The sequence below is a fragment of the Bos mutus genome, chromosome 15 (genome assembly GCF_027580195.1).
Source record: "Bos mutus isolate GX-2022 chromosome 15, NWIPB_WYAK_1.1, whole genome shotgun sequence".
Lineage (NCBI taxonomy): Eukaryota > Metazoa > Chordata > Mammalia > Artiodactyla > Bovidae > Bos > Bos mutus.
In genome coordinates, this window is record NC_091631.1 from 33,338,002 (window position 1) to 33,408,183 (window position 70,182).

General features: G+C 49.0%; 3 protein-coding genes and 1 long non-coding RNA gene across 5 annotated transcripts; 2 read left to right on the forward strand and 2 right to left on the reverse strand.

The window, feature by feature from the left end:
- The first annotated feature begins 22,983 nt into the window (after window positions 1–22,983).
- Window positions 22,984–27,304, forward strand: SMPD1 (sphingomyelin phosphodiesterase 1). The gene is given in 7 exon segments (XM_005907123.3): window positions 22,984–23,465; window positions 24,390–25,060; window positions 25,062–25,160; window positions 25,694–25,865; window positions 26,169–26,245; window positions 26,455–26,600; window positions 26,754–27,304. Coding segments are annotated over 7 exon segments (1,875 nt in total). The 5' UTR covers window positions 22,984–23,165; the 3' UTR covers window positions 27,164–27,304.
- A 347-nt stretch (window positions 27,305–27,651) lies between these two features.
- APBB1 (amyloid beta precursor protein binding family B member 1) lies at window positions 27,652–50,500 on the reverse strand. Of its 2 annotated transcripts, none has more exons than XM_070383840.1 (14): window positions 50,370–50,500; window positions 42,547–43,278; window positions 36,373–36,548; window positions 36,218–36,274; window positions 36,049–36,134; window positions 35,890–35,953; window positions 35,319–35,468; window positions 34,832–34,959; window positions 34,330–34,444; window positions 34,103–34,187; window positions 33,613–33,696; window positions 28,615–28,730; window positions 28,314–28,490; window positions 27,652–28,232 (listed from the first exon to the last, which is right to left on the reverse strand). In XM_070383840.1, exons 2-14 carry the CDS (start codon window positions 43,262–43,264, stop codon window positions 28,065–28,067), a joined length of 2,124 nt encoding a protein of 707 aa, XP_070239941.1. In that variant the 5' UTR covers window positions 43,265–43,278; window positions 50,370–50,500; the 3' UTR covers window positions 27,652–28,064. The 2 variants fall into 2 exon arrangements, with proteins under 2 accessions (XP_070239941.1, XP_070239940.1); XM_070383839.1 differs by lacking the exon at window positions 50,370–50,500 and adding an exon at window positions 50,003–50,327.
- Window positions 50,400–53,752, forward strand: LOC138990997 (uncharacterized). The gene is made up of 3 exons (XR_011467029.1): window positions 50,400–50,534; window positions 51,185–51,360; window positions 52,202–53,752. It is a non-coding gene; the product is annotated as an uncharacterized lncRNA (long non-coding RNA).
- A 5,232-nt stretch (window positions 53,753–58,984) lies between these two features.
- On the reverse strand, window positions 58,985–70,014 carry HPX (hemopexin). The gene is made up of 11 exons (XM_070383100.1): window positions 69,938–70,014; window positions 69,486–69,556; window positions 69,322–69,393; window positions 69,029–69,150; window positions 68,679–68,767; window positions 68,068–68,143; window positions 67,262–67,412; window positions 66,356–66,568; window positions 65,986–66,093; window positions 61,173–61,303; window positions 58,985–61,092 (listed from the first exon to the last, which is right to left on the reverse strand). The coding sequence occupies exons 1-11, from the start codon at window positions 70,012–70,014 to the stop codon at window positions 60,538–60,540; spliced, it is 1,665 nt and encodes a 554-aa protein (XP_070239201.1). The 3' UTR covers window positions 58,985–60,537.
- Window positions 70,015–70,182: the final 168 nt, after the last annotated feature.

Genomic DNA, 70,182 nt, shown 5'->3' on the forward strand with positions numbered 1-70,182 from the left:
GCCCCATAGTTACTAGAGCCTCCCTCTCAGTCCACTTAATGACCAGGACCTACAGCTTATGACTCCCAGAGACCAGGGACCCTCAATCAAGCCCCAGTGACCAGGGCATCTCAGTGACCTTGAGTCCACTCATTCAGGGCTCTCTGCCCCTCAGTAACTAGAGACCCTTACTCAGAGCCCAGTGGGCATATACTACTATTACTACGCTTCAGTCAAGTCTGACTCTGAGTGACCCTATGGACTGTAGCCCACCAGGCTCCTCTGTCCATGGGATTCTCCAGACAAGAATACTGGAGTGGGTTGCCATGCCCTCCTCCAGGGGAATCTTCCGGTGGCGATATAGAGTGGTACTGGGGGGCTCTTGGCCCCCCAAGTGGCGAGCCTGTCCCATCCAGTTCCCTCATCTACCTTCCCCCTCCCACTAGTCTCCAGAGAGGCTGAGACAGAGGCCTCTGGTCACCAGGGCTTTCCATCTTGTTCTGCCTGCGCTCCTGGTCCCTGCTTCAGACATGGCCACGGCCGTGTCCGGGTCTCACGAAGACAGTAAGCTTTGCTGAGGCATTTGATCTCATGCCAGAAACCCTGACCTGAGAAGACCTGATTCTGTCTACAGCAGGGCAGCCCACTTTCCCCCACCAGGGGCTCAGAGCTGCTCGCCCTCCAACACTAGGTCACTCTCTGTGTTCGCTCACCCCATCTCTCTCACAAACAGGGCCTCTGTCCCACCACAGTCCTGTCACACAGGGCTGAACACTCCTCAGACCCAGCCTCCCACCAGGCCTGACACCCACCCCAGGCCCTGGTGTCGCTGGGCCCTCCCAGACTCCTGGACAGAAATACCGTAGAAATGAGTAGTGCTTCCACAAGATTCTTAGCAAGCAAAGTTTTTTTACTAAACTAGATCACTGTGCACCAGAAAAACATGGTGGGGGAAAAAATATGCCAGCTCCCCAAGTTGAAGGGGCAAGTTGCCTTTACAATGAAAGAGAAGGTTTGGGGACTTCTCTGGTGGTACAATGGTTAAGATATTACCTTTCAGTGCAGGGAATGTGGGTTCAATCCCTGGTCAGGGAGCTAAGATTCCACATGTCTCAAGGCCAAAAACTCAAAACATAAAACAGAAGCAATATTGTAACAAATTCAATAAAGACTTAAAAAAAGGTCCACATTAAAAAAAACTTAAAAAAATTTTTTTAATTTTTTTCCAAAAAAGGGAAGATTTGTCTTGTGATCACCGATAATTCCAGAAATTGTCAATTTTTTAAAATCAGCAGCAGGGGACTCAATGGTGGCTTTGGGAAATAAGGAGTGCTTTTGTGAGGGGAAAGAATTGTATGAGCATTTTCTGCAAAGAGCACAGGAAAGATAAGGTTAAAATTTATAGTTGAGCTTCTTGTCTTGTGGCAACAAGGTATACTAGTGTAACAGAGATAAAGTTAATCTTTTACTCCTGCAAGCCTGGCTTTTGTCTCTGGGGCTCCAGCCCCCAGGGCCTTTGTTCTTTAGCTCATCAGGCCTGTTTTGCCCAAAGTTGTTTCCCAGTTCTTTCTTGAAATGGCTGTACCCCTGTCTTTCTGTCTCTCCCCATCTCCTTTTCAGACCCCAGCACAATGCAGGCCCTCCTCTCCTCAGTCCTCATACTACTCAAGTCCATATATTTATTCAAACAAACATTAAAGGCGCTTCTACATGGGATCACATGAGGAGGGGTTAGGGAGCTGGTGTGCAGTGGACCGCAGCACAGAAGAGGCATTCGGGCTGAGATCTGAAGCACACATAGGGGTTTGCCTAAAGGTCCAAGAACATGAAGGTATTTGAGGAAGGAGCTGCAGGTACAAATGCATAGAAAGGGCCGGGGGTGTTGTGAGTTCTCCACAGCCCTGTAGCTGAGCACAAAGTGAAAACAGGCAGAAGGGAGTAGAAAGACTGGGAGAGAACAGCCTGTGGGAAACCAGGGGTTGGGGGCAGAGGTGGAAGTGGGGCCACTTGTTAGGATAGCTTGAAGAAATCTGATCAAGAGACGGTAGTGGCTTTGGCTGACAGAGGAGCTGCAGAGGTACTTAGCTGCAGCAGGTTTTAGGACAGACTTTGGAGGAGAAATAGACACGACTTGGCGATGAATAAAAGTTAGAGATAAAGGGAGATAAGCCAAAGATGACTCAAGTTTCTTCTTCATTATAAATAATGAAGACTGGAGCACAGCCAAATACAGGAAATGAGATCAGAAGTTCCATCTTAGACATAGTTAAGTTAGAGACGTCTGAGCTCAGCAGTAGAAACTGGATATGTAAATCTGGAATCATCAACAGAGACAACCTGTGTGAGGCCAAAGATGTGGCAGAGATCACCTGGCCCTCAGGGGATGCTGGACTATCTTACACCGGGTCAGGTTGACCAAAAGAAGAACCCCAAATAGGCAGCAGATCTTCCTCATCACTTTGTAGACAGCTCGATTCCCCGTATCTTCATTGTTTTCTTGATCAGAAGTGAATCTCTGCTTTCTAATTTGGCCTTGGTTGTAGTTACTGTTGTTCAGTAGCTAAGTGGTTTCCGACTCTTTGTGACCCCGTGGACTGCAGCACACCAGGCTCCTCTGTCCTTCACTATCTTTGAGCTTGCTCAGACTCATGTCAATTGAGTCGATGTTGCCATCCAACCATCTCATCCTCTGCCGCCCCCTACTCCTTTTGCCCTCAATCTTTCCTAGCATCAGGGTCTTAGACAATGACCTTTAGATTTCTACAAACAAGGTCCCTGCCCCAACCCCACGACTCAGGGGATCCCTGCTTTGGAGGGCCTTGCCCAAAGTTTGCCCTGTCCTCTTGGAGAAGGAAATGGCAACCCACTCCAGTGTTCTTGCCTGGAGAATCCCAGGGACGGCGGAGCCTGATGGGCTGCCGTCTATGGGGTCACACAGAGTTGGACACGACTGAAGCGACTTAGCAGCAGCAGCAGCAGCTGGTGCCTGAGGCTGGCTGCAGCCAGCAGCACTGCCTCTTTGGGTCACCCCAAACCTGTATCAGGATCTGTGTGTGCTACAATCCCTATTTTCTCCCTTCAGAAGAAAGCACAGGATTTTTCTAAAATGAATCCTGGGGTATGAAAGATCTTTCTAGGTAAGTCACAAAAATCATACCATCAAAGAAAAGATTAAAGTTTTCACAATGTAAAACAGAAACTCTGTATTGCAAAAAACCACTGTAAGCAAAAGAAAAAAGACAAAAAAATCAAACTGGAAAAAAACTGAAACTCTTATTGTTGACAAAGGCTTTATTTCTCCAATATAGAAGAAGTTCTGAGAAATTAATAATAGTAATACTAACAGAATAGTAGTAACAATCAATCCAACAGGAAAATGGGCAACGGAAAGTGTTCAGATAAAAGAATATATACCTGGCCCTAAATACAAAAGGATGCTCAATTTTACTCATAAAAATACAAAGTACAAATTAAAACAACTCTGAAATATTTTTTATTCAATCAGATTAGCAAAAGTAAGGCTTTGTTATGGTGAAATTGTTAAAAGATGGACAGTCCCAGATATTTGTTTTTATATTTGAAGATGATCTTTGGAAAGATAACAAAGAAATTGGTAATAATGTTTGCCTCTGGGAAAGAGAACAGAATAGAGGGAAGATTTATTTTTTTAAAATTCTGTATCCTTTTGTCCCTTTTGAATTTTTAACTGTGTGAATGTGTTACCTTTAAAAAATTAATAAAAATTATATTTAATTAATAAAAATACAGGGACTTACCTGGTGGTTCAGTGCTCCCAATACAGGGGGCCCAGGTTCAATTCCTGGTCAGGGAAATATATCCCACATGTCGCCACTGAAGATCCCTCATGCCATGATGAAGATCAAAGATCCTGCATGCCACAGCTAAGATCCAGCACAGTCACATAGATAGATAAGTGAATATCTTTAAAAGTATAAATTGGAGTAAATAAATACAGTCACTGAGTCCAAATCTAGGTTTGCAAACTTGCTTGGAGCGTGCTGCCCCTCTGCTTATGTATGTTGATCACTCAGTTGTGTCCAACTCTTTGCAACCCCATGGACTGTAGCCCACCAGGCTCCTCTATCCATGGGATTCTCAAAGCAAGAATACTGGAGTGGGTTGCCATTTCCTTCTCCAGGGGAACTTCCCAAACCAGGGATCAAACCCAGGTCTCCCACATTGCGGGCAGATTCTTTACCCTCTGAGCAACCAGGGAAGCAAACGTTGTGGCCCCTCTGCTTGGTCTATCCAAATCCCGTAAGACCCAGTTCAGGTACTGCTTTCCTCTGAAGTCTTTTTTTTTAAACCACTCCAAGTGGCGAGTGGGATCTTAGTTCTCCATCAGAGATCAAACCCTCGTCCCCTGCACTGGAAGCAGGCAGTCTTAACCACTGCAGTACCAGGGAAGTTTCCCCCGAAGCCTTTCTTGATCACTTAGCCCACATTGACCTCCCCCTCCCCTGCACACAGTGACCTTATTTTACAGTCTGGATCAGGTAAGTACAAGTAGTTAAAGTAAACACAGAAAGCTTGAATTCTTACCTAAGCTCAAGCTCTCAAATTCAAAAATTCAGACCATTCTCTGAGGTTATGTGGGCCAGACACTGTGCAGGTGGGTGAGTGCAGAGGGAATATCCAGATAAGTTTAATCAGACCTGGCACGGAAGCGCTCCAAGAGCCCTGTTCTCGCCTTCCTTGGCCTGCCGCCAAGCTAGATTCCCCCAGCCTCCTTGTCCCTCTTACTGCCAAGGGAATCTGGGCAGTAAAGGTGGGTACTATTTCCAGACTTGGTGCATGAAAACCACTTCCAAGCCTGGATCCTCTGCGTGATGCTCTCCGCTGCCCCCACCCCTACCCTTCCACCCCTCCCCATCCCATCTGACGTCTGGATTTCAGCATCTACAGCAACTTCAGGAGTCATGGGTTGAATATGATTGAACCTCTGTCTAACTGGGTCCACCTCACTTCTCTTTTATCACAGACCCACACCGGACAATGACAACCTGCCTTAAGTCACTGATATTTTAGGATTGTTTCTTAAAGCACATAATGTTACTTATCCTGACTAATATACAAGGATGGAAATAGAGCGATGTTAGTCCTATAAACCCCCAATTGTCCTGCAACATCACTGTGCTTCCTGAATCAAAAGCTTCTGTGCCGTTCCACAGCACTATTTTTTTAACTTTCCTCAAATAATTGACTTCCCATCCACATGCTCTTTATTTATGCCTTCATACTACAGTGATAGAAATCTGCCTGGCCAAGGAGAGAGAACGAAAGCCCCATTCTTAAGCTAAGGAATCAGACAGACATTGAGAAGAAATGTATGGATACCAAGGGGGAAGGGCTTCCCTGGTAGCTCAGTGCTAAAGAATCCACCTGCCAATGCAGGAGACACAGGTTCAGTCTCTGAGTCAGGAACATCCCCTGCGGAAGAAAATGGCAACTCACTCCAGTATTCTTGCCTGGAGAATCCCATGGACAGAGAAACCTGATGGGCTATACAGTTCATGGGGTCACAAAAGAGTCGGACATGACTGAGTAACTAAACAACAACCCAGGGGGAAAAGAGGGGATGGGATGAATTGGGAGACTGGGATTGACATATATACACTGCTGCTGCTGCTGCTAAGTCGCTTCAGTCGTGTCCGACTCTGTGCGACCCCATAGACGGCAGTCCACCAGGCTCCCCTGTCCCTGGGATTCTCCAGGCAAGAACACTGGAGTGGGTTGCCATTTCCTTCTCCAATGCATGAAAGTGAAAAGTGAAAGTGAAGTCGCTCAGTCATGTCTGACTCTTAGCGACCCTATGGACTGCAGCCTACCAGGCTCCTCTGTCCATGGGATTTTCCAGGCAAGAGTACCAGAGTACCCACTGCGTCCTCCATATATACAATACTATGCATGAAATAGATAACTGATGAGAACCTGCTCTGTAGCACAGGGAACTTTATTCAGCATTCTGTGGTGACCTAAATGGGAAGGCAATCCAAAGAAGAGGGGATATATGTATACATATAGCTGATTCACTTTGCTGTTCACTGTGTTAGCAGAAACTAACGCAACATTGTAAAGCAACTCTGTGTGTGTGTGTCCTAAGCAGCTTCAGCCGTGTCTGACTCTTTGCCACCTTATGGACCATAGCCCACCAGGCTCCTCTGTCCATAGGATTCTCCTGGTAAGAATACTGGAGTGGTTGCTGTGCCCTCCTCCAGGGAGTTTTCCAGATCCAGGGATGGAATCTGCATCTCTCTCTTCAGTCTCCTGCATTGGCAGGCAGGCTCTTTACTAGTGCCACCTGAGAAGCCCAAAGCAACTATACTTTAATAAAAAAACAATTTTTTTTTAAAGATTGTAGAGCCCAGCTCTAGAATGTGATTTTGCAATCCCCTCCAGGTTTTGTATATTAAATTTCTGAATGAAGCAAACAAAAATTAGAACTCCACCATTTTGCATCCAAAGAAGTAGTGAGAGGGATAAACTGGATTTCAACAGAAAGAACGTCACAGGCCTGACAAGTTCTAGAAGGTCACCTGAGCTATCCACACTGCACAGCTGCCCAGGTCTGGGCAAGCAGCCAGCTCTGTACTGAAGTGGGGCCCACAGGTTTTTGGCACAATGACTCCCAAGTATCTTTGTGTGAATCAAATGTTAAGGTGTCTACTTTAACACAGGAAAGTTAAAGCAGGAAGCCTGCTTTTAGCTGGAGTTCTGCAACAGGTAAAAAGCAAAAGTCAGTCAATTATTGGCTACTGGGAACCTCTGTGTCACAAGGAGGAATAGATAAAAGATATTTTTTTAAAGAAAGAACTGATAAGGCAGAAAACAGGAAATAGTTTACTACCTTCTTGACTTGGAATCAAGAAAGATAAGAAAGATAAGGTAAATATCAAGAGGTAAAGTTCTGAGGCAGGCAGGCAAAATACCCTGTTATGGGATGTGTCCTTACGTTAGATAGTGGACTTCCTTACATTTCTAGGTGACAGAGGCTGAAATTAACTGCCTTGCTCAAGAGAAAGTGTCCCCTGCCACCCCTCAAGGCAAAAAGCAACTGTATTGAAGGTTGGTTTTGTCAGAATTTGGTGGTCTAAGGAGAAATAGTATAAAGCCAGGAAGTGTGAAAGTGAAAGTGTCCAACTCATTGCGGTCCCATTGACTGTCATTCACCAGGCTTCTCTGTCCAAGGGATTCTCCAGGCAAGAATACTGGAGTCGGTAGCCATTCCCCTCTCCAGGGAGTCTTTCCAACCCAGGGATCGAACCCAGGTCTCCTGATTGCAGGCAGATTCTTTACTGTCTGAGCCACCAAGGAACCCCCCATAAAGCCAACAAGATGATCCTAGAGGAGGGTAAGACAGGGGACCAAGTGTCAAAATAAGATCTAAAGTTTTTAGTTCTATTTGAAGCTGGGAGCAGAACCATGATTTTTATATCAGCCCAGGTTACTTCTCTAGCATCTTTAAGCCTCCACTGATGCTAGGCTGGATTAGCAAGTAGCTTGTAAAACCAAGGTCCTTTGAGCCCTCAGGTAAAATCAGAATATGGGTGAGGAGCACATGACCCCTTGTGTTTGTAGATCTTTCTGTTCAGCCTGCTTCTTCAGCCTGCAAGAAAAAGAAGTCAAAGTCGTGAGGGCTTGGGAAGGAGTGAGAGGAGAAGCGACAGCAAAGGGCTGAGATGGATCAGACAAGGAGGGGAAAAAGGAGGAAAGTGAAAACTGAGATGACAGAGAAACAGAGAGAAGATAGTCCTTGAAGACAGAGGGCTCAAATGTGACCAATTATGGGACTTCCTTGGCAGTTCAGTGGTTAAGACTCCCTGTTCCCAATGCAAGGGGCATGGGTTCAATCCCTGGTCAAGGGACTAAGATCCCACACATCATGCAGCAAAAAAAAAAAAAAAAAAAAAAAAGTGTCCAATTCTGCTGGCAGATCCAGAAAAGAAGGACTGAAAAGTATCCATTGGATCTGTTAATGTGGAGGTCATATGTACCTTAACTGTTTTGGTAGACTGGTGGGGTCAAAATGAGATTGGAGTGTCTTGAAAGACAAATAAGTGAGAACGTGGAGACAGCATGCATGGTGAGGTCTCTTGTGATGCTCCCTGTTTAAGAAATCAGAATGAGGATGGCCGAAGAACAGGTTAGGTCCAGAGAGGGACTGTGTTTGTTTTGTCTTGGTTTGCATCATTTTAATTTTTAAAGATGGGAGTGTCAGTTGGGCTTTCAGGTTGAGTAAAAGAAGTTGAAGATGTCAGAGAGGGAATGAAACAGAGTCCTCCTAAAACCTAGTTTCTCTGCCGAGTTTATGATTAACCTCTCTATCCAAAACGTTATTCCCTTTCTTGTCCAACACCTGTTTCTGCGAGATTGAGGAGAATCAAAGAAAAAGGAGGATTGACAGTGAGCTAGAAACTGTGGGGACCTCCCAGGCATAAAAGCCTTTCTGTGTTCCCCGTTTCTTATTTGTAGAAAGCAGACTTTAGCCTCCTAGACCTTCCAAAGGAGAGATTCAAGCAGTTAGGAGAGTGAGGGAATGCAGAAATAAAAAAAAAAAAAAGCAGCAGTGCATTGGGGTCTGGTCCTGGCTGCTCTTCAGAGGGTGTGCATAGCAACCTGGTGCACATCTGTGAGTTCATCTGGAGGAATAAGCGCCCCTGCACCCAAGGGAGGATGGTAACTTCAGGTTGCGCTCAAGCTTATGGACTCCAGATGGTTGGAACCAGAAGGCTGATGACTGAGATTCCTGGAACACCACCCAGTTACTTCACACCACTCAACCAGGGGAGGATTACACACCCTGCAGCTCTTCCCCCAAATTTTGCCTATAATAACTTCCTCCTGGGACTTCCCTGTGGTCCAGTGGCTAAGACACCACGCTTTTAATACGGGGGGCCCAGGTTCAATCCCTGGTCAGAGGAATAGATCCCATATGCCACAACTAAAGATCTAAATAAATAGATAAAGAAATAAGTAAATAAAACTTCTTCCCTGACACCCATGAGGAGTTCAGGCTTTTTGAACATGAACCACGGTTCTCCTTGCTTAGCCCTTACAATAAACCTTTTTATGCTCTAAAATCCAACATTTCGATTTGTTTTGCCTCACTGTTTGTCTGGAACATAAACCTGGGTTCAAAAACAGGAAGAGCATGAGAGTGTGGCTGAAACTGTTATTGTCCTCTGAACCACTCTCCCATAGTCTGTGGCGGTTAAATCTATAGATAGGATGAGATTTCAGTTCAGTTCAGTCACTCAGTCGTGTCCAACTCTTTGCAACCCCATGGACTGTAGCACACCAGGCTTCCTTTTCCATCACCAACTCCCAGAGCTTGCTCAAACTCATGTTCATCAAGTCAGTGATGCCATCCAACCATCTCATCCTCCATCATCCCCTTCTTCTCCTACTTTAAATCTTTCCCAGCATCAGGGTCTCTCTGTGAAGAACAGTGAGTTTGTTCTTTACATCAGGTGGCCAAAGTATCAGAGTTACAGCTTCATCATATTCAGGGTTGATTTCCTTTAGGGTTGACTGGTTGGATCTCCTTGCAGTCCAAGGGACTCTCAAGAGTCTTCTCCAACACCACAGTTCAAAAGCATCAATTCTTTGATGCTCAGCTTTCTTTATAGTCCAGCTCTCACATCCATACATGACCACTGGAAAAACCATAGCCTTGACTAGACGGACCTTTGTTGGCAAAGTAATGTCTCTGCTTTTTAATATGCTGTCTAGGTTGGTCATAGCTTTTCTTCCAAGGAGCAAGCATCTTTTAATTTCATGGCTACAGTACTCTTGCCTGGAAAGTCCCATGGACAGAGGAGCGTGGTAGGCTGCAGTCCATGGGGTCGCTAAGAGTCGGACACGACTGAGGACTTCACTTTCACCTTTCACTTTCATGCATTGAGAAGGAAATGGCAACCCACTCCAGTATTCTTGCCAGAGTCAGACACGACTGAAGTGACTTAGCAGCAGCAGCAGCAGGCTTCCAAGAAACCAGGTTGAAAAAAAAATTTTTTTTGGAGCAAAAAGAAGAATATTGATAAAATTATTAGATAAGCTGCAAGAAAAAATATGTTTGATTAAAAATCATTTGGCTTATCACAAGACTAATGGGCAACTGAAATGGTTAAATTCTACCTTTCTAAAACGGACTGTCAATCAGATCAATCTGAGCAAACAACAAAGTTCATTCCCATTTAGTGTATCCAGGTGGTTTGACTTGGTTATCTATCTGTGCAGTAGTATAAGATGTCATATTTTCTCAGGTTTTAGATCATTTGTCTTTTTTTTCAGCTTTATTGAGATATAATTGAAATATAGCTCTGTGTAAGTTTAAGATGTACAGCATAATGACTTGACTTACATATACTGTGAAATGATTACCAAAATAAGTTTATTTCACATCCACCATCTTATAGATACCAAAAAAGAGAAATTAAAAAAAAACATTGTTTTTTCCCCTTGCAGTGAGAACTCTTAGGATCTACTCTCTTAACAACTTCCAAATATCCCAGACAGCAGTGTTAGCTACTCATCGTGCTGTACGTTATCTTTACTTTACATTATCTTTATTATCTCAGTGCTTTATCTTATGATTGGAAGTTTGTACCTTTTGACCTGAATTTCCAGTCCTGCTTATCAAGAAGGTTGGTTGTTTCTCCTTAAATTTTTTGTCATTCTGCTCATCTCTCCACTGTCAACATTCTCCTCCACACCCAAGTCCCAGTCCCCTTCCTTTCCGGGAAACAAATGAACAGTGAGTGCCATTCCAGGAAGTGGGGACAAAGTGGTGAAACTGAAGCTCCCCTGACAACCACACTTTGCTCTAGTGGGCAAACATCCGGTAATTGTCTCAGGTTGGGTGTCTGATGGGTGTGTTATGGGAGGAGCGTGGGGAGGGGTGCCCAGTGAGTGCTGGAGTGGCTGAGCCGAAACTTGAAGAACAGCTGTTAGACAGATGAGGAAGGAGGCGATACAGACCGAGACCGGTGGACCTCAGTTCCTAGCTGACAGAGATCACAGGGACTTTGAAGTCCCTTCCCTTTGTCTCCTCCTCCTCCCCCTACATGAGTTTGAAGTACACCACCTTCAGCCTCAGAGAAAGCTCTATCTCTTTTCTTGTCCCAGCCTGACACTTTGACGTGTGCTCCATCTGCCTGTCTCCCAAGCCAGAAACCCTGGTGTCTTCGACTATTCACTGTCTTTCCTTGTTTTCTTGTGACTCTGAGGTGGCTACTTGGACGGTGTCAAGAGTCCTCTTCCCACAGCCTGCAGTTATTTCTTTTGAGGCCACTTTCCAAATATCTCTTCTCTCTATACGCTCTGAGGAACACTCCGCTTCAGTCCCACTTTTCAAAATCCATCTCCTCTAACTTGATCCATCACCATTATTTACTTTTCAATTATTTATTTATTTACATAGTATTCTGGGTGCGGACTTTCTCACAAAGCAAGCTGAGAGCTTCTACTGTTGTGGCCCGTGGGCTCAGTAGTTGCGGCCCACTTGGGCTTAGATTCTCCGAGGCATACGGGATTGTCCACGGGCATGTGGGATCGTCCCGGACCAGGGGTCACAACCATGTCTTCTGCATTGGCAGGCAGACTCTCAACCACTGGACCACCACAGAAGTCCTCCTATCACCATTCTTTACCAGCTGATTTCCCTGGCCCTACCTCATTGCATCTCCATACTCCCATTAAAATATCCTTTAATGACTCAGTTGTTTAGATGGTAACTAAATTCTTCAAGATCTCCTCCCTGCCCACCCATCTCTTCTCAAACTTTATTTACTCTTCATCTAAACTTTTGAAAAATTTCTCCTTGTTATATAATATTTCATATCTTTGGTCATTTTGTTATACTCTCACTTCTAATTTATTTAAGCAACCGTGGTGAGTACTGGGGATATGTATTAGTTTTAGTGGCTCAGTCATGTCCAGATCTTTATGACCCCATAGCCTGTATAGCCTGCCAGGCTCCTTTGCCCATGGAATTCTCCAGGCAAGAATACTGGAGTGGGTTGCCATTCCCTTCTCCAGGGGATCTTCCTGACCCAGGGGTCAAACCCAGGTCTCCCACATTGCAGACAGATTTTTAACCATCTGAGACACCAGGGAAGCCCACAAAATCAGACACAGTCCCCGCCTTCATGAAGTTTACAGTCTACAGGAGAAGACAGACATGAATCAAAAAAGCACATAAATAAACAAATTTTTAGCTGTAATGGGACCTATGGTAGAGGAAAAAGAAAAGAAGGAGAGAAAGGAGAGGAAAGAGAAGGAAAAAGAAGGAAAAGAGAAAAAATAGACTAGGAAAAATGTCTGCAAGGAAATCACAATTCAGCTAAAGAATGAGTTGAAGTTAATTAAGTGAAAGGAGAGAGAAGATCCTTTTAGGCAGAAAGAACAGCACAGCTGTTCTCAGCTCAACTGAGAAAGCTGAGAGCATGTTGTGTAAGCTCTGAAAGGTTAGTGCATCTCAAGAACTGAGAAGAAAGGGGAAACCACTTGCCAATCGTGTCCTCCAAGCAAATACTCTTATTTCAAGACTGACCTCTTCTGGAAAAAAACAGTTCTCATCCCCACCAACCCTTACTATCTAGTCAACAGGAATCCACCACTTCTTCCTTTGACCTCTACTGGACCATGACGTTTCATTGAAATATTTTCCTTGTAAGGCTGGTGCTTTCGTGTCTGTTTCTTCCCACAGACCCATGAGCTGTCTGAGGGAGATGCTGATGTTCTAGTCATCTCTGTGTTTCATGGTTCCTGGCAGTATTTATTACCTTAATGACTGGCTGGCTGGGTGAATGAAGGAACAGAATTAATAGTAAATACACCCGTTCCTTTGAGGATTAGCACTAAACTCTCTAACGTGATCCTCCTAGTCCCGCTGGTGCCAGCCATCCTCAGCTATTGGCACTCTCCAACTCCACCTCGCTCTCAGGGCTCCCAGCACCTCTCTCAGTTTCCAAAGTTGCCCAGCCCTCTCCCGCCAGAGGGCTATGCAAGAGATTCCCTGTATGGGGGCATCGGCCCTCCTACATCTAGGCAAACAAATCTCTTCCTCCATGAGAGCCCTCAATTGCAGGTCGCTCTTCTCTATGCTCCCACGACTCCTCTCAGCAGCTGAAGTGCTCCTGTGATTGATTACAATTGCTCAGTTACTAACACTACTAACACAGTCGGCCCTCCCTATCTGCAAGTTGGACATTCATGGATTCAGTCAACTGAGAGGTTGGTTGAATCCACAGATGACAAATCCGAGGAGAGAAGGGCCAACTGTACTCTTTGTGGGATGCCATTTTAAATAGGGATTTTAAGCATCTGTGGATTTTTGTTTCTACCGAACCAATCCCCCACGGATACCAACGGACGATAGTATAACAATATATAACATTTTCTAATTATATTTTTCTTAGATGCAGAATTTATCCCTCTCCTTTCAGAAGAGAATTGTTTGTATTGAATGAATCCTTTGATGAGAAGTTCATGGGTGGGAGATTGAAGCCCCAGGAAGCTGCATGAATAACAATAGATGACTATACAGTAAGGCTTTTCTAGGGAGGCTGAATTCAATGAGGGTTTTGTTTTGACAAATCAGTGTGTGTGTGTGTGTGTGTGTGTGTGTTTTCGAGTGAATGAATGTATGACTGCCTGACAATAAAAGGAGCTGTTACTGTCTGTTAAATAAATGCTACCTATATCTCAGTGGGGGCGGGCATTTGTTTCCCACATTCTTTCTTTACCTCACTGCAACCAGAGTTCCTTTCCCCTGACTGTGGACACAGTGAATGGGGTGTGGGAAGCCAGGGAGGACAGGAGTCAGACCTCATTAAATTACATCAAGGATCGCCAGTATAAATGGCAGATGCAGACATTACATATTATTCTAACTACTCTTTATCTCTAGTTGGTTTAGTACTGACAAACCTAGACAACATATTAAAAAGCAGAGACATCACTTTGCCAACAAAGGTCCATCTAGTCAAAGCTATGGTTTTTCCAGTGGTCATGTATGGATGTGAGAGTCGGACCATAAAGAAGGCTGAGCGCCTAAGAATTGATGCTTTCAAACTGTGGTGTTGGAGAAGACTCTCGAGAGTCCCTTGGACTGCTAGGAGATCAAACCAGTCAATCCTGAAGGAAATCAGTCCTGAATATTCATTGGAAGGACAGATGCTGAAGCTGAAACTCCAATACTTTGGCCACCTGATGCGAAGAGCTGACTCATTAGAAAAGACCTTGATGCTGGGAAGAATCGAAGGCAGGAGAAGAAGGGGACGACAGCCGATGAGATAGTTGGATGGCATCACTGACTCGATGGACATGAGTTTGAGCAAGCTCCAGGAGTTGGTGATGGACAGGGAAGCCTGGTGTGCTGCAGTCCATGGGGTCGCAAAAAGTCAGACATGACTGAGCAACTGAACAACAATGCTTTATCTCACTGGATCTTTACCAAAATTCTGTACTATTATTTCCATGTTGCACAGGAAGGAAGAAATGGAAGTTTAGAAGGTGACATGCGTTGCAGGGTCACACAGTTAGCGAGTGGCAGAGCCAGGATTCTAACACAGGAAACTGATTCTAAAACCCATCCCTTAGCCACTGCTCTGCCCTGCAGGGGTCTGTGCACACCTGGTTGGAACTGCCTGTCAGAAGATGCCATTTGTTCAGGATATCGTGTACTTTCTACAAATTCCACAAGAGGGAGACCTTTCCCCATCAATTCTTGGTTGCTGACAAGTAACAGATTTAATTTCCAGTTTCACAGTTAGCCCAAGAGTTGACTAGTTATCTGTACAGAATTTGAATAGATTTCCTAACACAATGACACATAGGTACCCCAAATGGAATCAGACTTCCCAAATTAACTAGGAAGTTCACAGTCCCATCCCTCTGCCCATCACTGTTCAAAACTGGAACCCCAACCACCCTAGTGGTCCAGTAAATCTACCCGTCAAGGCAGGGGACATGGGTTTGATCCCTGGTCAGGGAAGATCTCACATGCCAGGGGCCGGTGGGCGGGGGGGGGGGGGGGTTGGGGGCGGCACAGACTAGGCCTGTGCACCATAACTACTGAGCAGGTGCCCCAGAGCCGTGCTCCACAGTGAAAAGCCCGTGCACCTCCTCTAGAGAGTAGACCCTGCCCATTGCAACTAGAGGAAGCTTGCACGCAGCAACAAAGGCACAACACTGCCAAAAATGAATAAATAAATAGCATTTTTTAAAAAACAACTTAAAATTCTCAACTCAAATCCTGATCACAGGAACAAGGGGAGGCAGGATGGAAGGGGCCATTTCCTGACTGTCCAGTGGTTAGGGCTCTGTGCTTTCATTGCAGAGAGTACAGATTAAATCCCTGGTTGGGGAGCTAAGATCCTATAAGCTATGCAGCGTGATCATAAATAAATAAAGGGAGATAGGATAGCTGTTACCAAAGGAGACATAGGGGGATGTGTTTGGCACTGTTTCATTTGGGAACCTCTTGATACTGCCTTGCTCTGCTCTATTTTGATGGTCATGACAAGTGCAGCAGCTCTGACTTAGGAGAGCATGGATACTGAGGCTCAGATTCCTGAAGGGAAAAGTCTGGGTCACACCATCAGGTAAGCCACTGAAATCAACAGAGGTGCTAGCTAGGCGTGAAGGAAATCGAGAAAATATAGAAGAGGAAAATGATGGGTAACAGTTGCTGTTCTGGGATCAGCTTCTGGGATTTTCCCAAATGAAGCAAGCCCCTCACCCTATTTCAGAACAACTCTGAAGGGTCATCTCAGCTTCAAAACTCCCATAAAATCCACTGAAGCCTCTATGGAGATAGCATCACAGTTCAACTTGTCCCTCCGCTCTATGCTGCTACCTTCCCTTTCTTTCCACAGAGCATCTCCTAATAAGCCTCTTGCATTATTTTTGTTTGTTTGTTTCATTTTTGTTTTTGTTTTTGCAGTGGGATCTTCTTTCCCCCACCGGGGACTCAACCCAGGCCCACAACAGTGAAAGGGCAGAGTCTTAACCCCTGGATGACCAGGGAATCCCCAAATCTCTTGCATGTTAATCTCTTTCTCTGAATTTGATTTCTGGAGAACAATGTCATCCATATCAGGGGAAGAGAGGTTTTTGACCACCTATCCATAAGAATAAGGACGATAAATATGTAGCAAGTGCTGGTTCTATCAAAAGCAACAATATATGTGAAATCACTGTGAAAAGGGGGATTAGGCAAATGAAAAAGGAGGGAGTGATCAAAAATGATGTTATTAAGGAGATGAGACACAAGTGAAAGATAAGATTGTCAACTGAAAGAAAAACACACAATGTAAATTTGTGAGTTAAGTTTAATTGGGGATCTTTCTGAGGACTAAAGAGCTTCTTGATGAAAGTGAAAGAGTGAAAAAGTTGGCTTAAAACTCAACATTCAGAAAACTAAGATCATGGCATCTGGTCCAATTACTTCATGGCAAATAGATGGGGAAACAATGGAAACAGGGAGACTTTGTTTTTTTGAGCTCCAAAATCACTGCAGATGGTGACTGCAGCCATGAAATTAAAAGACACTTGCTCCTTGGAAGAAAGGCTATGACCAGCCTGGACGGCGTATTAAAAAGCGGAGACATTACTTTGCCAACAAAGGTCCATCTAGTCAAAGCTATAGTTTTTCCAGTAGTCATGTAAGGGATGTGAGAGTTGGACTATAAAGAGAACTAAGCACCGAAGAATTGATGGTTTTGAACTGTGGTATGGGAGAAGACTCTTGAGAGTCCCTTGGACTGCAAGGAGATCCAACCAGTCTATCCTAAAGGAAATCACTGCATATTCACTGGAAGGACTGATGCTGAAGCCGAAACTCCAATACTTTGGCCTTCTGATGCGAAGAACTGACTCACAGAAAAAGACCCTGATGCTGGGAAAGATTGAAGGCAGGAGGAGACAGGGGAGACAGAGGATGAGATGGTTGGATGGCATCACTGATTCGATGGACATGAGTTTGAGTAAGCTCCGGGAGTTGGTGATGGACAGGGAAGCCTGGTGTGCTGCAGTCCATGGGGTCGCAAAGAGTCAGACACAACTGAGTGACTGAACTGACTAAACTGAGAGCTATAGCCCAGGAGTCAGTGTCTCAAGTAGTTCTGAGGAACTGCTCCAAAGCGGTTAGGGAGGAACAAGAATATATATGAGGTTTTTGCTGGGAAACAAACATTTGGTTGAACATCAAAAAGTTGCTGCTAATCACAAAGAATAGGTATTTCAAGTTATTTTAGTTCTTTTCCATGTATGGGAAGATGCAAGAATCTGGACTCACTGAAATTATTCTTTAGATATGCATCTTAACTATGTAGGCAACTGCGGTACATCAACCTTACATTTTTTGCTTACAAGACCTTAGAAAATAAGGTCTTGGAGAACAGATAGAATGTGGGCCCTAGGGGTCATCAGTGTCCTCTGTAAGTAAGGACAGAGTCTCAGAGCAGAAACAGTTAAGGACAAATGGGGCTACTTGAACTCCCTTTCTTGATAACCATCTAAAGATATCCACCCTGTTGGGATGAGTCCCTTGATTCTCCCATCCACATCTCCCCATTCTCTTGTTAATTAATATAATGTTTTTATTAGCATCTGTAAGATGGATGAGAAGGGAAGACAACAGATCAAATAAGATTTCTTGGACTGGTGATTGAATACGTAGCAGTAAAGTTACATGGGGCATCGATGCAACAGTGGTGTCCATGCAAAAGGAGCCTACTTAACCATAGCATTTACTGTGTCCTGGGTACTGGGCATAGTCAGGGTGAGGCAGGACATGGATGGGCTGCTGGCTGAATAACTTATCTTCTGTGGACAGAAACTCCATGAAAACAAGACGATGGAGGCGTCTGGGCCCAGGTAAGAGATAAGAGACCACATATTCCTCATTCCCGAAGTCAAGGAGACCTCCCGGACTACATATGCACAGAAAGACTCCTTGGAGGTCAAAAAGGGAGGGGACATCACTTCATAGTAAGTAAAGTCAATTACCCATAAGTCTCTTTACTAGAATCCATCCTGGCTAAGAGATGAACATGCACATATGGGAGACTCCTGAGGTAAACCAAATACGGCTCAGAACCAGTCAAATCAAAATGATTGGTCAAAGGAAACCCAGAAGAAATGCCCCATAAAAGTAATTCAAACTGCCACGAGGCTGCAACTCAGAGACCCTCTCTTTCTCTCCGAGTCTCTCCGAGTCCTCATGTACTGTACTTTTCCCCCCTAATAAATACTTTACTGGTTTCACTACTTTCCATTTTTTGTGGGAATTCTTTTCTGCAAAGCTGAAGAGCCAGGGCCTTGTCACTGATCACTGGTCTAGTGGTTAGGATTCAGTGCTCTTACCACTGCGACCCGACCTCAGTCTCTGGCTGGGTACCAAAGCTCCACTTTAAGCTGCTGCAGGCCGAGGTCACTCAAGATCAAGGGAGTGAATATCCTCATCATAAAATCCATTCCACATGGCCTGCACATGAAGCAGATCAGCTTCTTTATCTGAAGTGTTCCATTTGCCATTTAATGGGGGTTGATGAAGGCAATGGCACCCTACTCCAGTACTCTTGCCTAGAAAATCCCAGGGATGGAGGAGCCTGGTGGGCTGCAGTCCGTGGGGTCACTAAGAGTCGGACACAACTGAGCGACTTCACTTTCACTTTTCACTTTCATGCATTGGAGAAGGAAATGGCAGCCCACTCCAGTGTTCTTGCCTGGAGAATCCCAGGGACGGGGGAGCCTGGTGGGCTGCCGTCTGTGGGGTCGCACAGAGTCGGGCATGACTGAAGCGACTTAGCAGCAGCAGCAGCAGATGAATAGTTAACCTTACCAGGGTAAACAGACCTTACAGTGGCTTTTATCCAATCCAGCAGGCTGGCCATTTCCTCAGGAAAAACTTACTGTGTGTCTGGATCATGTATAACCACTGGTGATTGTTGCACAGTAAGCTATAGGCCCTGTATCAACCTAAACATGCTCTTCCATTCTGTAGCATTTAAAAAAACTACTATCCCCAAATTAGTCATTCTCACAATGCATTTCAGTGAAGGCTGTTTAAGAAGTTGATGATACTAATCTATAAAGTAAAACAATTCCTTCACATTATATCCCCTGGTTTTAGTAGTTTCTTGGTTTTGTCTTCTCCCAACACAGACTATCTTCTTGGTGACCAGAGTCTTACTTTCTGTTGTCCCCACATAATATTTTCCCTTTGTTGGTGGCTTTGGGGCTAGTAGCCGAAGCTCAAGCCAATCAAGGTCCAATCCAGCACTCTTTCTTATTTCATTTTAGCTACTACAGATATCAATAACCAAAAGATTGCGTAGTTTGCTTTTTTCTTACTAGTTTCCATTTCCTCGAGATTCTAGTGAACAATGCCCCAGGAGTTGGATCTATAGCTAAATTCCATTGGTAAAATTTACCTTTGGTAATTGATTACAGCACAGCTGCTGTCTCATAGCATGGGTGACTATGTGGCCACCCAGAAATCTAAGGTTCCTCGTCCCCTGCTCTTCCATTCCATCTCTTCCTGGATCACAAGATTCCATGAGCTAGGGCCAAGCTAGCAAATTGTATTTCTGACACCAATTCTGAAAGAGTTTTCTCTGACATGAACCAATTCTCCAACACCAGCTAATTTTACAACAATTTGACTAAATTATACTATCTACCTGGAGTTAGGATCGGATCCAACAAATTAAACGGGTCAGTCCCACAAGATTGTCCCCACTCCAGATGTTAGGGGAACGCTGACTGAAAACACCTGCCCTGGCTAGGCAAGGTAGTACCCTCTTGCATGAGTTATCTTAACAGGAGGTCCTGGTAAGGAGCGCAGAACTAACAAGCTATCACCAATTAGAAGAATTCAAGAAAGGTCAAAGGCAGAAAAGAGACTCCAGTCCAAATGTCCTACCAATTTCCCAGAATTCTTCTCAATGGAACCCATCTTGGCTGAGGGATGCGCATGCCACCAGGAAAGACCCTGAGTGAGAATGATTGGCCAGAGACAACCTGGAAAGTAACCCAATTACCATAAAATGAGATGGCGGGCCACGTGGCAGAGCGGTTCTCCTGGGTTCCCTTATCCTGCTGCTCTCCATGTAGGCACCCCTTCCCAGCCCTTCTTGCTTTGTCAGTTCATGTGTTTCCTCCAACGATTCTTTTCAGAATGTTAGACAAGAGCCCACTCTCAGGCCCTGTAAGAAGTTTCCCTTCCTGCAACATAGCCAGTCACAATGTTACCAGAAAACTCAGTTCAGCTTTTTGTGGGTGTCAAGCCAAAAGATGCAAAGGAGACAGAGATTAGGAGAAATAAAAAAAATTATTACTTGTAACAAGTAAGATGAACATCAGGAATCATTCCCAAAGTAGTATCTCCCTAAACAGCAAAATTGGGGAGGTTTTAAGCTAAGGATGCATGCATATACAAGAAGGGGCTTGAGCAGGAGAATTCTGCAGAGAATAGAAGCAGAACTTGACAGAGCTCCAACTTTAGTTGACTGAAGTCCCAAGGGTCAGAAAAAGTCAGCAGCAGCATCCTTTAGGTTCCAGTTGATCTAGGAATTGGGTACTTACTCAGAAAGGGTTTAAATTCTGAAAAACAGCTCAAGAAAGTGCTTCAGGCTAACATTTACCATTGAAACAGAACTGGGAGTCTTTACAACTGATTTATTACCCTTACTTTGGTTACTTCTCTTGCTTGAAAAGTCTTGTTCTTTTTTTTTTTCTCTTAAGATCTTTATTGGAGGTTTCCTAGGTGGCTCAGCAGGTAAAGAATCTGCCTGTCAATGCAGGACGTGTGCAGTCAATCCCTGGGTCAAGAAGATCCCCTGGAGAAGGAAATGGCAATCCACTCCCGTATTCTTGCCTGGAGAATCCCCATGGACAGAGGAGCCTGGTGGGCTGCAGTCCATGGGGTCACAAACAGCCGGACACAACTGAGCGCACAGCACAAGACCTGTTCAAGGGCAGACGCTGTGTCAGACTAGAGCACAGAATGGCTTAGGCCGAAAATGGCTTCTCTTGTGTCTGAAAGCTGTATTTGATTCTTTCCTTCTGGGGACCCCCTTCCCTACCTGCTTACAAAATGTCTCAGATTGCCACTTATACTTATGACCAACCAGCTGTGAATTCTAGGGTTCTATGACCCTCTACTCAGGTTTGATAATTTGCTAGAACAGTTTCCAGGACTCAGGAAAACACCTTCTTACGTGTTCTGATTAATACTGAGGGTAAAATTGAGGAATGGCCAAATGAAAGAGACGCATAGGGCAAAGCATGTGAGGGGGACTGCCACATAACTTCGATGCCCTCTGCAGGCATACCACCTTCTCAACACCTCAACTGTTCACCAACCCAGAAGCGCTCTGAGAGTTTTTATACAGCTCAATCCCCAGCCCTCTTCCCCAACCTGGAGACTGTGAGACCAAAACATCTCACTCTGATCACTAGATCTTCCCAGAGACCAGCCCCATCCTGAGGCTATTTAGGTGCCCCACCCTAATTCACCTATTAACATAAATTTGGGTGTGATTGAAAGGGGCTTGTAAAAATAACAAAAGATGTTCCTATCAGAAAATTCAAGATTTCAGGAGCTCTGTGCCAGAAACTGGAGACAAAACCAAATATATTTCCTATTATACTATAATTAATCTATCTGATATGATGCTCATAGAAATTGGGGCAAGGGTCACTTGGAAAAAAATTCTCAAGACTTCAGGGGTGGTACGGTATCGGAATCCACCTGCTAATGCATGGGACACGTGTTCAATCCCTGGTCCAGAAGGATTCCATATGCAGCAGAGCAACTGGGCTGGAGTGCCACAATTACCGAGCCTACTCTCTAGAGTCCCTACTGAATCTGTGCTGCAACTACGGAAGCCGGCGGGCCTAGAGCCTGAGCACCACGTCAAAGAGCAGCCCCAACTCGCCACAACTAAAGAAGCCCAGCACAACCGAAAATAAAAATAAATGAATTTTTTTGTTTTTTAAAGAAAAATTTCTCAAAGGAAAGAACTGACAGGAACTTGATAGTTCTGTGGATCTGGAGAAGCACTGAGATACAGTTCAGTTTTAATCACTATTCTGTCACTTAACTGTCCCGTGCCTCAGTTTACCCATCTGTAAAACGGAGAAAATAACAGTATTATACTAACTTTTTAGAGTTGTTGTTAGAACTGAGGATTAGTCATTATAAAATGCCTGTTTCAGTGCCTGGGACATCCTACAGCACTCGGCAAATGATAGCTTTCACCGTCAAGGATTCAAGAAGGTGGAAGACCCAAGTTCTAATTCATGTTCCTGGCTGTATGGTCTTTAATCTGTTCTTAGCCACAGGTTGTCGTGTCTTTCTGAGCTACTTCATTTAGTATAATAATCTCTAGATGCATCCATGTTACTGAAAATGAGTCCGACACAACTGAGCGACTGAACTCAACTCAACTAGCCACTTTACCATCTGAGCCTCCGTTTCCTCAAACATATGATGAAGGCATGGGTAAGCCTAGGGTCCCTTCCACTTGGAGAAGTCTGAGTACGGCGACTAAAGGCAGGGCGACGACTCACGGGTGCAGGGACCAGTGGCAGAACATAGGAAATTGAGGACTGGCACCTTCTGGGCGGAGAGTAACAGACCCAGTGTAAGCATCCCTGCCTCGTTGTGCTCCCCGCCACCACCACCAGCTCTTGCCCACTCCGCTTCGAGTTTAAAGCCCGGTGGGCCTGGCAGTTAGCTATTCCAGGAATTTGAGTGAGAGGAGTTGCCTAAGGGGCCTCGGAGGAGCCTCTCACCAGCCACACTAGATAGGCTCCAGCAAGGGCTGGGCGGCGACAGCAGCCTCCCGCCGCAGTCCAGGCCGGGGTGGGATAGCGGGCGGGAACCTGGGCAGGTCCCAGGCGCGCCCCGCCCACTCCGCGTCCACTCCGCCTCCCTAGCTGCGCGCTGGCTTCCAGCCACCGCGATCAGCTGCTGCGGAACCCAGAAGGAGGAAGGGGCGGAGCTGCTTTGTGGCTTTTCTCAGAGCAATCAGCCGACTGCGCGGGGGGTAATCGGTGTCCCTGGCACCGCCTGGGATCCCGAGAGCCTACTGGGGCCTACACCAGCCGGGTCCGGGCAGGCGAACCAGCCTGGTCTAGGAAGCTGGGCGATGCCCCGCCATGGAGTTTCTCCCGGCCAGGGCCGCCCCAGGTCGGGCCGGGAGCAGGCATCGGACAGGTCCTTAGGGGCCCCCTGTCTGAGGCTCCTGTGGTTGGGCTTGGCGCTGGCGCTGGCACTGCCCAACTCCCCGGTCCTCTGGTCCCCTGCGGAGGCCCACCCTCTTCCTACCCAAGGCCATCCCGCCAAGTTCATTCGCATAGCGCCCCAGCTCCAGGAGGCCTTTGGCTGGTGGAACCTCACCTGCCCAACCTGCAAAGGACTGTTCACCGCCATCGACTTCGGGCTGAGGGTGAGCGCTACAGGGGCTGCTGGGAGACAGGCCAGAAAGGTGCAGCTGGGGGTAGGGGCTGGGGCTAAGGCCGGTGCTCCCGGGTTTCCAAGAGCATCCCTGATGGAGAGGCTGTCTTCCACAAGACTTTGCTGAATTTGCCGTTCTTTGGCTGCACACCACCACCACCACCTCCACTGTGACCTTGTGAAGTAAGGAAACAGTGCAAGTTTAATGCTGGGCACTGTGCTAGCGTTTTTATACAGGTTAAATGTAGCCTGCTAGGTGGTTTCATTACTGTTATCTCTGCTTTACAAATGAATAGAGGCCCCGGAGCTGAAGTCACTTGTTAGACAGCCAGCAGCTGGTGTGGGCGGGACTCCCAGCTTGGTGTGCCTGACTGAATCCCCTCCACCTTACACCTAGCACCACTATGCCTAGAGCTAGCTACTACCCAAAAGGGAAGCTGAATTAAAGAATATCCAGAGATGTGGGACTAGTTCGGTCTGGGCTGCCTTGACTGTCCTTCATGGGGTTATGATGAGTGCTGGTTGGTTGGGGGTGGGGGGGGGGGGTGGGGGCGGGGGCAGAAGGTTTCCTCAGGGAATCAAGGTCCTATCCTCACGTGTGTCCCCAAATGCTGGTCAGTCTGTCATTCTGCCCAGTCCAAATTTCAGGCCACTCAGCAGACAATGTCTGAGAAAGTCAGCCGGGCCAGCAAAGGCCTGAACTGCCACTGAGCTTAAAAGGAAGTACTGGCCTGGTGCTGTTTGAGTCACAGGGCAATGTCTGTGGGAGACAGGTGTGAACTGATATCTCTTCGCCGTGGTGGAGTCTATTCCAGCCCCACTGTGGGTATGGAAGCCCAAAGGGTCTTTCATATCCAGGACGGCCTGGCCCCTGAGCTCTGTCTCTGATCCCTCACCGCTGGTTTTCCTATGGCAGAATCAGGCCAGTGTGGCCTGGGTGGGCTCCGTGGCCATCAAGCTGTGCGTGCTGCTGAAGATCGCGCCGCCTGCCGTGTGCCAGTCAGCTGTCCAGCTCTTCGAGGACGACATGGTGGAGGTGTGGACACGCTCAGTGCTGAGCCCGTCGGAGGCCTGTGGTCTGCTGCTGGGCTCTTCCTGTGGGCACTGGGACATCTTCTCCTCTTGGAACATCTCTCTGCCAGCCGTGCCAAAGCCGCCCCCCCAGCCGCCCAAGCCCCCAGCCCCAGGCTCCCCTGTCAGCCGCGTCCTCTTTCTCACTGATCTGCACTGGGATCACGACTACCTGGAAGGCACAGACCCCAACTGTGAGAACCCACTGTGTTGCCGCCGGGATTCTGGCCCACCGCCTGCCTCCCAGCCCGGTGCTGGGTACTGGGGCGAGTATAGCAAGTGTGACCTGCCCCTGCGAACCCTGGAGAGCCTGTTGAGTGGGCTGGGCCCTGCCGGCCCTTTTGATATGGTGTACTGGACAGGAGACATCCCTGCTCACAACATCTGGCAGCAGTCTCGTCAGGACCAGCTGCGGGCGCTGACCACCATCACAGCCCTTGTGAAGAAGTTCTTGGGGCCCGTGCCGGTGTACCCTGCCGTGGGCAACCACGAGAGCACACCCGTCAACGGCTTCCCTCCCCTTCATAAAGGGCAACCAGTCTTCCCACTGGCTCTATGAGGCGATGGCCGAGGCGTGGGAGCCCTGGCTGCCGGCTGAAGCCCTTCGCACCCTCAGGTATTTGAGACCCACGGAAACCCAGGGAGGGAGGAGAAAGGTGGATGAAAGTGAAGGGAGTGGGGAACCGGCATTACGCGTGAGTGCTCTGCCTGAGCCCTCAGCTCGCTTCACTCCCCTCCCAGTCTGACCCCACTTTCCATTTCCACCCTTATCTCCAGGCACCCTCCTTCACAGGGCTAGCGGCACTGTTTGCTCATGTTGGCCCTCTCTAAGATGCCTTCCCCCTGTAACATCCCAATTTTTCCAGCTCACCTATGTAGGCCTGGGCCCTCTTCTCTCTGGACGACCTTTGCTTCCTGTTCTAGCCCACTTTCTCTCTCCTCTGAGCTTCTACAGCCTCCAGTCCTCTGAGCCACTCTCCAGTCCCATGGGCCCTCTAGTCAGTGCTGTCTGACCTTCAGCCAGAATGTGAGCATGAGGGTAGGGATCATCCTGGGTGCATCTTTCCTTCACACAGGTTCCTTGCACAGGACTAGGCACAGAGGGCCAAGACTCTGAATGCGTGCTGACCCGTGTTCACTTTGTTTCAGAATTGGGGGGTTCTATGCCCTTTCCCCACGCCCTGGCCTCCGCCTCATCTCTCTCAACATGAATTTCTGTTCCCGTGAGAACTTCTGGCTTTTGATCAACTCCACAGATCCTGCTGGACAGCTCCAGTGGCTGGTGGGGGAGCTTCAGGCCGCTGAGGACCGGGGAGACAAAGTGAGAGGGTGGTGGGAGCCCAGCCGGTGGGCAGGGGCCAGGGGTTGGGGGGAGAGCAGGCCCTTCCCCAGCAGACTCCTGTCTGGTGCTGGAGCACTGTAGGCAGAGCAGCTCTATTTTTCTGGCACTCACAAGTGTTCCCTGGGGATTCAGCTCAACTGTCACTCTTAGAAAGTCCTTTCACTTGCTCCCCATCTCTGGCCATGAATGCCAACCCTTGTTGGAGACATGAACACTTGCCATCCTAGCTAGTGCTGCCTGGACCCCTCTTCTCCTGAAAACCTTCCTTAACCCTCCCCACAGGTGCACATAATTGGCCACATTCCCCCAGGGCACTGCCTGAAGAGCTGGAGCTGGAATTATTACAGAATTGTGGAAAGGTAGGAGGAAGATGTGTTATAGGCAGGAGTGGTTTTCAAGAGTCTAAAGGTCAGAAATTCCCTCAGGCATCTCACTATCCCCCACTGCCCCATGGGGTTGGGAGGCTACGTCCTTGAACTGGACGGACAAAGAAAGCACCCTCTCCTCGTCAGATCTTCTTCTCCCCCTCACTAGAATCTTCTGAATGTGATTTGTGTCTTCTGGCCAGGTATGAGAACACCTTGGCTGGTCAGTTCTTTGGTCACACCCACGTGGATGAGTTTGAGGTCTTCTATGACGAAGAGACCCTCAGCCGGCCACTGTCTGTAGCCTTCCTGGCGCCCAGTGCCACCACCTACATCGGCCTTAATCCTGGTGAGTGAGGCGGAAGCCAAGTTTTTGGGATGAAGGAGGTGGTTGAGAGAGAGGAAGGCGAGCTGGAACCAGGGCCACCCAGGGGATAAGCTGTGCCTCCTTGCTGGAGTGGCCTTGCCCTCTCCGTGTCCAGTCAGTCCTCCCTCCTTGCAGGGTACCGTGTCTACCAAATAGACGGTAACTACTCTGGGAGCTCTCACGTGGTCCTGGACCATGAGACCTACATCATGAATCTGACGGAGGCGAACGAGCCCGGAGCCACGCCGCACTGGTACCTCCTCTATAGGGCTCGGGAAACCTATGGGCTGCCCAACGCGCTGCCCACTGCCTGGCACGACCTGGTGTACCGCATGCGGAAGGACACACAGCTTTTCCAGACCTTCTGGTTTCTCTACCATAAGGGCCACCCGCCCTCGGAGCCCTGCGGCACACCCTGCCGCCTCGCTACCCTGTGTGCCCAGCTCTCCGCCCGCTCAGACAGCCCTGCTCTGTGTCGCCACCTGGTGCCGGATGCAAGCCTCCCTGATGTCCAGAGCCTGTGGTCAATGCCACTGTTGTGCTAACACCCCTGGGGCCCAGAAGTGGGAAAGCGCTTGTTGTAGGAAAGGAGTGAAAACCCCAGAGGGCCACTGTGAGGAGAAGAATGTCTGGTGGAAGGGCCCATCTCTGGGCCCATGCACACCTCGAAAACAAGACCTCCTTTCTTGGAGCTGGTTTAGCAAAATATGGGAGGGGGGTTGGCTGCTCTGAGGCTGCTGTGCTTTTGTGGCCATGGAGCAGAGGTCTAAGTTGGCACTGACTTGGGCAGACCAGACAGAAGTTGTCGCCCCAGGCCTGTACTGGTCAGCCAGGAACCCTGTGCTGCTGCTGCTGCCTGGTTACCAGGCTGTTCAAATAAATACAAGGGACTTGGACTCAAGACCCTGCTGCGACTGTCCCAATTTGCTTTTTTGAGGCAGGGAGGGCAAGGGGGCCCCAGGAACAAGATCCTAACGGAAGGAGGAGGGTTCTTGGAGTGATGGTGTGTTGCAGGCACAGGAAAGCACATAGCTCAGCAGGGCAGACTTTATTAGTGATATCAGTACAGCAGAGGTACCCACAGAGCAGAGGGGAGAGGACCCATGCCTGGACCAGTCCCCGCCCCCTTCTGCCCCAGCAGGATCCTATGAAGATGGGGCCTGGCCTCGACCAGTTCCTCCTGCTCCACCTGAAACGTGGGGATGGAGAGCTGGGGCTGGCCTTGCTTCCTCTTTCTGCTCCTCTTCTCTCAATCCAATATTGTCACTTGCAGAATTAGATCTCCCTTCCCAGCCCCCAGGTGAGGAACCCCAGCTACTGGGGAGGGCAACTCTGGGGGAGGGGGTGGACCTGAAGTCTAATAATAGCCTGCAGGACCCCTCCCCACCCCGCACCCTTGAGTTCCCTGGGGCCCAACGCAAGCAGGTGGAGGGAGCATGGACGGCTTCAGGGGGTGTGGGACCCCAGCCGTTTAGGCTTGAGGGAGCCCCACAGCGACTGAACGCCCCGGCGGACGGTCCACCCCACACGCCGGGCAACAGACTCGGCTGGGGGCGCCGGGAGGCAGGAGGTGGAGGCCTGGGAGCGGGCATCCAGACACTTCTGGTAGCGGAGCTGCAGAGGCAGGAGGCACAGTCACGCCGCAGCCTGCCCCAAGTGGGCGGGTGCCACCGCTCCACCACCCTCCCCACTTACCATGCACGCCGCCTGCACGGCCTCCGAGAGGCTGGCAGCATTGGGCTCGCACCAGAACATGTGGCAGCAGAAGGAGGCTGGGCCGGCAGCCATGATGAATGCAAACGTGTGGACATCTCTGCCCACGGCCAGGAAGGACAGGAAGCGCACCCGGCACTCCCCCAGCACTGCCTCTGTCTGCGGGGAGGGGCACCAGTTGGAAAGGGATGGCCAGTCCCTCTTCCTGGAGGCCCTTCCCCTCATTCCCAATCTTCCCCTCCATGGCAGGGCCCTGCCATACCTTCTCCACCCAGGCCTTTACCTGCTGGTGCAAGATGGTGAGAGTGGCAGGGGCCACACTGACGTGACTTGGGGTCCACTGCTCACGGCTACTGGAGGACAGGACGGATTCCAGGGCCCCATTTATCACGTCTACCCCTGAAAGATAAGGACATGAACGTGGCAGTGCTGGCGGTGGGCAGAGGACACCCCAGCTCTACACTAGACTGTCCGGCTCTGCCCAGTCAAGCTGGGGTCTCTGTCCCATCCCTACTTCACCTGCCCACAGCCCTGGACTAGCATAGATACCCTTCTTTGGTGCACTCCTCCTTGGTTTCAATGACCTGGCACTTTTCTAGTCTCTTCCATCTTGAATCCTAAGCTTGCTTTGCTTCACTGACTATGTGTCTTCCTCCAGTCTTCTGAGCAGACTGACCCCCAAAGCTCTATCCTCCTCATACCTTGCTCTCCACATTCACACACTGCAGTGCTTCATACAACTCCTAAATCAGCCCTTATAGGCCAGTTCTCGCCAGTCCTTAAGACCCCAAGATGCAAGCTTTGCTTTTGGCTTTTTTTTTTTTTTAAGATTTGCATTTGAGCAATGTTGTCTCATGTGTCACACCATGTTATGACATTATAGTGCACTGTCATACACAATCTCACAATAGATCCCTTTATCACCATTTTACAGGTAAGGAAACTGAAGCTTATATTGAGAAATCAGGTAATTGACCTTAGGTCACAACTGAGAAATGAGGATCTGAAGACAGGCAGTCTGATTCCAGAGCCTGGGTTCTTAGCCAGGCCTTTCCCCTGCCCCTTGTCTATAGTCCTAGTCTCAGAACCAGAGGGGTTGTCAAAATCTTACTGCACTCAGTAATTTCTATGATTTATGCAAAAGCCAGGGAATCCAAGGTTCCTGGCTTTTAGATGGATCAACTTGCCCTTGTAACAATGTTTCCATTAGCTCCTAATGTTAACTGCCCTTAAACACTTTCACCCATAATATTTCCACCCATGCATCCATGCATCCCACTGCCACTGGTACTCAGCAGAGAACCAGGGCAGCAGCACAGGGCATGGGGCATAGGTTCTGCTCCCTGCACTCCTCATGAGCTGGCTGTGTCATCTGTGTGTGGTTGTAGTGGAGACATTAGAGTGACCGATGTCCATGAAAAGCACACACTGGTCCGCCCCCAGGCCCGCTTGCCCCTGTCAGTGCCTCTGGGCTCCCACTGGGAACCGAACACGTGGGCCCTCTGAGGGCAGAGAACACGTCTTCCCCCAAAGTCCTCCCTCACCTTGGCCTTGCTCATCATACCTCTGACTGGATCAAAGCCAAACTTCTCTCCTAAGCATGAAGTCCTCCAAAAACTGGCCTCATCTGACCTGTCAAGCTCCATATTTTACTGCTCCCTGAACTTCAAATGATTTATGTAGCATTATCAACATCTAATCTTGGCAAATGCCCAGCTAGGCAGATGGGAAATACAAAGTAAAAGAAGAGGATGCCCTCCAGGGGCAGACTGTAACTGAGGGAAAGCCTCCCTCCAGAGGGCTCCTCCTCTCTTGACTGTCTGCGAAACTCCCAGTTCTCAGGCATCAGCGTTCACCTAGGCCCTCCTGTCTGGGAAGCCTTTCCTGCCACAGGCAGACAGGGTGCTGCTGAGACAACTCTCGGCACATCTTGTAACTGCTAGGAACTTCTTCACACTAGGCTATGGCCATCTCAAGGACAGAAATCAAGTTTCACTGTCTGTGTGCCCAGTCCTAGCACAGGGCTACTGACTGAAGGAATTCCAGATGTCTGAGAAAGGCAAATGGGCAAATGTACCCAAACTGGTATAATAACCCACCAACCCGGAAGCTACAGAAGGGTGATGACACAGAAAGGAGTGGGTGGGTGAGGGCAGCCCGCAGAGGGCTCAGATGTGAAATGACACTGATGCCAGTCATGTGGAGACCAGACATCAGACTGCCTAATAAGCAGATGGAGCTGTGGGGGTGGCACCTGGCTCCAGAGTGGGGAGGATCAGCATGGAGGCGGGGACAACAGTGGAACTAGGTGACCTGGAAAGAGTCTGTCATATTTGGTAACAGCTCAGGACTGAAACCTACACCCTGATGCCAGCCCCAAACTCCCAACCCCCCTTAGCCTCGTTCAGTCACTAAGTCCCTCACAATCTCCCGGAGTTTGCTCAAACTGATGTCCGCTGAGTTGGTGATGCCATCCAACCATCTCATCCTCTGTTGCCTCCTTCTCCTGCTGCCCTCAATCTTTCCCAGCATCAGGGTCTTTTCTAATGAGTAGGCTCATCGCTTCAGGTCTCAACTGTAGCCTTCCAACATACTATATAATTTACTTATTGCCTGTCTATTCTGAATAAAATGTCAGCTACTTAAAGGCAGGAATCTTGGTTTAAAGGCAGCTGTGTTCATTAACATATACCAAGAACCTAGACCAGTGCCTGGCACAAATCAGGCACTGGGTAGTCATTTGTTGATCGATAGATGATTAATGAGTGAATATTGCAGCTTCAGGAGGGGCCAATGTTAAACTTGAGCAGGTTAAAAACGGAGCATAAATAAAACATGATAAAGTGAGTTTAGGGACTACCGTGTGAAACTCTTGGCTTCAACAGAGCAGACCTTCTAAGCTGATGGACCGCAGAGGATCCATCAAGGGCTGTAGATAGTTCCTTTATTGTACTGAGAAGCTAAGTGAATGGCAGGTAGATAGGGGAGTGATGAAATAACTGGAAGAGTCATGAACTTGAGGGTGAAAGGGAGGAGGAAACAGCACAAAGGGGAGGGTGGAGTCATGAGTTCTTCCTGCTCTCCCACAAGGATCTTCTCACCTCCAGCTCCACAGCTGTGGCAGTGCCTCTGAATTAAGTCTACTCTCTGCAAATCCAGGCCTTCCTTCAACCCCAGCTCAATCCCCACCCTAAGAAGGGTTCCCTCACTGAATGTAATGGTGCTGATCATTAGTCAGCACGGTATAAGGGGAAGAACAGAGAACTGAAGATGACCAGGGTTAGAGCCCTCAGTCCACCATCTCTTGGGCTCTCACCCGAGCGTTCTTTCGTTTGTGTATTTGTTTACCCATTCCCAAATACTGTTGAGTTCTTCCCAGGTGTCTTTTGGTGTGACACCTGACCATTTCTTGAAGTCTCTTCTCCTCTGACTTCACACCTGCTCCTCCACTGTCCATTAAATGTTGGAGGGGCTCACAGCCAGGCCTAGCCTGATATCCCTTCTCACAGTGGCTACCCACGTTCCAGGGTCAATCTTCTTCAGACTCATGGCTTTGATTACCTCTCTAACCCAACGATGCCCACATTTGTATCTCTAGCCCAGTCCTCTCCTCTGTGAATCCAGCTGCCAATTTGAGTTTGCTACTCACCTTCCCAAAGACACACCAAACTGAGCATGCCTAAAATTGAACTCAAATCTCCAAACCAAAACTGGCCTCTTCCAGTACCTTTAGAGAATGGCACCACTATCCAGTTAGTGCCAAAAGCCAGGAAGCCAGGGGTCAACCTTAAGGCCTCTGTCCCTCACCCCACATCCCACCAAGGCATGTTGACTTTAATCATCCAATAACCTCTTGAATCCACACACTCCTCTTCAGCCCCAGTACAGTGCAAGATACTCTTATTACCAACCACAGCTACTGCAAGGTCCTCCGGAGGTCTCCACGGCCACCTCCACCTGCTGAACACCCTTCTCCATGGTATCGCCAAGGTGCGTGCATGTGTGCTTAGTCGTATCCAACTCTGTGACCCCAAGGACTTTAGCCACCAGGCTCCTCAATCCATGGAATTTTCCAGGCAAGAATACCGGAGTGGGTTGCCATTTCCTTCTCCAGGGGATCTTCCCGACCCAGGGATCAAACCCACATCTCTTGCATCTCCCACCTTGGCTGGAGAGTTCTTTACCAGCTGAGCTACCAGGGAAGTCCTCACAAAATTAAAATGATTATGACAAGTGTGCTCCAGAAAACTCTCTGATAGCTTCTTAACACTTTAGGATGAAGAACAAATCATAAACATGGCCTATGAGGTTCCGCAGGTTATGACCACTGCCGAGCTCCTAGCCTCACCTGGCACTGCTTTTCTCAATCCCTTTGAAATACTAAAGTGTCTTTCATGATAGGTCCTCACACCCAATCTTCACTCTGCCTGGAGTGATCTTTCCCCACTTTATTCCTGTCTCCATCCCATTTGGGCACATTAGATCCTATTTATTTTTTGATCTCAATTCAAATGTCACTTTCTCAAATCTTTTCTGACTTCCTAGACTAAATGAAGCTCCTCTGTTACATAGTTCCATGTATCTTGCTACTTTCTTTCAGTAAAATGACTCAAATTGTAATTGCACATTTATTTGTGTGATTGTTTGATTTAATCCTCTTTTTTTCTACCGTAATTTCCTATAACCTCCATGAAAGCAGGGCTGTGGCCATTGTTCTCTCAGGACCTGGTACATGGTAGGCCTCATAGTTATTTGCTAAGTGAATGAACAATAACAGGTACTGTGAAAGTATCAGAAATATCAGAGGGAACCTAATAGTCTCTACTCTCAGTTTCCTTAACTATAAAATGGGTATCATCATAATCCAAAATTCACAGGATCCTCAAGAATTAAATGACATGTAAGGAAGTACTTTACCAACACAAAGCATGTTGACAAATATGCTCACTGCTTCCTTTCTAGATGATCACAGTCCATAGTTGGTGCTGTAATACCAAACACAGCTCCTGGCTGCTCCAGCGTTTTAGTCATCAAAGACCTACCTCCCAACCTAACCAAAGCTTTTCAAGAATGGGTCTCCCTATATGCCTGGTTCACACTCAGGGAAGCTAGGACCCAGAGTGAAGCTGGGACAGAGGTACAGAAGGTGGGATGCACTCTGAAGAGCAGGGTGACATCAACCAAGAGGAAGGTCTGGTAAAAGAGGTACTGGGAGGTAGAGGGTGGGGGAAGGGCTTTGAGATCAAGGTGGTGGTGCCTGGGTGGAAAAGGACACACATACCAACAGGTTTAGCAACAGGCACATTCCCCAGGTAATAGACTTGGAACTTTTGCACCAATTCATTCTTAGGTGCTGGGAATTCCACTGCAGGAGGAAAGAAAAGGATCAATCACAGGGACAGATCTTGCTTCTCCCAGTCCCCACCACCAGGGCATAAGCTGAACACTGACTCAGCCAAGGCCCTACCTCCACCCCTCCCCTGCCTCTCCTTAACCAAAGTCCCTCCACTAATTTGACCCCAGGAATTGAATCTCCATTTTTATTTTTTTTGGCCACTCCGCATGGCTTGCAGAATCTTAGTTCCCTGACCAGGGATCTAACTCACACCCCCCCCCCCTCATTAGAAGTATGAAGTCTTAACCACTGGACTACCAGGTTAAGTGCTGAGTCTCCATTTTACTATCACTCTGCCTAGGAACTCGTGCCTCTTCTTGGGTCCCCCCAACTTTGCCAACAAAACAGACAGACCTGGCAGGGTTGTGACACTGACCTTGGAAAGGGACGTCCACAAGTTTAGAGTGGTCCAGAGAGAGTCCGTTTACCAAGCAGCGGGCATTGCGCCTTTCGGCCATGATCTGAGAAAGGAGGGGAAGAAGGAAGAGGCAGGGCGAGTCCGTCAGGGCTTCATCGCCCTGGAGCGCCCCCCACTCAAAGACCCCACCCACGTCCTTGTAGAGCAAAGGTGGCAGCTACTCCAGGGTGCGAAGGGGGCCGTGCCTTAGAGCAGATCTCATGCAGGCTGGTGGCGATGTTCTTGGCGGGTGCCTCACAGCGAAACACGTGGCACTTGAGCATCTGGGTCAGCTTATCGCGAGCTACGTAGGCAAAGTCCCTGTTGGGGGAGGGGCGCCTCAGTGTCTCCCAGTGCCTTCCAGTGCGGACCCTCACTCCCGCCCACCCACGCCCTCCCCATCCGTCTGCCCTCGGGTCGCTGTCCTGTGGGCACTGCCTTCTGGCCAGAGGGTAGACAGGCAAGCATGCCGAGGTCTGGGAGGATGGGCGAGCACAGCGCGCAGGGAGGGGCGGGGCAGAATAGAGGACTTGGGCACTTTGCTGCATCTGGTCCAGGGGTGGGGAGAGGAATGGTCAGGGTAAATTAGGCATAGTACCTCTCTCTGGGTCCGGCAGCACAAGAGAGGCAAACAACAGAGTTAGGGAGGAGGGCCTCGCTCTGACTGCTGGCTGAGCCCCCACCCCGGAGCCCCGGCCTTGCTCCCACCTTCCGCTGTCCCGCCCGACGCCCCACACGCGGATGCTGACGATGGGCTGGGTGTGCAGCAGGGCCTGACTGTGTGGCTCCACCAGCTTCAGCGTCTCATCCTCCAGCTGCAGCAGCAGGTCCTTTCCCTGCAGGCCCAGGAAGCAGATGCTCAGCGGTGCCCCAGCCGGGAAGGTGGCTGATCTTTGCCACTTCCAGCTCGAGGGAGGTGAGCCACTCCTCTAGGGCCCTTTCTTTGGTGTGGGACCAGCCACCCTGCAGGCTTCAACTCTAACAAAGCTCACACCTTTCATCTCTGACGTGACTCCTTTTATCAACCCCATCGCTGTTAGGCAACCATCTCCTGATCAGGAGTCACACTTTCATCTCGCAGACTTGCCTGGTGGGTCTGCACCCGCCTCCCCAGCCCTGGCAGAGGGGCAGCTTGGTTCTCCCAGCTCTCCCAGTTTCTGCACTTCACCGCCACCCTGCCACCCTGCCAGCTCACCTCGCCCCAGCCCCCAGACATGGGGTCGTGCAGATTGTTTTTGTGGTAGGAGAGCTGACGGATGCAATTGTTGACTGCCACGCTGCTGCGGCCAGGGGCCAGCTCCTCCTCGGTCATCTCCACCCAGCCTAGGGAGCGAACGGCGAAACACTGCCAGACACAAAAGAGGGGGTAGGAGATAGAGGGTCTGGTCTAAACCCAGAAGAGCCCCCAGCCAGGACACAGGGCACTCTGCTGAGACCAGAGGAGTTCCCGACTCAGAGCACGGCGGGTGGGAGGACATAAGAGGCTCCACAAACAGGACAGAGTTGCAGGAGGGCTGATGGTCTCAGAGGAGACCCCTGGGCAGGAAGCACCTGAGCCCAGCCAGGAAGGACCCCCTGCCAAGACACAGGGCTGCCTGAGTTATAAACTGAAGTGCCTCCCGCTCAGACACAAGGGTCTGTGCTGAGAGTGCAAGAGCTGAGGACCTGCGGAGCTGTACTGAGACCAGAGAGACCCCAGAACCTGACCCGAGGGTGCGCCTGTTCACGGGGGCCCAACTTGGGCACAGGCATTGCCTTGAACACACCTTGATCCCTGGGTTGGCATTCCGTGGGGGCAGCTTCTCCTCCTCTTGGGGCAATGGCTCCGGGCTGGAGGCAGATGTAACACTTGGTACAGGCCCCCGAAGAGGGAGCTGTCCCAAGGCCCCTTCCAGACAGACCCATCCTACTGCCAGCCCACTCACCTGAGGCTCTGAGCTGGGAAAGGCAACATCCCCTCCTCGGGGTCCTTCAGCCCCAAATCCATTGGGGCCTCCTCACTGGGCTCGTCCTGAGCAAGGGGAGAGAGAAATCAGGACCCAAATGATGCCCCGTCTCCAGCTCCCCCATAGTGAAGGAGGTCCCCTCACTCACCTTCCAAAATTCTCCATCCTCAAAGCGTTCTCCGTGAGTGAAGCCGGTCCAGGTGAGCTAGAAGCATGAATGGGAGCAAGGAGTGGCTGGCTTATCTTGCTCCAGCAGCATCCCCCTCCACCCCAGGTCAGAACTCTCAGGCCTGTGAGCTTCACCTGGGACTCCTCTCGGGGGCTGCTCCCCTGTGATGGTGAGGCCCGGCCCGGGGGCTCCCACTGAGTGGTCCCCGTGGGGATGTGCCAGTAGTAGGTCCCTGAGGTGTCCTGGACCCTCATCCATCCAGCCGGCAGGTCGGAATCCGTCTCGAAGGCGTTGGGGTTCCAAAAGGAATCTGCCGGGTTGGGGGGGGTGGTCTTGGTAAGGGTCTGCCTACCTAACAAGAGAATCGTGGGTGCTATGCCCAGTCCCCTCCTGAGACCCAGTGGTGGAGAAGGGGTGGGGGAAGGGCTCCAACTTAAGATTCCTGCTTCCGCCTAGAGCCTGAAGTCTGGAGTCACAGCATGGGAGTCACCAGCAGGGAACGTGACTCAGGTCTCCTCCTGGGCCCTGATCCTGGCTAATGTGGCCACACAGAGGGAAGGAGGGAGGCAGAGAGAAGGCAAGGAGGTTGAGTGACCCCAAATGACCTGTCATACATATCCGTATCTCCAGTGGACACACTTACCCTGTACACACACATGCACACAGACACACAACATATACAAGTCCTACTACACACCTGTGTAGCCCCCACAAACACAAGGGTGTGCACACACAGGAGACACCTACACAGATGGCAGGTATTGCATTCAGGTGCACACACATGTGCAGGGACAAACACACGCACACCAACTCCACCCATTCACTAATGCAGCCACCATCCACAAAGGTGTGTGCACACACAGATGTATATTGTAGCCCCTGCCACACACATGTGCAGACTACATCCATAATGCCCCCCAACACATGTGTGGGTACCACACCCACAGTGAATGCACAGACACGCAACATATGTCAACCTCTGCCACATGTGTGCAAATACCACAGACACACCTTGACCCTTACCACACACACGTGCAGACATTTCATGCACACGCGCACACCACACACCTGTGACATACCCTCCCCTCTCTGAGCAGAGCCACACCATTCCAGCCCCGCAGCCCAGCTCACACCTCCACCACGCCCATGCTCCCTGCCACCCCACCCCACATGGTGCCCAGGCGCATGCCGCCCCTCACCTGGGCTACTATCCTGCAGGAGGATGGCCAGGAAAAAGTCCTGGGAGAACATGGCGCTCCTTCCCAGCCCCTCCTGCTCCACCCTGCCTCCTCACAGCCCCTCCAGCCCGGCCAGCTGGGCTCACAGCCTGGTGCTGGGCTGCAGAGAGAAGCTCATCCCGCCCACTTATCACCAGGGCAGAGCGCCTGCCAGGCAGGATCCTCCCCCACCTGGGGCTCACCAGGGAGGGGCCGGGACCACAAGGGAAGGGAACCCCCTTGGAGTGGGGATGGAGGGTGCAGCTCGTGAGACCCCAGCCTTCCCTGTTCACATCTCTTCTTTCTGATCCTAGATCCCCTCCCCCAATCCTGAATCTCCATCCCACCACCCGCAGCGATCACCTCAGTGCCACAGTCAAGCCCAGCCTTAGGGACGACAGGAGGCTCAGCCTCGTGGGAACACCCCAGCCACCTGGGGCCCTGCAAAGCCTAGAGCTCTCCCTGCAAACAGGGTGTGGCTTCCAGGCTCCCAGGGATCCCGCCCCTGCCCAGAATCTGCCAAGCAGTTCAAGCGAAGAGTGGGCTTCAGGGGCTGGGCCCCAGCAAGCTTGAGGCTGGGCTTGGGGCTTCCCAGCACCAAACCCCCTCACCTGCCAGGGCCCAGCTAGGCTGCAGCGTCTCCTCGGCAACCGCAGCACCAGGACCGGCTGGGAGCGCCCAGACTGCTGACGTGCTTCCCGTTACCAGGGAAACCAGGAATCCTGACTGGTCCAAGAGGCAGCACTGACGGACAGGCAGTCAGTCCCCAGACCCAGGCTGCTGGGCAACCAGGCGAGGAGGGCTGGAAGTGGGCGTGGCTACACCAAGGTGACTGTGTGCCTGATGCGAGAGTCACTTTGGCAAGGTGCCTCACCACCCTCGGCTTCCAATGAAGTGGCCTCAGAGAGGAGGGGCTCTTCTTGCCCATCCAGCCTCCAGGTACCCATTACTGCCTCCCTCCCCCCAGCCTCCTCTCCCCTCAGGCCCCAGGGAATTAGAATGCCCGTGTTTCCCTGGGAACCGTCCACCGTCTTCAGGGCTTTCCCGCCAAACCTTCCAGGAACACCGCACCTAGGACAGCTGTGTCCCCCAGAGCCACACCCTTCTTCCTGAAGGGTCATATGCCCCTGAATCTGAGGACCAGGTCACCTCTCCTGACTGAGTCACACACACCAATCCATCTGCTATCCCTGTCAGTCGGCACCTTCCTGCCTCAAAGAGCTTCATCCTTCCGATCTGTCCTGGAGGGGCCGCTCTCCCCCCGGACCATCTGGGAGGCCCTTCTGGAGCTTGGCACATCTCCTCCGAGCACAGCCCCACCCCGGCCCTTGCTTCCACAAGCATACATTTATTTAGAAATGCACACTTTCACTCCTGCGCCAATTCATTCAGGCGCTCCCCCCACGCACTCAAAGGTTCATGTATCATTCACTCATCCACACAGGCCTCCTTGGCTAAGCCGGATGTAGTCACCTGCTCTCTCTCTTTCCCCAGCCCTACTCACTCCCCAAGTCCAGCTAGGTCACTGCAACAGCCTCCCAAGTTGGTCTCCCTCTTCCTATTTAGCCCTTTCTAATCTGAGCTGCATGCTACAGCCCAAATGACTGTTCCAAAATGCTAACAACCTTCTCTCCAGTTGCATACTCTAATTGTTTTATCTTTGCCCCCAGGACAGAACCCAATACCTCCACCGGGTTTGTAGGACCTTAGGAGCCCCTACTCACCTGCCTCTCAGCCTTACCTCTGACCACTCCCCTCACCCCTGGTCTCTCTCCCTGCCTGGGACATGCCCCATATCCTCTCTGATCCCAGCCTCCATTCCCTCAAACATCACCTGGCACCACCTACTGGACATCAGTGTAAAGGTCCCTTCTCAAAACTGACCCACCCCTGGTTCTATTACCATGCTCTTCCTGCACCTCCCCAACCCCAGGGCTCAAACTACCTGTTTGCTTCTGTCAAAATACTAGACTGAGTGCTATAAGGGCAGGAATATCTGTCACTTGTAGTATGTATTCTCAGCATTTAGGACAGGACCTGGCACTGAGTATGAACCCAACACAGGTAGGAAAGTTCATTCATTTATCATTCGCTCATCATTCATCCATCCATCCATTCATTCACTCATATACTTCCACATTCAATTAACAACCTTGTGGAGATCCTAGGGTGGGAAGGAGAAAATAATGTTTGCTCAATTCTACCACGTTCCTACAGGAGACCAGACCTCCTCTGTGGTCTTCCTGGTCATAGCAATAGTCATAAGAGAGTAGGCAGTGATGCAGCCTATTCTGAGATTCTCGATTTCCACTGCCTCCAGCAGACCTTGATCCTTGCCCATCCTCTCACCACACCAGCTCCCTTGCTGAGGTCACTGTCCGCAACCGGCACACTCTTCCCAGCTCTTGAGCAGTTCCGTCCTCCCACTCTCAGAAGGCTCATAGGAGTGACCACCATAGTGACCATCCAGGGACCCCAGAGCATCCAGGCTCTCCATTGTTTGGCCCCTGATTGACACCCCCTGAGGCAGAGGGTGCAAATAAGCCGCCTGCAGACCGGTGTAAGCCTCAGATAGATTTTGTTTGGCCTGTGTGGTACTTTTTTAAAAAGCAGACTTGGTTGCTAACATTTAGAAATTGGGATGTTTCACGTCGACATCTAGTTTTAGTTTCCCTTGAAGAACTGACTCCACTAAGACATTTCCCCACACCTAACCCTATGAGTAACCAGCTGGAGTGGAGTAGCAGCAGTTCCCTATAAAGGGGATCTGGGCAGTGATCACTGACGGTTGCTAACATCCCTCTAAAGACAGGCAATTAGATTTTGTCTTTGGTAGAAGTACTCAATACCACCTGTGAAGTCTCCTTTTAAACAAAATGCGAACAGAAACAAAAACTCTGAATTTGATGAAGGCTCTAGAACTCACTGCCAATTTACGGGAAATTCGGGGGAAGTAGAACTTATTCAAATCCAGAACATGGAAAACCCAGGGCAGACAACACAGTGGCTTCAATTAAAACAACAACAAAATTTTGAGCAAAATAGAGATGGAGGGATAAGGTACAGATCAAAAGAACCCTTGAGACATACCAACCATCAAAAGGTCAGTTCCTATTTGGATACTGATGAGATGAATCAAATTTTAGAAGGGCAGGGAGCACATTCATTAGACAACTGGGAAATGTCAACACTGACTAGATATTCAGTGATATTGAGGAAGTACTGTTAAATTTCTGTGGACATGATTTTAGTAGTTCGGATTTTTTTTGGTGGGGGTGGGGGGCAGGCAGGAGCATGCATGTAGGATCTTAGTTCCCAACTAGGGATGGAAACTGTGCCCCCTGCAATGGAAACACAGAGTCTTAACCACTGCACCACCAGAGAAGTCCCTGGACTTTTAAAAAGTGTTTTATATTTTAGACATGCACGAGTTGGGAGACTTCTTTAGTGGTCCAGTGGTTAGGAATCCACCAGCCAATGCAGGGGACACGGATTCTATCCCTGGTCTGAGAAGATTCCACATACCACAGGGCAACGAGGCCCATGTGCCACAACTACTAAAGCCTGAGCATTCTACAGCCCGTGCTCCATAACAAAAGAGCCACAGCAATGAAAAGATGGAGCACCATAACAAGAGAGTAGCCCCCACTTGTCTCAACTAGAGAAAGCTCACCGCAACAGCTAAGACCAAGCGCAGCCAAAAATCAATCAATCAAGATTAAAAAAAAAAAAAAGAAATGCATGAGTGAACATTTACAGATGTATTTGCTTCAAAATAGCCTAGGCTGGGGCCCAGGAGTAGTAGGTGGGGGTATGGATGCAACAAGGTTAGCCGTGTGTTGATAATTGTTGAAACTGGGTCATGGGTAAGTCAGGTTCATTATTCTGTTATTTTCGTATATGTCTGAAAATGTCCATAGTAAGTTTTTTGAAAGGAGATGGCATGCTGCCCTTCACTCATCTGAACTGCCTGTTCTCTGCCAAGGTTCCCCAGGCTGGTTCTGGGTAAGGTGCCTGCTGCCTAGAGTGGGAAGAGTCTTTGCTCACACTACCATCCAGCACAGGCTTGCGGCTGCAGCCCATTATCTCTGCCGTTTGCTCCTCAGCTCTATCTGCATCTCCATGTGACACTAGCAAATGCAGAGACTCAACTTCTTTAAATGGGACCCATTGAAGGATCAATCCTTGGAGTCCTAATATCTATCCCCTCATCCCAACAAAGCAGTCTCTTATTCTTCCTTTGTTTCCTTTTAGTCAATATCCTCTTCCTAACAAAACATTACTTTTGCAACATCCAGCGTGGTGCTCTGTACATAACACTCCAATCCTTCCCAATGGACCTCTGTGAGGAGCTGCTGCCTGTTCAAAACTGCCTAGAGGGCACCTGGGTTTGTCCGGCCATATGCATCAGTGACAGTGTAAGGGCCCAGAGCTCGGGTTTGCACTTGGACCTGGTTTCGATCCCAGTTCTACTGTGATCTCAGACTGTGGGTGACCTTGAAAGTGGAAGTCGCTCAGTCGTGTCCGTCGCTTTGCGACTCATGGACTGTAGCCTGCCAGGCTCCTCTGTCTATGGAATTCTCCAGGCCAGAATACTGGAGTGGGTAGCCATTCCCTTCTCCAGGGAATCTTCCCAACCCAGGGATGGAACCCAGGTCTCCCGCTTTGCAGGAGGATTCTTTACCGTCTGAACCACCAGGGAAGCCCATGGGTGACCTTCGGAGAGGACTAAATCTCTCCAGGCCCATTTTTTGTCCCCTGTACTATGGGCATACTAATGATGTCTACCTCCCATTGGTGTGCAGATTTAATACCATAATACTGAGCAGAAAGCCAGTACTTGGTAAGTGCCTCATAAACAGACCAGTCCATCATCCATCAGGGGTGTGTGATGGAAAGGTCTATCCACTTGTTCAAGCACTCTCAGTATGTAGGGACATTTCTTTCTAGAAAAACAGGGCATGGCCTGCTGAGGACTGAGGACATGGGCTTGGTGACCCCCGCCCAGGCGGACACCGGCCTCTGTACGGAGGGACCCACCTTCTGCCCTCTCTCCCTCCCACGTTCCCCACATCAAGCTTCACAAGGTACCTGTGTCCTCCGGGGAGCCATAAGAGGGGCTGCCCTGGGATAAGGTGGCCCAGCTCGAGTCCTCGTCGCTGGCTGCGCTGTTCCGCATGCCAAACAGGAGGCTGGCGCTCTTGCTGTGCTCTCGGGGGCCGTCTGCCAGGGCCTGGGGCCCAGGGGGCACCTCCGTGCTCTCCAGGGGCTCCGGCAGCCCTGGGGGAGAAGATAAGTCCTCCTCCTCTTCCTCCTCCTCTTCCTCATCATCCTCCTCGGCCTCCCCCGCCGCCTTCTCCTCTCCCTCATCCGGGCCCTGCTCTTGGGTGCTGATGATCAGGCCAGGTCCTCGCGGCCCTCTGTTGGCCGCATTGTGGGCGGAGAGCTCCAGCTCAGAGTACAGGTGCATCAGGCCTTTGGGGCCCAGGGGTGCCATCTCGGGTTCCTGGCTGGCCTCCTCAGCCAGGGTCAAGGTCACATTGCGGTTCTGGTCGCGGTGGGCTGTGGCGGCCCGCCGGAGTTGGTTCTGGCCCTCCTTTAGCCATTTGGCGTTGGCAGGGCCTGGCTCGGGCCCACCACCCTCCCCCATGGCGCTGCGCAGATCCTTGGGTCCCACGGCCGTGGCCTGCAGCTTGGCGTTGAGCAGCTGGTTGTGGGCAGCGTGCAGGGGCAGGGGCAGGCTCAATGCGGGGCCTCCGTGGCTGTTGGCATTAATGGCCGACTGGCTCAGGGATGATGGAACAGACATGGCCTCAGCAAATCCTGCAAGCGGGGAGAGGAGACCATGCTGAGCCTCCAGGTCAGCATAGCAACACCCCTGCTTCAGCCCCAGGCCTGTGCCCTGCACCTCCTCACCTCCCTGCACTCAGTAGGCCAGCACATACCACTGTGTCCTGTGAGCTGTTGTCCCAGGAGAGTAACTGGGCTCCGCTCTGTCCACCATCACCACCACACCCACTCAACAACCACCTGCAGTGGCCAGGCCCAGGCCAGGTCCACCCCATCCCCAACCCCCAGCCCCGAGCTGCCAGGGATAGCACAGCCAGCCCCTGATTTGCCCTCGCTCCCAATGGCAGAGACTCCATAACAATGGCTCTCTGTGCATCCCCACCCCCAAGTCATCCAACTGGGGCTTACTGTACCAGGAGTGCGGCTGGTGAGGAGCTAGCTCCTGTGTTCTAGACACTGGACACTGCCTGCTCCCTGCCTCCTGCCACACCACTACCCATAGCCCCAACACTGTGAGCTCTCTGGGCTCTGGTGCTCTCATCATAAATCACTGGGCTCAACTGGCCCCCAAGTCCACCCTGTAGGAGTGACCGGGAAGACGAGAGAATGAACTGCAGACCAAGCCCCCAAGGGCAAGGTCCTGAGCCCTCAGGTCACAGAACAAGGGTCTTGAGCTCCAATTCATGGCTCCTTTGACCAGTTGAAGCTGCATTTTGATGACTGTTTCTATCAAGTATCTCACCTCGGGTACCACTTCCTCTGCCAGCACCTATAGTGCTTCTGGGTCACCGCAGGAGTCTTTGATCCGGACCCCCAGCCCCTCAGGTCTTTGCCTAAATGTCACCTTTTCAGGGAGGCCTTCCCTGAATACCCTAAGACTGTAGGCCCCCATGCCCCCTCCCAGCCGTTCCCAAACTCTCCCCAGCACCAGTACCATCTAACAAGCTAATTTATTATTTACTTGGTTTAATGACTGCCTTCTCGTGACTATAATTTGAGTTCCATGGTGGTGAGGATTTTGCCTTTTTTTTATTCAATGCAGTATGCCTACAGCTTAGCTCAGTGCTGACACAAAGCAAGAACTCAATAAATACTAGTTGAATCAATGTATGGTCTGCCCTCCCATCTCCCCTGGCCCCACTGAGCATCCCCTCTGCCAGTTTCAGAGAACACACAGTGGTCACGTACTGTGTGTCAGCCACTGCTCACGGTGCCCCAAGCAAACTCCACTTGCTCTTCTGGTGAGGGGCTCACCTGTTCCTCAGTGACAGTCCACCCCTCCTGGCCCCCTGAACCACCTCCTGCATCCTCAGAAGCCCTTTGTAGATCACCTTCTCAGGCTTCCCAGCCCATCACCCTAATGATGGATCCCACCCTCAGAACCCCATTCCACCCTCCCCATCTCCCTGACCTTCCACTGGAAGCTTCTCCCCTTCTATGACCCCCTTCTATGCTCACTCCCTGGATGTCCCCCTCAGTTTGTTCTCCCTCACCAACTACTCAATTTTCTCGCATCCTTAGACAGCCCCTACCACACTCTCCTCCCCTCCCTGACAGCCTGACTCAGTTCTCTCTTCCTACCTGACCTCCCCCAACAGGCAACTGACCCCACTGTTGGACCCCAACACACACCTTCCTCTCTGATTCTCACTGCACAGTTCTTTCTCCTCAATTTCTCACCTGAGCGCTCTCTAGCTCCCTGTTCACCCTGAGCTCTTTGTCTCCCCGAACCCACGGCCTCAGTTCTTTCTGCCTCCTTGGCAGAGCTCTCAACCCTGAGCACTGGCTGCAGGGAGGTGTTTAGGCTGCCGGGCAAGGCTTGGCCATCTCCCAGGTGCACTGCCCCACTTGCGAGGCGGGTGCCATAGCTCACCTCTCCGTCATTTCTAGCTCCTCAGACCCTAGCACGATGCCATGCACGCATCTGTGAAAGAAATGAAAAACGGTTCCTGTCCACGTGTCTGCCTCCCATGTAACTGACTGCTGGTCTGCTCAGTATGGCTTCCCCTGGGCAATGAGAAATCTCGTGGCCACTGGCACCAACAAGAAAAATAAACGGCTCTGCCTCTACCCAGAACCACAGTAATCTTCCAAAAATGGAAACCAGATTGTGTCACTCTCCAGCTCAAAAAATTAGATGGCTCACTGCTGGCTTTAGGATAAAGTCTGCGCTTGTTAGCAGATCACCAAGAGCCTCCTTGAGCCAATCCCTGTGACCCCTCAGACCCTCTCCCCATCCTGCCTCCTCAGCTTATGCCCCAGCCACAAGAACATGTCACACCCACCTAGCCCTGGCTCTTTGTTTACACTGATCTCTCGGCTTGGAATCCTGTCTCCCTTTGTAAGGACCTCTGATCGTGTTTCAAAACCTGGCTTAGCCATTGCAGCTCCTAAGCAGTAAGTCTTTCCTGTTTGGTCCCCTCTCCCCTCTTCACGTGCCCATTCCCTCCTCTGCGTCTCACCATGCCCAGCACCACCGCATTCCAATGGAACATCTAAGACTGTGTCTTACTCCACACTCCATGACCAAAGAGAGTGTGCTGTGCGTCTGCAGAGGGGGCCCCTGGTTAGGATGGAGGGGTAAGAGGAACTAAGAACTAGGTAGCTCAGAACTAATTGGGAATACACACTGAGACAGGCTTGTGTGGTCCCGTGGGCCAGGGAAGGAGAATCAGGGAGGGTGGTGGAGAATGCTGAAGGGTCCCTGAGAAGGAAGTAGTATGGGGTCCCAGGCAAGCAAGGCCTGAGATCTAGGAAAAAAGGGGGACGGCTGGCTTAAACTGACATCCTTGCTCAAAGGCTGTTCCTCTGAGTTTCAGGAGATGAAAGACCCCATGACTGTGCCACGCTCAGAGCATTACAGGGATGACGGGCCCTTCTCTAAAACAGGAGTGTGTGGAGCCAGGTTTCTCAGTATTCGGGACCAATCTCCTTGGCATCTAGAGGTGTGGTCTGAGAAGGGCACATGCCCTGTGAGGCTGTAACACTGAGGAGTCAGGGTGACTTCAGGACACCCCTGCCCATCTGCTCACAGGGGCAGAAAGCACTGGAGGAGGGAAGCGGGTGTTCTGCTGTGAGTGCCGAAGCTGAGTGCCTGTCCCAAGAAAGTGCAGTCACCTTCATTCCATTTCTTAAGGTCAAAGAATGACCCGTTGCTCAGTATCTTCAAGAGGGGGCAAAACCCAACTTCTCCCCTCCTACTGGTACTACTCACACCTGGGACCTCTCCAAGGATGGAAGGAGCCACTTGGATTCTGGCTCAAAGCAGGGAGCAGGCAGGCTCCTCAGGGGAGAAACTAAGAGTGGCCACTAAGCCTGAAGGGGCTGACAGGAGACCACAGGGGTAGGGGATGAATCCTGCTCAAGGTCAATGGTTTTTTAGCCTGACTGCTTACTGTATGCCAGGCACTGTGTTAGGCATGGGGGAGACAGAGATGAATAATAAAGAAATGGCTCTTCCTTGATGGACTTCAAGGTCTATCAAGAAACAGTTGTTGAAGAGCTCATTACACTGCATCATGATGGCAGTATCTAACCCTCTAAGCACTCTGTATTTGTTGAATAAATGATTGAGTATTACGATGGGAAAAGAACAGGGCACTGCTGCTGCTGCTGCCGCTAAGTTGCTTCAGTCATGTCCGACTCTGTGTGACCCCATACACGGCAGCCCACCAGGCTCCTCTGTCCCTGAGATTCTCCAGGCAAGAATACTGGAGTGGGTTGCCATTTCCTTCTCCAACGCATGTATGCATGCTAAATCACTTCAGTCATGTCTGAGAGGATCCCAAAGTTTACTTTAGCCAATACATCAGCGAAGACCTGCCTGAGACAAGAACATAGCTCTCCTTGGACCAACCCCTTCATCACCCATCTCTCTCAGAGGATAACGCCACCCTCCCCCACTCCTAATTCATTGAGGAAATGGGAGCCATCAGCCAGAGAACAGCCTCAGGCCCAAAAACTTACTGACTCAGCATCTATTCATTTCTCTCCTTTTCTCCAAAACCAATTGCTTCACCTGTCATTTAAATTCTTCCTTTCATGCCTTTCTAGGAATTTTTTTTAACCACTGTTGATCCATTTTTTCTTCCATGTAGTCAATGGCTCCTCAATGAGATCCACTATCTCCCAACTTAAGCACAGAATCTTTCCCGACCTGACACCATGAACTTCTTGAAAGAGCTGTCTTTACTCACAGTTGCCATTTCCTCACCTGGATCTCACGCTTCAACTCTTTCCAGTCCTGCTTTCACTCCTAACACACCTCAGTAACAGCTCCTTCCAAGGTCAACATGACCCCAGTGTCATTTACTGCAACAGATGCTTGGGAGTCCTCATCCTGGTTGTACTTTCGGCAGCATCTGACACCATGGCCTCTCACCCAGCTTTCAGCCATGGCTTTCACGCACTGAATCTCCTGATTTTCTTCCTACACTCTCGATACTGTCTGATGGTTTCTTACACTCCTTTGCTGGCTCATCTTCCTCTGCTAGAGTTTCTCATGGCTTATTCTCATGCTGTTTTCTCATTCTCACCCAATATTCAATACAAGTATTTATTCATGCTCATAACTTCAGTTGCTCCCTACAAACAGATGATTTCCAAAAGTATACCTCCATTTCAGAACCTTCATCTGAGCTCTAGAGAGATACATTCAACTTTCTACTCAATATCTCTAGCTGGATGTCTGAAGGGCCTCTCAAACCAACATACTCACTCATGTTTCTCTCCCACACCCTAACTGGTCCTCTTTCAGGATCCTGGCTCATGGAATAACATGACCATCCAACCTGTTCTATAAACCAGAAGTAGGAATTCTGTCCTTGACACCACCTTTCCCGTCTCTCCCCATATTAAATCTATCCCCCAAAACTGACGATCTTTTATCCAAGAAAAATTTCTGAATTTGCTTGATGTTCTACATCTACTACTATCAAAAGTCCACACCAAGGACAAAGGCTTTATGATCAAAATTCTTAACATGGTCTAAATTGTCCAGCTCAGCCTGGCCTCTACCTTCCTTCCACATTTGGCACTTTGCTGTCCACCATCACTGATCTTCTTTTGATTCCTTGAGGACATCATGCTCTCTCCTTCCATAAGGTATTTACACACGATTCCCCTTCTGCCCAGAACTCCCTTTCCCTACCCTCCCAGCTTAAGTCCTACTTATCCTTTACTGCTTAGTTCAAATGTCATGTTCTCAGCCTTCCTCAGTCCTCTCTCCGTACCCTCCAGTACAGTTTAGCTTGTGCTCCTGTGTGTTCTCAAGACACCATTCACCTTTCCCTTTGTGGTAATTATTATATCTGTAATTTTATTCTTATCTGACATTCCCCTTAGACTGTCAGCACCATGGCAACAAGGGCATAGTGTATCTTGCTCATCATTAATCTTCAGTGCCTAATAGTACCTGGTATATACTAGGTGTTCAAAGCACACTTGTTGAATAAATAAATGATTGGATAGATTTTTTTTTTTTTTTTAGTAAAGAAAAATTATGTTAGAGTAGTAACGGGAAGTAAGCAAGAGGGTATGTTATCAAAGCAATCAAGGAAAAAAGGGTGTGTGTGGCCTAGATTAAGTTTGGCAGCAGTGGGTGAGATGGAGTGAAGTGAATGAATTTGAAAAATAGGTAGTGGATGTGGCAGAACTTGCTGACATAAGATATAGGGTGAGAGACAGAGATTAATCTAGAATGTTGCCCAGGATTCCAGCTTGGGTAGCTGACTGGAAAGTATCCATTTCTAAGAGTTGAAATTTGGAGACTTGAGAGTGAATAAAATATGAGAAGAAAGTGCAGAATGAGAGAAGACAGTCTAGGAAAGAACCAAGAGCCTCATCAGCAACTAAAGAAAGGGGAAGGAGGCAGCAAATGAGACTGAGAAGGAGCAGACAAGGCTGAAGGAGAGAAACCTGGAAAATGTTTCAGGGAGAGTCGACACACACCACTAACACTAAGAAACGGCAAGGAGATACAGGAAAAGCGTCCATTAGGTTTGGCCACATGGAAGTCTCCAGTGACCTTGGCTTGAGCAATTTCCATAGGTGCCAGACACAGAAGATGGAGTGAAGTGGTTTTAAGAATGAATGGAAAGCGAGGAAATAAAGATACCAAACTGTGGAGGAGGTTCTGGCTTTAAGGCGTGTAGCCAGCTGGGGCTCCGAGGGGCTAGGAAAGCGAGAAACATACAGGCAGGTTCAAAATAGATTCGAAATATCCTCTGAATCGACAATGGGAAAACTGCTCCTAATGAGTGCTCCAGCCAGCGCTAGGCCTCCAGGCTGAGCTGGGGCCAGCCGGCCCCAAGGCACACCCCTCGGTCGCCGAGGGCAACAGAATGCGGCTTGACAGATTTCAGGCCTGGGTCCCTGCAGGAATCCATGCGGCCTGTCGGCCCACCTCACCCCAGGTCCCCTTCCCAGTCCTTGACCACCCCTCCCCCATCCTCTTATTTCCCTCCCCCATCCCCCACCGCCCCCAGCTCCCCGTTCCTTATTCTCGCTCCCTATTCATTCCGGGGTGGGGGGGGCAGGTAAAGGTCGGGGAGGCAACAGCGTGAGGACCTTAGCAGAGTAGGACGTTGGAAGGAGGGGACAGGAGGGCGGTCGGAATACGCGGTGGGAGGGCCGCCCGCAGGGATGGGGCCTGGCTGGGGGACGCGGGCCGCCCTGGGGTTCGGGCTGCAGGATCCGCGGGCCGCAGGGGGCAGGGATCCGACAGCCCAGGTTGGGCCCCATCAGGGAGAGCTCCTACCTGCGCGGGGAGGCCCCAGGCCCAGGTGGTGGAGGTGGCTCAGGCTGCGGGGCTCGGGCTCGGCGGCAGCTTCTCCATCACAACATCCCCCGCCCAGGAGCGCGCGGGCCGCGGGGCCGCGCCCGGAGCGGCGGAGGCGCGCGCGGGGCAGGGGTGGGGGAGGGGCGCCATCTTGGGCCCCTGGCGGCCGAGCGGAGGGCCCCTCCCTACGGCAGCCTGCGGCCTCTAGGAGCCCGGCGCCCCCAACCCCCTCGCCGGCCGCCATCCCTGCGCCCGGGTGGGTCCCCAGGTCCCAGAGGGCTGCCCCTGCATCCGCCGACCCCCGCCCAGCCCGGCACCGCCCTCCACCAGGGGACCCCGGACTCACCCTGCGCGCCCCGCAGGGCCCTGGCCCCGCACCGCCGCGGGGCGACGCTCAGCCGAGGTTGGAGCGGGAGCCGCGGTGGCGGTGCCCGGGCCGCGGCCGAGTGGGGAGGGGCTGGAGGAGGCCGCCTGCCCGGCTCTTGCGGCAACACTCCCTGACGTCCTGGTGGTAAGCGATGAGGACACAACGTTGGTGATAATAATAGCTCGTATTTATTGACCGCTTTCACGGTGCCAGGCTGTGTGTTAAACCCTTTGTACGCATTCGTGCTCACACCAGCCCTGTGAAGTCGCTGCTCTGATTATCCTCAGTTTGCAGACAAGATGCTGAGGTTCAGAAAGGTAAAGCGACTTGTGGGCGCTCATAGGTAAGTGGGGGAAACAAACTGGAACCCAGATGTTTCTTCACACCCTACCCCTGCGGCTGGACATGAGACTGTGACACCAAGGCCTTGCAGACATGAGGAACGAATAGCTCCCTGGCAGAAATTCACAGGAGGGCAAGAAGAAGGGGAGAATGCAGGTGAAAAGTGTGAAGGAAGGAATGGTGGAGCTCAACACTGCAGACTCCCTGGATAGTGGGGTAGTCCCCACTGGTCAGGTCAGTGGCCCAGAGGCCATCAAAGCCAGTGAAAGGGAGTGTCACCATCCAGAAACCCTCCCCTGACTCATTCCTCCAAGGCAGAGGTTTAATTTATTGTACCTGCAAACTATTGAGCAACTTGACTAAAGATCGAGCACCCCTTTGGGGTGCCTAAAACTAAAAATGTTTAAATCTAAACTCATTGTCTCACCTTTTTTTTTTTTTTGCCTTTTAAGAAGTTTCACTGGGGTGAAAAAGAATTCTCTCCAGTACATGTATCTGAGAACACACAAACACACATGACTGAATGCAGCCCCACTTCATCCATCCCAGTGAGTGGCATCACCATCTACTGCTTGCCTAAGCCGGAAGTCTCAAGATCATATTTGACTACACTTTCACTTGACTTGAGGTGAATATATGTTTTAACGTTTTGTTATGGAGATTTTCAAATATATACACAGAAAGATAACAGAATAGTATAATGAACTCTCATATACCCATCATTCGACTTCAGAAATTATCAACTCCTAACCAAGAGTTTATTATGATTTGACAAACTTCTATTATATACCATGTACCAAGCCTCAGGCTAGGTCCTAGGGTCCCAAAGATGAATCAGATTTGACTGTCACCCAACTTGGAGGGTATAACATATGACTTTTGTCTTTGAAAGATGAGTAAGAGTTACTCAGAAGAAGAAAGATGTCCTCATTTATTTGATAATTCTCTCTCAACAAATAATTATAGTGTGGGAGGCACTGTCCTTGGTGCTAGGAACTTGTCAAGAGACAAGATTCAGTCCCTGCCCTCATGAAGCTTGAATAACAAAGGAAAGTGATACTAAATATATAATTAGAATTGTGATGAGTGTTTCTAAGGAAACCTATAGAATACTACGTGAGTGAACTAAATTTTACCTGGGGACATTTGGAAAGACTTTCACAAGGAAGTGGCACTTAGGTGAGGGGAAAGGGTGAGAAAGAAAGAGGTCATCCAGGAGAAGAGAAAATGATCCCAAGTCAAAGGAGAAGTACAAGAAGGCCAGGATGGGTGTGATAATGTAGAAGAATGGCATAAGGTGAGCTGGAAAGGTAGACAGGTACCAAATCAAGGAGAACCATGTTGTTAGGCTTAGGATTTTGGACTTTAATTTAAAGACAATGGGAAATCATCAAAAGGTTTGGGGCACGGGAGGGACAAGTTCATTCACCTTTGCTTTTTTTCTTTTTTACATCTTTGTCATTGTTCAGTCACTCAGTTGTGTCCAATTTTCTGCAACCCGGTGGACTGCAGCACACCAGGCTTCCCTGTCCTTCATCATCTCCTGGAGTTTGCTCAGATTCATGTCCATTGAGTCGGTGATGCTGTCTAACCATCTCATCCATTTGCTGCCTGCTTCTCCTTTTGCCTTCAATCTTTCCCAGCTTCAGGGTCTTTTCCAATGAGTCAGCTCTTCTCATCAGGTGGCAAAAGTATTGGAGCTTCAGCTTCAGTATCAATCCTCTTTTTTTAAGAGGTAAATTTTTTAAAAGATTTTCTTTGATGTGGACCATTTTTAAAGTCTTTATTAAATTTGTTACAATAGTGCTTCTGTTTTATGTGTGTGTGTGTATATATATATATATATATATATAAGCTGCGAGGCATGTGGGATCTTAGCTCCCCAACCAGGGATCAAACCTGCACCCCCTGCGTTGGAAAGCAAAGATGTAACCACTGAACTGCTAGGGAAGTCCCACCCTTGCATTTTGGAAGATCACTTGTGGCTGCTAAGTAGAGAATAGATAGGAAGAGAGCAAAATTGGACAATGAGGACCAGTTAGAAAGCAGTTCTAGGAGATGACTATAGTGGTGGGATTAGGGATGGAGAAGATTGCATAGCTTTAATAAATATTCAGGAGAAAGAACTCAACAATTAGTGATTAATTGATTGGCTAAGGTAAAATGAAGGAAAGGATGACTTCCAGATTTCTGCTTGAGCAAATGAAAAAAGAATCCAGGAATAGCACCCATTTACAGACAGCCCACCAGAATACTTGTCTTGCCAATCCCATTAAGCAGGATGGCTGTAATATCCAGGGATGTCTCTTCAGGTAATCAGAGATGATAATCACAGGTAGATGGTGAAGATGGGGAAAGGCATCTAATTAGTTAAGATGCAAACATACAGTTAAGTGTAGTTAAGATGTACATACAGGCCTCTCCTTTGGGATCTCCACCCTCACGCCTGGGGGGTGTACTATCCTTTGTTTACTGAATAAAACTATGAGCTGTAACCAAGCTGTAAAAAAAAAAAAAAAAAAGATGTACATACAGTGCAGTTTGCTCCACACACACTTTTCCTGAATCCCTGCTCTCCTAGTTCTGCAAAGCCTCCTGATTGGTGGGGTGTTAACCTGTACCCTTCATCTATCCTCTCTATGTTGTATCTCATCCACCTTCTGATGGTTTCCAGAACAACCAGTAGCTTATGAGCCATTTCAGATACTCTGTGTGGTTTTGACCAATGTGGGTCCCTCTGAGGCAGCACATTTTTCAAATTACTACCTTGGACTTACCAGGAAAAACTGATTAGAAGCAAATCCATCCAGAGTCATTTACCAGGAGTACTGACTTTATGCTGTTTGGTTTAATAGATCAGCCTGGTGAACATCTGTATCACCTAACCAAGTCACCTATAGGGAAGAATAGAGCTTGCAACCTTATTAGCAGCAAAGACACTTTTGGAGCAAAGATGACCTTTTCTACTACTATATGTAAATATTGCTTTGATATTGTAATTTTTCTTGTAGTTGATACAATAAACCCTCTTTCTTCAGATTGGTTGTTATCATTTGGAAAATCCATGAGTAAAATCTTCCTACATATTATATGCTGCTGCTGCTGCTAAGTCACTTTAGTCATGTCCGACTCTGCGACCACATAGACCTCAGCCCACCAGGCTCCCCCGTCCCTGGGATTCTCCAGGCAAGAACACTGGAGTGGGGTGCCATTGCCTTCTCCCATATTATATGCACTGGATCTCAAAAGTCAATTGCTAGGTCTAGCAAGGACTTGCTCAACACCATTCTTCAACAGGACTATTCTAGTGCATTCCTAGGAAGACCAAGTAGAGAATGAGAAAAGGACATAGGACTGAACTCTGGGAATGCTAGCATTTGGTGAGCCAGCAGAGGAAAAGAAGGCCCAGAGGAAAGCGGAGAAGAAACAGAGAATAAGAGAAGATGGCACCCCACTCCAGTACTCTTGCCTGGAAAATCCCATGGATGGAGGAGCCTGGTGGGCTGCAGTCCATGGGGTCGCTAAGAGTCAGACACGACTGAGTGACTTCACTTTCACTTTTCACTTTCATGCATTGGAGAAAGAAATGGCAACCCACTCCAGTGTTCTTGCCTGGAGAATCCCAGAGACGGGGGAGCCTGATGGGCTGCCATCTATGGGGTTGCACAGAGTCGGACATGACTAAATCGACTTGCAGCAGCAGCAGCAGAAGCAGGAGAGAGCTAATGTCATGGATGAAATCCAAGGGAGGAAAGATTTTCAAGGAGGAAGATGTGATCAACAGCATCAAATGCAGCAAAGATTTCCAACAGGTCAAGGTCAAAAAATGTATCCTTTGAATTTGGCAATATGGAGGTCATGGATCCCCCTATGATCTATACTAGCAGAAAATAGAGGCAGAAGCCACAATGCAATAGTACTTAAGCAAATGAAAATCAGGAAGTAGGATAAGTAAGTGCAGATCCCTCTTTAAGAAAGTTGGAAGAAAGAATAGACAGCTGAAATGTGGTACAAAGTTGAAGATTCTGGTTTTATCTTTTTTTTTCCCCCTTAAAGATGACAGAGACTTGAATATGGTCTGTGTGCCTACATACATACTAAGTCGCTTCAGTTGTGTTTAACTCTTTGTGACCCCATGGACTGTAGCCTGCCAGGCTCCTCTGTCCATGGGATTCTCCAGGCAAGAATGCTGGAATTCGTTACCATGCCCTTTTCTAGAGGATCTTCCCGACCCAGGGATCAAGCCTGTATCTCTTACATTTCCTACATTGGCAGCGTTCTTTACCACTAGCACCACCTGGGTATAAACTACAGAAAGATAGAGAAATAGAGAAGATAGATTTGAAAGGAAAGAAATAAAAAAGATAGATTGAGATCCTGGAGGTGATGAGAGGAGGTGGGATCAAGGGCTTAGATAGAATTGGACACCTGAGCTTTATAGGCTGAAGGGTTGGGGTGAGGATAGAGGGTAGATAGGATAATTAATAAGGTGGGAGCCAGGCAAGAGATTAAGGTATTTCACGCCTAGTGATATCAGTATTTCTGAAGTCTCTAGCTGAGGAAGGGAAGGAGGATTGGATGGAGAATATGGAAAACCTTATAAATATTATCCTGTCATCAACAAGTTGTTATTGCCTTTGTTGTAACCAGTGCAGCATCTTTTCCTCCTCTGATTGGTAACAGCACATCAGTTTTCTTTGAAGACCCATCTCCTCCCCACTCTTAATCTGTGGGGTTCAGATGGGAATCATTCTAACTCTACAGCCCATTTCAGTGCTGGGCTCTTTTCCAGGATCAAGTCAAAATGGTCAGTTCAGAGATAGGCACATGACTATTCTGAGCCAGTTAAACTCAGTTCCAGGAATTTTCCTTCCACTTTTGGGCTAGTGGTGCTGGTAGAATATAAGCCTGATCCTCATCTTGCCACAAGAAGGGATAAGCCTGCCTGAAAATGAAGCCAATGTAAAAAAAGCAGAGCTAAAGGATGGAGAGAGACAGATGCTTGATAACATCCATTTAACACCTTTGTTTGCCTTTTCCTGAAGTCACATAAGTTGATCAATATTTTTTGTTTACACCACTTTGAGCCAGGTTTTATAGCTTGCAACCAAGAGTTATGACACATATATTAGGTCAATATTGCCTGTTGGTACTCAGCCTACATCCATTGTTCTTAATCTCCCTTGTACCAACAAGGCTGGAGATCTGAAAATCACATATCTCAGGTTCCTTTGTCGGTTCGTTCCAGTTGGATTGTGCCAATGGGAACCCTCGCTTGAGGAAGGTGGGAGGAAGGAAAGAGTCACTCTGTTTTTGGCAGGGCCTCTGGCGAATTCAGGAGCAGTGGCTCCACCCTAGCAAACATGGAGGCTGTTACAGTAGCATCATAAATACAAACGCTAGCTGCCTTAGCACCCAGTGCAGATTTGTGGGCTCCACCTCCTTGTTGTTCTTTGGGCAATACCTTTTCTGCCTTTTGCTCCTTTAAGTCAAGACTAGTGGTAGTTTCCTGGTCTCTGGGTAACTCTGTTTTCCTTCTTATGCTTCTTCAGACCTCCCCCAAAATTTTGTAACAAATTCCTTGCTGTCAAATCCTCCTCTAAGGTTGATGTATGGCAGAAACCAGCACAACCTTGTAAAACAATTATCCTCCAATTTAAAATTTAAAAATAAGTAATTTTTTTAAATGCAAAAAAAAAAAAATCCTCCTCTACTTGGAATATCTAGAGTGCTCTCTCTATCCTTATGGAACAGTGGTTGATACATATTTTCCTATTTTGCATACGCATATACACCACACACACGGCTCAGAAAGGCTGAGTTTCTCAAATCTACAGAGTTAGTAAGTGGGCCAACTGGGACTGGAGTTCAAACATGTCTGACTCAAGCTCACACTCTTTCTCTGCCCTAAAGTTGGCTTTTGGTTTTGTTGTTGTTTTTTTCTTTTCCATGGTTAGATTAAATAGAAGTTAAAAGGAACAGAGAAATAAAGCCATTGTTAAGAAAATTGTTCAGTTGATCAACCTTGATGTTCAGTTTGGATGGGAAAAAAGTCAGAGAGCAGTGAGAGAGAAAAGGAAGAAGGATAAAGGTAGGAGGTTGTGGTCACGAGGGTGTTGGAATTTAAGGAATTGCTTCACAGGTGGAGCAGTTGTGAATGAGGACTAGGGTCTGGTTTGGGTGACTGAAGTAGGGTCTTCAGCAAGTGAGGACACAGGTATTGCTCCCATCTACTAACAGATGGGAGCCATAAGGATACTGTGGCTCATTTGCTTGATGCCAAAGAAAAGAATTTAACCTGCATAGAAAGAGGAAGAAAATAGCATAGGCGTGTATGGGAGTCTTGCCAATGGTAAGCTGCTTCCCTTCCACTGGGACAGCTCCAGGGGTAGGAAGAAGTCCCTGGGGCAGAGCCCAATCTCTTCAATGGAGAGAAAGAGAGAAGCATATTAACCACGGAGTGTATAAAGAATACACAGAAGCTTATTGACCACGGAGTGTGCATTTGAGAGGGCACCATGGGAAGTTGGGGAAGAAGTGGCACAATGATGAGCAGGAAAAGGGTCCATGGAGTCGTTCGGCGGTGAAATTCTCACTCTGTCACCCTCTTATCAGAATGTCTTCTTTTTAATTAAGTAACTTATTTGGCTGCACCAGGTGTTCGTTGGACTTAGTTGCATGCTAACTCTTAGTTGCAGCATGTGGGCTCTACCTCCCTGACCAGGGATCGAACTCAGCCCCCCTGCATTGGGAGTGTGGAGTCTCAGCCAGTGGACCATCAGGGAAATCCCCTAAATGATTTTTAATCTGCCTGCTTCTCTTCATCTCCATTGCACCAGTGTCTGGGCCTCCATGATTTATACCTGGATCACAGCACTGACCTCCTCAGTGCCCTTCTCACATCCACAGTGATCTCCTTTCACTCAGAATCCACTCTGCAACAGAGTCATCTTTCTAAAATGTAAATCTCATTAAATGTGAGGACTCCTTGGTCTAAAATCCCTTAGTAGGTCTCCATTGCCCCAAAGATAGACAAAATCCAAGCTTCCTAGCCTGACGGGCAAGCCCCCCATGAGCTGAGAAGCCCCTGGCTCCTTCTCCAGCCTCACCTCCAACCAGCCTCTCACTCATCCCCTGTACTCAGCCCTGCTGAGTAGTTGTGGTTCCCACTCCTGGCTCTTCTTTGCTTGTGTTGCCTCTTCTGCCTGTTATGCACCAGGCATGGTAAAGCACTGCATATGTTCTACTCATGTTTTAAAATTCAGCTATAAAGGCTTTCCTAACTTGTTCCCCATACAGGTATTGCTGGTTCTGATTTCATTTTCATATATAGTCTTCCATCTTAATGTCTGTCTCACTCTATTGCATTTATCTGATGCCTTGTCTGCATTCCCCTCCAACCTCCCCCCACCCCAACTGTATAGAGTGGCAGACCTTGGGGCAGAAACTGTCCAACCCATCTTTTTTTCTACTGCCTGACACACTACCCTGAGCATAGGAGGTGCTAAGAGGGTGGATCGAAGAATCATGAGTTGACCTTTTCTGAAAGTTCCTTGGACACAAGCTTAGAGGCTTCCCTTCAACAGAGCAGATGGGAGAAGAGAAGAGGAGACTTAGTCCTCCTTTCTCAGTAGAGAGGAGGAAGTTAGCCTCCAATACCACAGTTGTTGGATAACTGTTTAAAACACCTCTAGGCATCCTGACATGATGCAATGTTGGCTCCAGATGTGGCACATGGACTGGATGAAACCCAGAACTAAGACTCTGGCCTTGTCTTCACCCCTCAGGCTGAAGGAGAAGAAGCCAACCCCATGAGGAGAACCATCCAGACATCTTCAAGGATGGAAGGGAAAACTCAAGACACTTCTTGGAAGTGGATCCCGCAGCCCTGGTGCCTGGCCCCTACCTCTGTTTCGAGTCCCAGCCAAACTCCAGTCCTGGATGGACCATGATCTAAGGGGCTGGGGTTCATCACCTGCTCCTCTTCCCAGCATATTGAGCCTGGGAAGGGAACCTGGGGCAGTTCTCCTGATCAACAAGGGCCTGGTGCCTGTTGGGAACCATGCTATGGCCTGGCCCCCCAGTGCCAGGTTTGTCTGTCTTCTCTTCTACTTAGACTCCAAAGCCCCCCAGAGGATGGGGCCACCAGGTCAGAAGGGACCATGGACCAGAGTGTGGTTGTCCTTCCAAGGATCCTCTGGAGTGAGTCCAAGAGGTGGGTTTGAGTCCATACTCAACGTCATAGGAAAGTGTCTAGTATTGCTCCCATTTAAGGGAAGAGGTCACTGAGGCTAGCATATAGAAGCTCAGAGTGAGGGCTCCTTGCTAGAGTCTGAGGCTTTTTTTTTTTTTTTTTTTTTTTTTTTTGAGCCTAAAACAAGTTTTCAACCTCAAGTGACTTGGAAAGGTAGAGGAAGAAAAAGGTCTCACCTCAAGACCCAGTTGCCTATAGTCCAGGCCAATCCCCAATCAAATGGTTGTCAGTAAGTTTGGACCTTAAAGTCTTGGTCAGCTTATGACCAGAAAAGAACAAACCACCGTAACCTCCACCCAGATGACACTGCTGGCCTAGATGGTGCAAATATGCAGGGGACTGATGGGTAGCCAACAGGACACCCATGAGGCTGTGTGACATTCTGCAAATGTGTTTCATAGTGCCAGGCCCCAGAGTCAGTCCTTCTTCCATTTTCCCAGCTTGCTTCAGGCAGGTGAAACACTCATTTTTCATTCCGCTTGTTGTGCCTAACTCATAGCAACCAAGCCTCATCTGCTGTGATGCTGCCTGAACCCCGTGGACCTACAATTTGAGGACTGCCACAAGAAAGCTGAGCGCCAAAGAATTGATGCTTTTGAACTGTGGTGTTGGAGAAGACTCTTGAGAGTCCCTTGGACTGCAAGGAGATCCAACCAGTCCATTCTAAAGGAGATCAGCCCTGGGTGTTCTTTGGAAGGAATGATGCTAAAGCTGAAACTCCAGTACTTTGGCCACCTCATGAAAAGAGTTGACTCATTGGAAAAGACTCCGATGCTGGGAGGGATTGGGGGCTGGAGGAAAAGGGGACGACAGAGGATGAGATGGCTGGATGGCATCACCGACTCGATGGACGTGAGTTTGAGTGAACTCTGGGAGATGGTGATGGACAGGGAGGCCTGGCATGCTGCGATTCATAGAGTCTCAAAAAGTCAGACACGACTGAGCGACTGAACTGAACTGAACTGAACAGCTCTTCATGGCAGCCCTGGGCCAGTACACTTGGTGCATGCGTAGCCACTTCTAGCCCTATTTCTCTATGTCCTGGGGCCAAGGTGTGGTCAGTTATTAGCAGGGCAGAGTCCCTGCTCTGCTTCTTACTTGCTGTGCCAACACAGGGGTTCCTTTCTGTACATTTTTCTCTGTTCCCCTCTTTTTTATAATATTGTTTTTCAATTGGAGGATAATTGCTTTACAATGTTGTGTTGATTTCTACCATACAGCAATATAAATCAGTCATAATGAGATATATATGTATATATATCCCCTCCCTCTGGAATCTCCCTCCCCTCTGTTTCCCTGTCTGGGATGATAGTCTGGAAGAAGCCAGTTTATGACTGGGATTCAGGAATCACCTATGAAGAAATGAGGTTTGTCCTTCAGCCCTCCCCTCCCTTATCTCCTGTAGCTTTAAGAGCCTCAAAAAGAGAGGTTACAAGCTTCTCAACTCAAAGAAGTGAGATTGTTCCACAACCAGGGCCCTTTGATTCAGGTGAAGAAGCACTCTGGCTTTATTGTGAGGAAACTGGGAGGAGGAGCTGAGCCAAACTCGCATCAGGAGTGCTGGTGGGGAGCGCAGCCCAGGAGGCTGTTCATCCTCTGGGCCTGGGGAAGGTCCTTGGTCTTGCTCAATTCCTCCACATCTTTGTAGCAGTACAGATTGGGGCCTTGGACGAGGTACAAGCCCAGACCATTGGCAGAACACGAGTGGGGGCCCAGAGACTTCTCTGTACACAGGGCCCCATCGACTTTCGTATGGGGCCAAGGAAGCTCTGTCCACTTGGCTTGAGCTCCTAAGTTCAGGTCCAGCCACCACAGCTTCTGGCCTGGGAAGAGACACCGGATGTAACATGGCTTCCACGTCACGGGGATCTGCACCTGGCCTTTCTCACACCCTGATGGAGAAACACAGAACCAACCACCCCTCAGCACCCGACACCCCTCACCTGCCATGATGTAGAGCTGAGAAGATCCAGGACAGGTAAAGGCTGCATCCACAGAATGAAGGCAGACCCCATCAGGGCTCCCAAATTCCTTCTCCAGCTGCTTTGGATAATCTTTTACGAGAGTGTAGCCTGCCCTTGTCAGGAAGATATATACCTGGGTACCCTGGAGGACAAAGGACATTCATCAGCACGAGCAGGGTATTCTCCCCAGTCTCCACCTCAGGCCTCTCTCCCATCACACACCTGGATGAGGTAGAGCTTTTTATCCCAGAGAAAGGCAGCATCCACTGTTGAGGGACCTTGGGGCCACAGATGCTCAATGAGCCAGCTGTGCCACCCGTCCCGGCTGCTGTCCAGACGCCAGTAGTGGTTCTCTGTGGGGTAGCAGAGGTAGCTCTAGTGCTGGTGGTAAAAGGCCAGGCCGTGAAGAGGCAAGTGACAGATGCAGGGGTGAGTCCCGAGAAGGGGGAGAGAGTGCATCCAGAAGCCAAGAGGGAAGAGGCTAGGTGAGAAAGTAGAGCAAGCGTGTGGTTGGAAAAGTTAGGCATGGTGACCTGATTGGAACTGGAGGCAGTAGGGGCCTGATGGAAGGGCAAGCTTGGGGAAGAGTGGCCGGGTTGCTAGCTCAGGCCAACGTAATGAGGTTTGGTGTGGGCTCCTTATGCATCTCAGATGTCCGTGTGAGGAGGTGCTACAATGAGATGGTGGCCAGAAGTTAAAAGGGAAGCAGCGTGTGTGACCATCCCACACTCACTAACTGTCCCTTCCCCCTGGCAACCATAAGTCCATTTTTTATGTCTGTGAGTCTCTTTCTGTTTTGTAAATAAGTTCATTTGCGTCATTTCTCTTTAGAAATGCTATATTTAAAATGGATAACCAACAAGGACCTACAACCTAAAACATTGCTATATTTAAAGTAGATAACCAACAAGGGCCTATTGTATAGCACATGGAACTCTGCTTAATGTTGTGTGGCAGCCTGGATGGGAGGGGAGGTTTGGGGGAGATGGATACATGTATATGTATGGCTGAGTCCCTTCGCTGTTCACCTGAATCTATCACAACATTGTTAATCAAACCCCAATACAAAATTAAAAGTTCAAAAAAAAGAAAAGGGAAGACCACAGCAAGCTCCCACTGGGTGTTCTCTAATCTCATGAGATGGCCAGAGACAGAGGAAGTAGCCAGACCAGCGCCCTTATTTTCCTCTCCCCTTTTCATAACAACTTCCTAAAAAAATTGTCTAAACTTTTATTTACCTTTCCTTCCTCAATCCACTTCACTTATGTTCCTGTTTCCCTCTGCCATTGAAATTTCTCTCTTCAGGGTTAAGTATCCTCTAGCTTGCCAAATCTAATGTCTTCTTCTTACTCTACCTCTTAGCAGCATTTGACTGCTCACAGCTCCCTTCTTTAAATTTTTTTTTTTTAATTTTGGCTCCTGTGATTCCAGACTCTTCCAGCGTTCTTACCTTTTTGATGTCTCTTCAGCCTGGTATCCCACATTAGAATCCCCCGGTTTGGGCCTCCACTCTATCTGCCCTCATTCTCTAGTGATTTTACCTAGTCCAGGGTTTTAAACCCCATCTGCATACTGAAGACTTTTGATCTGTTCTTTTCACTTCTGATGGACCTTTTCTTTGAGTGTCAGGCTCAAACTCAGCTGCCTACCTGACGTGTCCATTTGGGGCTACTAGATACCAATACTCTAATGTGTCCAAACTCATTTCTGCTCCCAGCAAACACACACACCTTCTACCCTAGTCTTTTCCAATCTTAATAAAAGGAACCATTTGTCACCTAGTTGTCCAGTTCCCCAAAGCTAAGTCATTCTTGAAACCACTCTTTTCCCTTCCCGACTCTGACCAATATCCAAGGCATTGGTTAATGCTATGGACTCGACTTCCAGAATACATCATGATGATTGCTCACCACCTCTGTGCTGTTATCCCAATCCAAGTTGTCATCACCTCTAATCCAGACAGCTGCAAGAACTCTTCGCCTGATTCCCTGCTTATACAATTATAGCTCTGTGACTTACATTCCATAAGAAATAAGGATGATCTTTTAAAAAATTAAGTCAGAACAGATCATGGCCCAACTCAAGATCCCCTCCTGGCTTCCTTTTACAGTTGAAAATCCTTACCAGGCCCATGATATAATCTTTTTTCTTTTTTGGTTGGTCCATGCACGGCTTGCAGGATCTTAGTTCTCCGACCAAGGACAGAACCCTGGGCCCTCAGCAGTGAACACATAAGAGTCCTAACCACTGGACCACCAGGGAATTCCCAGACCCATGTGATCTGGCTCCTTTCTCCCTCTTTTCAAGCCACTCATCTGCTCTTTCCCAACACTCGAGTCATACTGGCCTCCTTTCTTGACTCTTCAAAGTATTTGCTGTTCACCTTCCCTAAAATGCTTCTCCTCCATTGCCTTATGGGGCTAATTTCTCTTTATCACTGAAATCTCAGCTCAAAAGTCATCTCTTCAGGATTTCTCTGGTGGTCTGGTGGCTAAGACTCCATGCTTCCTATGCAGGAACCTGGGTTTAATCGACCCCTGGTCAGGGAACAAGATCTTACATGCCGCAACTAAGGTTGGCACAGACAAATAAATGCTGCTAAGTCACTTCAGTCGTGTCCGACTCTGTGCAATCCCATAGACGGCAGCCCACTAGGCTCCTCTGTCCCTGGGATTCTCCAGGCAAGAATACTGGAGTGGGTTGCCATTTCCTTCTCCAATGCATGAAAGTGAAAAGTGAAAATGAAATCTCTCAGTCGTCCCCGACTCTTAGCGACACCAAGGACTGCAGCCTACCATGCTCCTCTGTCCATGGGATTTTCCAGGCAAGAGTACTGGGGTGGGGTGCCATTGCCTTCTCTGAGACAAATAAATAATAAATAGAATAAATATTTTTTAAAAATCATCTCCCAGAGAAGGGGCCCATCATTCTCTTCACTTCTATCCAATTATTCTGTCCTATTTCCTTCACAGCTTTTTGACACTTAACATTTTTTATTTTATATTTTAAAATATCAACAACTCACAAATCCATTTATACTAGCTTCAAATGGTATTTGGGAATAAGAAATATTCTAATGTTCCCAGGACATTTCACAGCTATTAACACTGCCTGAAAGTATTCTCTTTTATTTTCTCTTTATCATCTCTCTCTCCAGCAGGTTCTGTGAGGGTAATTGTCTTGCCTGCCATGTTGATCACTGTATCCCAGTGCCTAGAACAATGCCCAGTGCCTATCAGGTGCTTGATAAATAGTCGGTGTTCCCCATGCAGCCACAAGCTCTCTTTATGTGTATTAACCAGGCAAGACTCAGTGACCACATGTCCACCTTTCTCTCGTGATGAAACTACCCTAATCATGGCTCCTATTTTGAGAATCAGAGCTATGCTGCTCTTTGGGCAGAGGAAATAAGTGCTGAGCCCCCAGTCCATCAATAGCCAATGCAGAGACCAACCAGCAGCCACTTTAACGTGGTCTGGAATAAAACTATGGGGCTGGGCCAGTCCCATTCTCTCTCTGGAAAGCCAATAGGGAAAAGAGCAACCGAGGCAGTTATCGGTTGTATCTGAGGCTAAAAGATCATAACTAGAGAGAAAATCGAGAGGACATAATGGTCCATGTGTGAGCCAAAGTTGGGAAAGCAGAAAGAATAGATTAGAAACCGTGAGCTAGAGACAAGAGGTTTATCAATAAAGGAGAGGGGAGAATTGGCCCTTTGCTGAACAGCTGGGTCATACTGGTGTTTTTGCCAACATAGTGAGTTCCCACCTTGGCTGGGTATTTTTAACATAATGGTGTTCTCTCAACAGCTGTGGAACATCTCTAATACTCTTGACTTAGGATTTCAGCTGCATTCTGTTTATGCGCACATGGCCTTGAGATTCCACGATCTCGCCATGGGTGAGTGTTCTCTGTCTCTGTGTGGTCCCTGTAGCCCTAGTTTCTTAGTGTTTCTATCTCCATGTCTTTCTATCGATCTCTATCTCTATTTCCATAGCTATCTCACTTTGTGTGTGTGCTCTCCCAGTGGTGCCTTGCTCTCACCATAGCTGCATATTCTCCTGAGACGTATGTGTTCTTACTCTGGCTGTATTCTCAGTACAGGTCTACTTGTTCACTATAGGTGTGTGTTTCATCACGGATGTATGTTCTCATTACAGATGGGGATATGCTGCTATGTTCTATATCCCCCTTGATATGGGGATATGCTCTGCTTGTGGCTGTGTATTTTTCATTATAGCTTGCTAGTCACATCTGATCGGATTTGTTCAGGGGTTAGGAGTAAGGAAGGATTTTTCACTCTGCTGTATTCTAAACCACTGTTTCACACTTGTATCCTGTCATACATATGTCTTAGGTTGAGTGTAAGACATATGGGATAGGTCACTCTCTTAGAGCTGTCCTCAAGTATGGATCAAGACTTATCCTTAGGTACTATTAGATGGCTTTTACTAATTAATGGCACAGGTCTGGGGAGAGGGGTCTCCCCTAGTCACTCAGGGGAGAAATCTTATCAGGCTAGTGAAGCTATTGCCTAAAGATCTAAGGAACTGAACACTTCTTGGCTGATGCTCAGCAACGGGAACATCTTATTTCCAGGTAATGCTGGGCCCAGAGGCTGGACGTAGGAACCAGGCACCTGGAAAAAGATGGAGCTCCTGGGGATAAGCTTGAGGTAGAGCGGTGTAGAGAGGGTCAGAGACATGCAGGAGCAAAGGGAGTATGAGGAGTCATAGGTTCAGGGGGTTCAGAGAAGATACAAACCTTGCATGGATAGTACTGAGAGGCAGATAGGTGGAAGAAGTTAGAGGCCTGGACAATGAGATAGGTTCCTCAGATATGCATCTGAGGAAATGAGAGGTGAAAAGGAGCATGCCAGGGTGAAAGGATGGGAGCCTTTCATAAGGGGCACAGTGATGAAAATGGAGGAAATATCTCAGAGATGAGAGGCACACAGGAAAGAGTAGGGAGGTAGGGAGGACAGAGACAGGGGGATTGGAGGACAGAGATGGGGGGATTGGAGGGCATCTCTTACCACTGAAAGCGTAGGTGGCACTATGGTTGTCAGAAAGCAATGCAGACAAGACTAGATGTGGGCTACAGCGCTTATCCATATGCTGGGTTGCATTCCTATGTGCATGGCCTTGGGGGAGAAATAAGCAAGGGAGAACACACAAAGGCAAGAAGTCAGAATGAGGTCTGAGGTGGAAGAAACCGCTGGGGGTATTGGGGGTGCAGGTCTTCCCCATATGAAGACAGTTGGGAAGAGCCGGAATGGAAGTGGGGCTGGGGCAAGGGCCAAGGTATCATTCCATAGGTGAGGGTAGGAGCTGGGGTGTATGGCGTTTGCAGACTCAGGAAAGGTGGACATGTCTCCAGAGGTCCCAGGGCTGGGTCTTTCTCACCTCTGTTAGGGCAGGACATAAAGTAATCTCGGACATCCCGAGGATAAGTGGAATTCACTTCTCCCGTGACGGGGTCGAAGCGCAGGAATTTGTTACCCCGGAAGCAGTAGTAGCGGTTGAGCCATCGTATGGCCGAGGAGCAGTTCCCAACGGCCGGCCAGGAACGTTTCTTTATGGTTTTTGTAGAGAAGTCCCAGAACCACGTGTGGTTGCCTTTGTCCAATCAACCAACAAGCATTCGGTGAGGCCAGACTGTGCCCTCCCTTGTGCTTGCACTGGGCCCCAGGATGGACCAGATGTGGCCCCCATCACACGGAGCTCACAGTCCAGCAGCACAAGTTCCCAGTTGAGGAAAGTAGTCATATGACAAAATTCAGCAGCAAAGTACACATGATCAGTTCAGCAAGGGCAGTGGGAAGAGTCTGGGGAAACTTCCCAGAGAAGGTGATACTTAAACTAAAAACTGAAGGAGTTACAAAGCAGTCAAGAGTGGGAGATGGAAGCATGAAGCAAACTGGGTGTCTAGGGAATAGCAGAGAGTTTGGGGGGCTTCATATTCAAGGGAAGGATTGAGAGATTAAACACTGGAGGGTCAATAGGCTGGAGGGACTTGGAGAACCTTGTCTGTAAGGTCATGAAGAACTTTGTGAGACTAAAGAACATAGGTTTGTCCTAAGGGTCATGGAGGACACGAAGGGCTTTTAGCAGAATTATATCCAGTTAACTTCCCCAGAATGACTTCCTCTTACTTCCCCTACTTAAACTATGTAGACCTTAATTAGCTTCTCTATTTCTCTTTCTTGGGAAACCATATCATGGTTCTACCAGCACCACCCTCCCTATCTCTACCTCCCTCACCACCATCCCACCGCTACTCCACGCTCTCTTATTCCAGCCTGCACTGACCTTGGAAGAAGAAGACACCCTCATGAGAGCATTCTCCGCGGTGACATTCCACAGCTGCATCCAGTGGGAATGGGATTCCAGGAAACTTCTCTTGGAGCAACTTTGGATATTCCTCCCCCTTCTCAGGAGGATATACCCAGAATTTGTCCCCCTACACACAAAAGCATGCTATTTTTAATATGCATGCCAGACACTGCCATTCTGCTCACACAACACCTTTGATCTATCACACTTAACATAATATTCTTCTGCAGTCCCCCATACTCTCAATCCATCTGTGGACAACAATGTGCTGACCCCTTGCACAAATATACACCTTCAATTTGTGCAAATCCAATCACTGTTACTACACACACACATCTGACTATGTGCAACTAGCACGCCCATGGTACAATTATCTGCAACACCATTGGTTTTGGCAGGCACATCCATAGTCATCCTGCGATCATCCATCCATTCAAACATTCATTTGTTCATTTATTCACTCAAGAAACAGTTGCTGAATGACTACCATATGCCAGGTATTGTGAGAAGCACTGGTCATAAAGGGGTGACAAGACTCTATCTCTGCCTTCAAGGACTTCTTTTTTTTTTTCCCTGTACAAAAACAGAAAGTGAGCCCCTAGTGTGTCCTAGCCATGTGAGCCCCAAGGTGGAGGCATGTGAAGTGCATTGGGAATAAAGGAGAGGTGCCTAAGTCAACCTAGAGAATTCCTAGAAGGCTGCACAGAGGAGGGAACATTTGGGCCAGGTGTTCAAAACTGAGCAGGAATTTTCCAGGTAGACAAGTGTGGAAAGGGCATTACTAGCAGAGGGAGTAGCATGTACACCGTATACTCATGTGGCTGGCATACAGTGAATGTGGCTGGGGAAGAGATCAACCTGAAAAGATAAGCAAGGGCCAGGTCTCATGACCCGTGTGCCCCTGGCTTACAGGGTGCAGCACGTGGTGGTGCCATTTGCTGAAATAGGGGACTTGGGAGGAGAGGGATTTGTACAGAAGATACTGTGTTCCGTTTGGGGGGTGCTGTATTTGAGGTGTCTACAGAACATCTAAATTGAAGATGTCAGCCAGGAACTTGCAAAGAAATGTCTGGAGCTCTGGGGAAAGAGCCATATCTGGTGTCCACAACGTGGAGAGTCTCAGAGCCGTGGCAGTAGTTGAGATCACCCAGGGAGGGTGAATGGAAAGGCTGGGAAGGATCCCCACGGAACATTCAGGGAGTGGCCCAGGATGAGAAGCTGAGAAGAGCAAGAAAAAAAGGCAGGAGGGAAAACAAACCCAGCAGTGAGGGCCACCCAGCCATGCGGCATCTTTGTGTGAGTCAGGAGAAGGTGCCCAGAAGGACCAGACACAAGCTGGGCCAGGACATGGGACCTGATGAGCACAGTGGGCTGGATTTCATCCTCCACTCACCCCTCGGCCAGGTACCGCTGTGCGGCGAACAACCTGGCAACCATAGGAAGAAGACCAGATGCGGGGTCATGGAAGCCAAGGAGGAATTTCTAGGAAGGAAAGGATGGTCGACAGCTTGAGGAGTAGCAGAGAGGTGTGGAGGCAGATTAGGACTGAAGAAGAGCCACTGGATGTGGCGCCTGTCAGGTCCGCATGCATACACACACACACCCCCCTAGCCTGACCTTGCTCAGGAAAGGAAGGCCCAGGAGGAGGAAACCTGGAACCTGTTGGCAAGGGCCACCTAGGGGAGGGTTTCTCATGTTGACTCCAGCATTTCTGGCCTGGCCCTGACCTGAGTCCAGTTGTACCTTGATCAGAAGGACACTGTTATGATCATAGCGGAATGCAGCATCCACGGGACTGGGGGCATCCTTCCACCTCTCTGAGATCAACTGCCGGGCCCAGGCATGACCCTTCCACACAAACTCCCCTGCAAAACACACAGTCACTGAAGGACCCAGAGCAAACTTTTGGCCTACTGAGATAGTTACAAAGAAGCCATGGGTGATGCTCTTAAATAATTCCTAAGACCACCAGGATACATCCTGGTGAAGGCGACCAAGTCTGAGGTCCCAAATGCCCCAATCCCAGCCCCTCCTACCTTTTAAAAACAGCATGTTCCCATGCTCATCCAGGGTGGAGGCATCAAAGCCCCAGCCATCTGAGCAGCGTTCTGGGGAGGAGGCAGGGAGGCAGCAGGTGAAAGATCAGTAAGAGGATACAATGCAGAAGCAGAGAGACAGACACAGAGAGTCAGGGCCTCACCCGTCACGTCTGGATCCGGCTTGGCCACATTCCCACCTTCAACTCCGTGCCCAAGCTCAGGAGCTCTAGCCCTAGAGAGAAGACACAGAGCTGTCTGGCTCCACAGCAGCTAACCCCTCTCCCTTAGCTCCTGACCCTAGACTTGAAGAAGTGAAGTAAAGTCGCTCAGTTGCGTCTGACTCTTTGCAACCCCATGGACTGTAGCCTACCAGGCTCCTCTGTCCATGGGATTTTCCAGGCAAGGCTACTGGAGTGGGTTGCCATTTCCTTCTCCACAGGATCTTTCCAACCCAGGGATCAAACCCAGGTCTTCTGCATTTTAGGCAGATGCTTTACTGTCTGAGCCATCAGGGAAGTCCCAAGACCCCAGACTTACCCCAGACCTAAAAGCTGGCCCTATCCCACTCTAATCCCAACCCCGGTCCTCCTTCTCCAGCCTCAACTTCACTCACAGAGGGTGGGCTTTAGCCAAAGACCAGCACAAGCCCAACAGCCACAGTGCAACTGGCGCTCTCAATGCCTGAGCCATGGTGAGCTGGAGAGGCCCCAGGACAGCGCTGGGCACCTGGCTGAACCCCCTATATAGAGAAGGCAACAGCACTACCCCCACTCCAAGCCTGCTGGGAACAAGATCTCTCAGGACTATGCCAATATTGGCTGATTACATCAGTGCAAATAAGGTCAGGGTCTGAACAGA

Excerpts from the sequence above, each read along its gene's own strand:
- APBB1 (XM_070383839.1), bottom strand. The coding sequence starts at position 50,267 with ATGGCGGCCGGCGAGGGGGTTGGGGGCGCCGGGCTCCTAGAGGCCGCA. Across the intron at positions 34,445-34,831 it reads GTCGGGCGGGACAGCGGAAG|GGACTTTGCCTACGTAGCTC; the intron begins GTGGGAGCAAGG and ends CTCCCCCAACAG. Across the intron at positions 28,233-28,313 it reads CCGTGCAGGCGGCGTGCATG|CTCCGCTACCAGAAGTGTCT; the intron begins GTAAGTGGGGAG and ends CTGCCTCTGCAG.
- HPX (XM_070383100.1), bottom strand. The coding sequence starts at position 70,014 with ATGGCTCAGGCATTGAGAGCGCCAGTTGCACTGTGGCTGTTGGGCTTG. Across the intron at positions 66,094-66,355 it reads TATGTCCTGCCCTAACAGAG|GCCATGCACATAGGAATGCA; the intron begins GTGAGAAAGACC and ends TTCTCCCCCAAG. Across the intron at positions 61,093-61,172 it reads AAAAGCTCTACCTCATCCAG|GGTACCCAGGTATATATCTT; the intron begins GTGTGTGATGGG and ends TTTGTCCTCCAG.